At 35.5% G+C, this 58,238-nt stretch overlaps 3 protein-coding genes across 6 annotated transcripts; all 3 read left to right on the top strand.

The window, feature by feature from the left end:
- Positions 1-6,310: 6,310 nt before the first annotated feature.
- Positions 6,311-32,969, top strand: LOC132285143 (protein LEO1 homolog). Of its 2 annotated transcripts, none has more exons than XM_059787311.1 (12): positions 6,311-6,521; positions 8,171-8,511; positions 10,723-10,861; positions 10,981-11,166; positions 13,792-13,968; positions 21,052-21,183; positions 25,342-25,521; positions 25,604-25,735; positions 26,087-26,197; positions 26,303-26,539; positions 31,011-31,173; positions 32,704-32,969. In XM_059787311.1, the coding sequence occupies exons 1-11, from the start codon at positions 6,402-6,404 to the stop codon at positions 31,143-31,145; spliced, it is 1,890 nt and encodes a 629-aa protein (XP_059643294.1). In that variant the 5' UTR covers positions 6,311-6,401; the 3' UTR covers positions 31,146-31,173; positions 32,704-32,969. The 2 variants fall into 2 exon arrangements, with proteins under 2 accessions (XP_059643294.1, XP_059643295.1); XM_059787312.1 differs by having other exon boundaries at positions 6,312-6,521; positions 10,726-10,861.
- Positions 32,970-36,449: 3,480 nt separating this feature from the next.
- On the top strand, positions 36,450-41,281 carry LOC132286878 (chaperone protein ClpB1). The gene is made up of 7 exons (XM_059789294.1): positions 36,450-36,702; positions 37,802-38,981; positions 39,116-39,297; positions 39,410-40,032; positions 40,118-40,397; positions 40,515-40,712; positions 40,803-41,281. The coding sequence occupies exons 2-7, from the start codon at positions 37,829-37,831 to the stop codon at positions 41,097-41,099; spliced, it is 2,733 nt and encodes a 910-aa protein (XP_059645277.1). The 5' UTR covers positions 36,450-36,702; positions 37,802-37,828; the 3' UTR covers positions 41,100-41,281.
- Positions 41,282-45,449: 4,168 nt separating this feature from the next.
- Positions 45,450-56,746, top strand: LOC132285330 (uncharacterized). Of its 3 annotated transcripts, none has more exons than XM_059787507.1 (9): positions 45,450-45,575; positions 48,423-48,556; positions 48,939-49,105; positions 50,032-50,196; positions 50,319-50,442; positions 51,732-51,962; positions 52,049-52,197; positions 52,699-52,918; positions 56,177-56,746. In XM_059787507.1, exons 1-8 carry the CDS (start codon positions 45,573-45,575, stop codon positions 52,905-52,907), a joined length of 1,182 nt encoding a protein of 393 aa, XP_059643490.1. In that variant the 5' UTR covers positions 45,450-45,572; the 3' UTR covers positions 52,908-52,918; positions 56,177-56,746. The 3 variants fall into 3 exon arrangements, with proteins under 3 accessions (XP_059643490.1, XP_059643491.1, XP_059643492.1); XM_059787508.1 differs by having other exon boundaries at positions 48,423-48,508; XM_059787509.1 differs by lacking the exon at positions 48,423-48,556.
- Positions 56,747-58,238: the final 1,492 nt, after the last annotated feature.

The raw sequence follows: 58,238 nt of genomic DNA on the forward strand, positions 1-58,238 counted from the left end.
ATTGTTGTGGGAAAAACCTCGTGGATTGTGCAATCCAGAGCAAACTGATCCACTATGTTTGAAACAAAGTACAATGAACTTTGACTCAGACTCACACCCTATCGTTCTACCAAAAATAAATCACTGACAATCTCCGGCTTTGCGACGTTCCGTCCAATAACTCTGGACTCCAGACTTACTCTTGATCTCTGTAGAATGATTGTTTGTAGATCAAACAACATTCCTCAAATGCTTTGACCTTTTTAAAGTGTGATCGTTTCACCTATTTACTTTAAGATCTGAATTTGATGTAGAAGAAATAGGATCTGTTTTTCGGAATCTTTGAATCTTCAATCATGCTCCAATTTCGATGAGATAGAGAATAACACTGCTAAATCACTCATGTATATAGGTATGTGTTCTCAAAATAAAAACAGAAAAATCATATTTGATTTTCTGAACAATACCTCTTAAAAGGATTTCTCAAAAATAATAAATTGTCGTTCATAAAAGTCATACCTTGATATTGAAAGAAAGATAGATTATATATAAGTTTGGAAAACCTAAGAATACTTGGAAATCAAGTCAAATTAATGCATAGAATTTTGGAATGAAGTCTAAACCAAATAGGAATCAAAACAGACTATGAAGGTAAGTTACCAAAACAGACTGTAGGCCTTGAACTGGTTCAGGGAAGTGGAACCGATTTAAGATGGCCAGTGTAAAATTTGAATAATCCTTTTGATTCTTGAACCGGTTCAAGATGACTATGTAACGACCCGAACCCGTAGGTCCGAACAGCTAACCAAGTCCTTACCCGAACCCGAGATCGCCTAAGTCAATACCATTAAGTCCAAGGTTATTACATTATTAACATATACAAAATATGATCAATAAAGATCTTAAACAACTTTCCAAAACTCGGGGATAACTGTACTGGAAAGAGAAAACAAAGAGCGCAACCAGCAGCAAACCGGTCGACCGAAATGGAACTTCAGTCGGTCGGAATAGCTCCTATACTGGTTGACCGAAATGGTCCTGCAAGCTGCACTTTCAACTGAACTGCCATAAACCTGAAACTATGCATAAGTCTTGCTGTAGAACATTGTAACTACATAAATCCTATCCCAGCACATAAGAAAACACAGAATAATGATTACAACATTTACTTAAGTTCTTTAACAACCTAATTACACATGATTCTGCATAGTCTCTTACAAGATAACAGAGTTTATAAAATTTACATTCCATGAGTTCCATTTGCTTTCACAATTTCTACATTTGCAACATTACACAAATTTCATCCCATCATTACAAAAGATACAAGACAAAAGTCCTAATCCCTTTTAGAATTGTGGTGGGTTATCGTCCGCCGCTTTTTTTTCCGAACCTGAAAAATGTTGAAATAATAGGGTGAGCATAAGCTCAGTAGGAAGTGTCTAAGACACACTTCTTATAACCCCGTGAACACACACAAATAATAGATGAAAAGTGGCGGGATCATGGCATAGGGAAACACATATCCACAAATACAACGACAAGTATATAACGAATGTCATCCAATCACAAACACAGTATATATACTCATGGAGTGCAATGTCATATAAATGTCACTCCCTATTTCTGAAACAATTCTATTTCAACTTTCAAACCATTAGTGTAATCCGACCCAAGGCACCTCTAAGGCGTCACGAAAGAAGGATTGACTAACTATCCACGACCACAAGACACCTCTAAGGAGTCGCATCCGGCCTAGTTAGCTCAACCATACTCCATTTTAAACTACACTAATATCATAGACCACTAGGAGCCTCTTAGACATCCGGTTTTCGCAACAATTTTAGAAAATATTTCCCCAAAAACAATTTCATTTGTTTAAAACACTTTTTTCGCCTTTTATTTCCCAATGAATGCACGAGTGCTTCATGCTTCTAATCATCAAAGTAATCACAACATTTTCATACATGCTATTCAAGATAAATTGCTAAAAAATACAACTCATACTTCCAATCATTATTAATTAAACATAGTAAGCACGTAAAGTAATAATTTAATCCCATATAAGCATGCTTATTCACAACACATCAACCATCACATATTTACACATTCCATATACATAATTGCCATAATTTTAAAAATAATTAGCACAAAATAAGCATGCTTGACAACAAATAAGGAATAATCAACTCACAAAAGTATAAAAACTTGTGGATTATAAATCCATACCTCAATGGACGAGAAATTTTTTTCCCAAATCCAAGCCCTAATTTGAAATCCAAGGATTGGCCAAAATAGTGCTTAGTTCCTATCAAAATAAAGATCTCAACAAGCTTTTTAACTTTGATCAAGGAGGTGTTATCAAATTCCCACAATTGCTAGGCTTAATCGAGCCTTAAAATTAAAGAAGAAAAGAAAAAGAAAAATAATGCAAGAGGGAAAGAGAGTGCCGGGTAGAGAGAGAAAGAGAGAGAATGAGACCACAATTTGGTCTTTGGCCACAAATTAAAGGTGGGTGGAAAGTGGGTCCCACCACTATGCAAAAATCTTCCTTTTTTCCCTTTTAATTTCTACCACACATATAAATGCACACTAACCATATAAAATCCACGTATAGCACACTAAATAAAATGAATGTGATGCAAATGAACCAAACAATACCCCCGCACGCTATAATTCCGATAGCGGGTCCCACTCGGGACTTTCCGGCTCGAAAAATGAAAAAATACCAAAATGACAACCAGTGCATTTCCAAGAGTCCCAAACTTAATGAAATGCCCCTACTAATTCTCAGACACGCCCCACGGCGTTCAGCACGTAAAGCGAGAAAAAATAAAAATGCCCTTGCAAAACGAAAAATTCTAGAAAATGAAAAAAAAGGTAAAATTCGGAAACATTACAGACTAGTTTTGAAAATCACCACAAAGCCTCAAATGTTAAACCAGTTCCAAGATTCTTGAACCAATTCAAGATGATCAGAATGTAAATTATTTCTAAAACCTTAAGTTTCAACCTTCCAAAACTTCCTAAGTGTTCTCACACACTCACATACTTTTTTAAAACATTGTTCTCATCATCCCGGAGTGTATCGAAGCATGAATACGATCACTTCTTCAATTTCGCTTCCAATCTCGATTATTGACAAATCGAACTGAAAATTTACAACTCAGTCAGACTCGTTTTGACAACGAAATATGTTAATTACAAATTTATATCTCACATATCATACTCCAATCATCATCCAGCTAAAAATTTCATCTCTCAATTGCTTAAAGGCGCGCTGATCCAACCCAGTTTCGTCTGATTCGAAGCTTTAAATCCCAACACCACATCGTCGGTCTTTAGTTACCTCATTTGCCTTTGCCATCGACTTCATGGGCCAAGCCGTCACTGTTGATGATGGCCCGAGCAAGTTATTGGACCACCCATTCTAAGCTTCGAAGTCATTCAAGCAGTTCACCATCGACGGAAAGCTGAGCTTGGACCTGGCGTATTTTGATTTGATGGCTTCTTCGTCCTCTAGTTTGCGACGAAGACGGTGTATAAGCATCCATAACCCCAATCGAATAGCATTATGTGGTAGAAGGTTCGAGGACTGTCGACGGCTGAGTAGTGGTGGTGGTGTTTAGGACCGTGGTGGTGTGTATAAAAATATCGTGTATATATATGCATTTTATGATCTAGTTGTCAATCAACTTAAATCAAAGAGGATATTTTTGTTCATACCAGTAAGGTTTAGCTACCACCAGATTTGAAGATATAAGAGAAATGAATGACCGAAGAACAATGCTACAAACAGAGGGAGAGAGGGGATTTAGAGAGAATCGGAGAGAGAGAGGAAGCGCTGTGTGCTTTTTTGGGGTTTGATGTGGCCTATCCACGTTGAATTCGGAGGATAAATTGGCATATTTGGTCGGAAGATTTATCATTTCTTCTTCTTCTTCTTCTTTATTTTTATTTTTTAACATAAATGACAATCATGTTTTTAATACTTGAATTTTTTATTTATGAGTTTGGAACACTTATTCCACTTTAATCACTATTGACTAATAAAATTTGACCACACCCAATAAAGAACTTCCAAACAGCCATTAAAAAGGGAAAAAAAATTTGGAGAGAGATCATCTTGATTACTCATCCATTTATTGGACTCATCCATAACTTCATGCACATAACAATACTTATTAAATGCATTAAGCGAAATCATCTTGGTTACTCATACCTTCACTAAACTTATATATGATGTCATGAATGCGGTAATACTTGCATTATTTTTTTAAAAATATATGCACAAATTGTTTTTCATTAACATAAATGACAAACACATTATTTATTTATTTTTATAATTTCATAAATGACAAACATATTCGTAATACTTCGATTTTTTTTTTAATTTATGAGTTAGAGATACTTATATCATATAACTATAATTACGGTAACTAATAAAATCTGACCACAACCAAGAGATAACTCCTAAATAGCTAACCTGCTCGAAATAAAAAATATGGTAAAGTGCAAAAAAAACCCTCTTGAACTATGTTTGAATTTGCAAATAACCCACTTGAACTATATTTTGTGCATAAAACCCCATAAATTATCTCATTCTGTTGTAACATACCCCAAAGACTATACTATATTTCACTAAATGACCATAATGCCCCTTCTTATTGAATTATATTTAATATATTTTTCTTATCTAAATAAATTATGAAAAAATTCATACTAATTTGATGATATATTTTCCATTAAATTTGCATAGATTTATCTTTGATTTTTTTATTAATTATCTAAATAAAAATTTTTAGTATAAATTTTTTTCAAAAATTAATTAAATTTTTAATCTTTAATGAATATATTACATGAAAAGAAGGTATTTTTTTCAAAAGTATTTTATTAATTTTTCATCAATATATTATATGAAAAAAATGATTTTTTTTTTTGTTTATGATAAAAATGTTTAAATGTTTTATAATACGTTTTATTATAAATAATAAAATTTTAATAATAAGTTAATCAATTTAGAAAATGGTAGTTACAAATCTATTTATCTATTTTTTTTCATTTTTATGATTAATTGATACTAAAAAAAGAGAGAAGGTAAATAGTATAATTAATATTTACATAAGAGAAAAGATAATAAAAATAATTTAATAAGAAATGAAAATTTTAATAAAAAAGGGTAAAATAGTCTTTTGTAATAGATTTGCCCTTAATTGTAACAAATTAATAGTTCAGGTGTTCGGTTTTTAGTTAAGAGAGGTTATTTACAAAAAGTCAATAGTTTAGAGAGGTTTTTTGCACCTAACTCTAAAAAATAAAAAAAATAAAAGAAGAAAATATGAAGAGAGATCAACTGGGTTTTCATCCATTGACCAAACTAATCCATAAGTTCATGAATGGACTAACACTCATTAAATGCACTAGAGATCTCCTCTGAATTACTCATCCTTGATGAAACTAATTCATAAGGTCATGCATAGAGTAAAACTCATCAAATGCATTCAGAGATTTCCTCTCTATTACTCATCCCTTAATCAAACTAATCCACACAACGTCATGCATGGAGTAATACTCATTAAATACATTTAGAGATTTTCTCTGGATTATAAAGAGATTTTCTTTGAATTACTCATTTTTTAACCGAACTCATCTCTAACATCACGAATGGAGTAATACTCATTAAATGTATTTGGAGATTTTCTCTTAATTATAAAGAAATTTTCTTTAGATTACTCATCCTTTAACCGAACTCATCCCTAACATCATGAATAGAGTAATACTCATTAAATGTATTCTTTTTTAAAAAATGCACTATTATTATTTATTTTTTTATTAACATAAATTACAAACATACCCATTTTACTTTGATTCTTTTTTCTTTATTTTTAATTTTTTTTAAAAAAAATTAGAGACACCTATGTCACTTTAGTAACTAAAAAAATTTGACCACATTCAAGAAAACACTTCCAAATAGCCATTGAAACATGCTTTTAATAAAAAATAAAATTGAAGAGAAATTATTTAGATTACTAATTCATCGACCGACCTCATCCATAATGTCATACATGCCGTAATACTTATTTTTGTACATAAATGACAAATATATTCATAATACTTTGATTGTTTTATTAACAGACACCTATGTCATTTAACTCTAATATATTACAGTATTATTTAATTTGACCCACAATAAAATAAATAATTTTACTTTAATAATAGGAAAATTACTCATTAATAATATTAATTATTAAATTTCTTTTGCGGCATAATAAGTGTGGCCGATAAATAATGGACAGCGATTCAAGTGGGCCTCCCGTTTCAGTCTTCAGGGGGGCGTTACAAATAAAACTGGGGGAAAGAAAGTGAGAGAGCGAGGGAGAGAGAGAGTTGCTGTGAGGGAGTTTCAAGATTCTAGAGAGAGAAAGATGGTGGGGGAAGAGAAGAGGCATCAGATGATGCAAAATCTGTTCGGTGATCAGTCAGAGGAGGAAGAAGAAGAGGTTGAATCAGAGCACGAATCAAATCGACAGCCCGACTATATCTCTGTACGATCTCCACTCCCTCCCTCTCAATTGTCTTTCGACTTTTTTGGTTCGTCTATAAGAAAAATTTCTTCATGCTGTGAATTCTCGAGATATTTTTCTGGGACCTGAGAATCCGAGATATACCCATTTAACCCAGGATTTAGGTTATATATATATAGTGCCTGTATTTAAAAGATTACATTTGTTGATTCTACTTGTGAAATGCGAATATCGAGTATTAACGTTCAATTTAGTTGGTTGAGAAGTAGACCACTAGAGTGTTATATGTTCCATTCGAAAATTTGAAAGAAGATGGGTTCAATTTGATATATAAGCAAATTGCCAAATTTTGAGTTATAACATTTTCTATACAGGCTCTGGTACGTCTGTTTTGTTTTCCGCACGAATGCAATTAATCATAATAAGTTGATAATCGGTTGAATCAGTTTAAAGTTTAACAAATGCTACTTGAGGTTTTGAGGGGTTTTAAGTGTAAAGTATATTGAATTATTTCCTTGTTTTATGGGGACCATGATACCTTTAGTTTCTTTGAAATTCCTATGCTTTTAACGGATGACTCGGTTCTAAAAGTTTCATTACTCAATTTGTATACTCAAATTGCTAGTCCGATTTAAAGTTGCCATAATTCCGGACGTCCAGTTGAATTTTTACCAAGGCATTCTATTTTCTATTGACTACTAAATTTCAATATAATTAGTTGCAAGGGTAGCCAGTTCTCCAGTTGGGGTTTGGGACTAGATTGATTAAATTTCATCAAAATGAGCGAAATTATGTAGAATCAATTAATGGAGTTGCACACGAAGGAACAATTTTGATTTCAGATTTAATAAGATGAGTTGCTCCAAAGATAGGATGCAGAGGCATGTGATTGTAATTTAAGGTAGATATGTAAATTATATTGGGCAGAACAATCAGATTTCAGCACAGGGGCTGAAATGATTCAGAATTTTCTTCTTGCATCATGAAACAGTGCTAAAAGGTCCTGAGATGGCTGTATATATCTAGGAGTTGCAGTATCCTGTACGAGCTATCAGATGGATCTGGGGAAGCTATACCTGGCTGGAGTCATTGTTCAGTGCAAGCCTGCTTCATAAAAAATGAATCCAGTTGTGTGTTGTGACAAATCTGTTGTTATTTTGATACATTTAGAAAAAAAAGAAGTGCTTTCATTTCACGTGCTTTAGCTGCTTACACACTTAAGTTAAAAGCAAACAGAGCATTGCTTCTTTGTTTGGTTTAATTGAGGGTGGTTGTTGTTGGGGGGGGGGGGGGGGGGGGGGGGGGTGGTGGTGTTGCTTTTGTTCCAATGGTCACCGGTTACTATACCACCATGCTGGATCTTGTAGTTGCATATGTCATTGGGGTTGCATTTGTGACTGGACATTTCCTCAATGCTTTGGCAAATGAGCAACTGCAGCATGCTTGAAATCTTAATATTTGTATATTTTGGTGCTTTAATAGGCTTACACAATATCCTTTTCTGCTTTAGTACCTTTTATTGTTTTTTGGTTCCCTAAATTATGCTTTTGATATAATATCGTTTGCGATGTACCATTTTTCTATCCTCTCCCAGTTTTTAAAGTAATGACCTCTGAAATTCACTCACAGTATGATTTCAGAATTAAGTTTTGTGATGGTTTTGTCTCCAGGATGAAGCGGATGGCGGGCTGGACCCTGAGGGTGAAGGTGAAGCTGAAATAGAGGGTCAAGGTGAGGCAGAAGTGGAGAGTGAAGGTGAATTACATGACATAGATCCTGATCACGGAGAGAGTGAAGGTGAAAGAGATCAAAGTTCACAGGACATGGAGGTCGGTGATCAAAGGGAGGAAAGTGAAGGGAAAGAGACGGATAGTGATGAAAAAGAAGAGTATGGTCAAAGAGTGGTAACAAGTAGGCGACGTGATGTGATTGAAAGTGGTTCAGAGAGATCCGAGGAACATCATTATGCTGACAATGAAGATGAAGAGGTTGATCAAGCTAGAAGTCCAAGGTATTATTTCGCCTCTTTCTCACTGTTGTCTCTGCGTCTCCAATAGTTTATTTTTTTGTCGGTTCTTGCTTATTTCTATGTACTATTGCTATTCCTTTCTGTGCAATAGCGCATTTAGCTTTATAGCTCTTTTCCGGCCTTCCTTTCATGTTCCTACCTCACAATATATTTTTTTATTTTTGCTGATTTTACTTCCTCAAGTTTATTTTTTCTATTGGGAGCGAAAGTGGCAAATTTCAAAATTTTATTCAGCGGGAGTGCCTCAAGAAGATATATATGTGTATATATATATATATATATATCTTTGATATTTTTAATATTTCTGAGTTATGGAATATTTAATATTATTAACAATAAATATTTTTTAACTTTACTAACGGGCTAGTGGACCAGTGGTACCAAGAAGAGAAACACCAAATGAATGGGCCATTTATGTGAATATAGTAACATATGCAAGGGCCATCATCTAGTATCTCGTCTCGTCTTGCATAGGGACTTGACCTCTGTAAGCATGAGTGCCTCACACAAAAAAGGTAAAATGAGGGTGAGAAAAGGAGGATTTCAATAACCCTATCTACAAGGATGACTATTAGGTAGGCAATAGTGGTCTCCTCCACTTCTTTTTCTTTCTAGCTGCAAAAACTCTTAAATTTTTGAGAGAGAAAAAATAAAAAATTAGGATGTTGGATGGCTTTCAAAGGATAAAAAACTTGATGGCCTTCAAAGGATATAAAACTTACATATCTTTGAGGAATGGATGCATGCAATGCGAATTTGAATTCGCGGATTGTAGAAATTGAATCTGTGATCTAGGTCCTCATCTGCTGTCAAAGTGAACAATGGAGTGGCACCCTAATCCGGCATATCATGTGACTTAGTTCTGTTTTTCCCTTAATGCCTATGCTGCTTTCTCAATTTTGTGGGTGCATAAGGGTTGACACGCCAAACTCATTGGATGTGTAGTTGCATGCTTTTACAACTTTTTTTTCTCGGGAGTTTCTTAGGAGGCTTCTCATCGAAAACTTTGTCCGATTACACAACTTAAAAGCAAATTACCAAAAAGAACAGATGAAAAGAAAAAAGGTTTTATGTGAATTAATTGTATGAAGAAACAAATCGGTCCTTTCCGTTTTTCTGAGACTTCTGAATTATTCTTTCTAGTTGCCACCCTTAATTCTAAAATGTCTCTCTGTTTTATATATTTAGTATTTACTAGAGTCAAAGCCTTAAAGTCAAGCTTTCTTTTGAAAAAAGTACAATTTCCTGGTTGCCTTCTCCAAATCCCCATATGCACGTGTCTATGCAGTTTGGGGAAGAAGTGCCTAAAGGGGTCCAACCCATAGAAATGCAATTCATTATATGTGCAACATCTTTTCCCATCTCTTTTACATTTTCCGGGTGAGACAAAGTCCTAGTTTATGGAGGATTTGTTGGTGCTAAATCACCACTGTACTCATGTCTGAAGCACAGCGATTTTGATCCTTCATCAAATACATCTCATGTATTCCCACATTGAGTAATTATTTTGTTATGTTTGTCCTATGATAATGTTTGAAATGGGCTAGGATGATTACTGCAGTTCACCGGTTTGCATTGCATCATTATATCGAAACCTATGTTACATGGATTCGGTACATATATTCCGTGCATGTAGTTTCTGTATTGGACCTCTGTGTATCTCAAATATTAGGAATTCAATTTGAAATTGTGTCGAGAACTTAGATATGAGTATGAAGACATGTCTCGCACAAAAACGTAATACACTACATAGAAGTATAACACATGATTCTATTATCCTATGTAATATGTTGAATTAAACGGTATATGGGAAAAAGAGGGATTCTATATATCCCAAAAGTAGAAAGCCCTTCTTTGATATCAAAATTTTGTGCTTTTCTTCATCTTCCATCATCGGACGCGTTCCCCTCTTGAACGCTTTCTAATACATCTTTACTCAAAAAAGAAAAAAAGAAAAGAAAAAAAAAAGAGAGGATCTAGACGTCCAATTTGGGTAGTGACCTCGTTTGTTGGGCACATATCCCTACCAATGTCATGTCGTCTTGTGTCAGTACAGGTACACTGAGGAGAGTAGGAGAGTCAATGTAACATAGAATTTGAAACAAAAAGGAGCCTTTGATTTCTTTGAATTCCTTCCTGTAAACTTTTTGTATCAAGCTATCTTGACTAGTGCCTGAATTTTACCTGTATTAGCAGTAGATCACCAGGTGAGGAGAAAGATGAAACTCACATTTCACAGTCAGCTCCTGAGATCCGCGATGTATTTGGTGACTCTGATGACGAAGAACCAGCTGAGTATGCAGTTCAGAATCATACTGAGCACGATTCAGATGTACGTATGATATTTTAATATAGTATCATAATTAGAATTTGTATTTTCTGGTGTTGTTTATGCTATATTTAGAGTCATGAAGAAGATAAACAATTGCTTTTTCCATGATTTTTCCATAGAGATCCCCTATGGAAGAGGAAGTGAGCTATGGGAAGGATCTGAGACCGGAGGATATGCTACATGATGAAGATGCTCAGTATGAGTCCGAAGAAGAGCACGTTGAGCCTAAACCCAAGGAAAAACCAGTTGGTCCACCGTTGGAGCTAGAGATTCCATTACGTCCTCCTCCTGCTCATCCAGATAAAGTTTATTTCCATTCTTTTTTCTATGTTCAGTTATTACTTCATCTATAATTCATCATTTTTTCTAGATTTGTTGGATACTTGGGTGCTGCATAAGATAAAAACGAATTTACATTGCATATTAAATATTAAAAATGTGTCAGCTTATTGATGTTAACAACAATTTATGATGATGTGGATTGTATAGACCTTAATCTTTGCAATTATGTCACATAGTACAAGCATGATGTCCTTGTTGAAAGATTTAAATATTAAAGTGACACCCTCTCTAATGCTCTGTTCGTTAGGAAGGAAAGAAGATGGGTGGAGGGAAAATAGGAGGGAAGAAACAAAATTCATTTGTTCGGTAAGAAGGAGACATGGAGAGAAAGGAAAATAGGAGGGATGAGTCATCCCTCCTCCTTAACAAATTTTCATCCGCCAAAATTTGGGTGGAAGACGGGAAAGAAAATAAGTGGGCTATTATAAAAAGTTCAAATTACGTAATTATCCTTCACAAATATTAATAAACTCCACAATCTCATCTCCTTCGTTGGACTTGTTAACCGAATCTCTCAGCAATCTCTGCGACGCAGGTAGCAAACTCTCTATTGCTCTCGCTCTATACACATACATAGATCTACATATAAATATGGTCAGTTAACATAGATCTACATATAAATATGGTCAGTCTGTTGCTCGCGCTCTATACACAAACATAGATCCACACATAAATATGGTCTATTTACAAATTGATTTGATTCATGTGTTAGCGGCTAGTGGTAGAGTCTGGTAAGGCAGTATGATCTCCATTGGCATCATAGTTTAGGAGAGTTTTCTTGTCTGCTTCGTTACAATTACATTCTCCAGGTCATTTACCAAAATAGTAATAAATGAATATATCTTCACTTTATTAACACCATTATTGCACCTCTGATGATATTATTATCAAAAGATCAAAACAGTTAGTGCAACACCATAGATCTGTTCTGGGTCAATGGGAATATGGTAGTTAGGTTAATAACGAATATAGATAAATAGGATTTAGGCACGTAATTTTATTTTTTATTATTATTTTTTTTTATGATGAAATATGATTATATATATATATATATATATATGACAAACAAAAAATTTAATCTTACTTATCACATAATAAAAGTTTAAAAAAGTGGTAAAAAATAGTGAGCGTATAATGGTAAAAATAATTTAAAATTTTCTTTCCCTTCTCTTCTAACGAACAAAGTAAGTTGTGAGCTTCTTCTCTTCTCTTCCATTCAACCGAACAAAACGAAAGAAGTTCGTAATCTCTTCCCTAGGGATGTCTCATCCTTCACTTATTCTCTCCCTTCCATCCAACTTTTTTCCGTCCTACCGAACGAAGCCTAAGAGGGGTTAAGCTTTTAGAGTAGTTGATTGTTACCATGGTATCACAGCCATGTTAGGTCCCGTGTTCAAACCTGACCGCCACTCTTATAATTAAAATTGAACTACACGTGTTGGACCAAAAGAAGGCCACATGTGAGGGGGCGTATAGAAGGATTTAAATATTTAAGTTACAATCTCTCTAACAACTTAAGCTTTTAGAGTAGTTGGTTGTTAACTGTCCTAAAATTAAAACACTAGTATAAACATACCAAAATGTTATTTAATAGTTTTTATTGTAATCTATTATTACAGAAATGCATCTTCAATGACATGGTTTTTTAACAGTCTTCATTGACTTTAAAGAAGAGCTGAAAAATTAAATGCATAAAACTAAGGCAAAACAGTTTCTTTTTTATTATTATTATTATTTTTCCCCTTCTTCGCTATGAAACCTGACGGAGTCTGATTAAATCATTGTTTCTCGAGTTGCTTTAAAAATTAATGGCAGCCTTCCATTTTCATATATTAGTACTTTCTCATGGTGTAACTGTTACTTTGCGCTTGAAGTAATTTTATGTAATTTTGTTTGTGAATAGTTTAGATAATGTGTTAGTAGATAGTTTATATGCTATTACTATGAATTAAGATCATCAAATAATTTTAGACTTTCAAGGAATGTTGCCATTTGATTTCAACTATACAATTTATGTGGATGATGAAATTTACGGATTATTCATAATCTTTTCTTGATTAATTGATATGGGCATTGGGCCATATATCAATAATAGCATTGTACACATTGAAATAGAATCTGATTGCTAATGAATCATTTAACATAAATTTTTAAAAAGAAAATCTTCTGAAGTGGATTGGAAGTAACTTTTGAAATTCTTTCCCCATACTTTAATAATTACACAATGTCTGAATTATGAAAATTTGGATGATTGTTGTTTGATCTGCTTTTTAGGCTTAAGCTATTACAATGGGAAATAAAAATTAACTGAGTATGAGTGGCTTCTTTGTACACATTGTGTGAAATCATCTAAATTCTAAAATGTTTTGTATCAGTATTCAATCTATGCATGGTTCAATATCTAATATTTCCCAGGATGAACTTTAATATGAATATATTTTGTGTGGTAACTATATGTTGAAGTGTGGTTTATCTAGTTAGCAATTACTGTACTGAAATGGTGGTTGTATCATGTATGATACATAAGGACATGTGATGCTTGTTATTTTGATTTGGTATTTTAATGTTCCATTTTTATTCTGTTGCAGATGAACATGATCAAAATTTCAAATATAATGGGCGTTGACCCAAAACCATTTGATCCTAAGACATACGTGGAAGATGATATCTTTGTGACAGATGAATCAGGATCTAAGAAAAGAATTCGGCTGGAAAATAATATTGTCCGCTGGAGGACTGTAAGAAATGCAGATGGCACTACATCCGTAAGTGAATGCTTGGATGCGTAGTTGGATACATATATATTACATAAAACCTGTGCACACATGAGGCATGTAAAACGTTACCTGAATTTTACTTTATGGACCTTTTGAGCCATAACTTTGTCATTGCAATATCGTGATTCCATTATAAATATCACTGTTTAGATTGATATTATTAGCGTTTCAATAAATCTTATTTATCAAAAAAGAAAAGAAAAGGAAGTGTTGCAATTAAGCTTGTGAAAATGGTAAAAAATATGTATTTTTTTTAGTTGAGGTTATTTATATATTTGATATTTGTGATGTTGAACTCTGCTTGGTTTCTGAGCTTGATTAGTTGAAATTTGGAGTAATGTTCCTAGATTAATTTATTGTTGACAATAAAGTTATTTTACAGTTTCAGAAAACTTCTTTTGGTAAACAAGAGAAAGGAAATATTTTTCTGTTGGTCAATAATAAATTCCCCAAAAACTAATTCTTCAAAACTTAGGATGTATGAGTGCTTTAGAAGGTATGTTTTTTTCATGATGTAAAGAAGTCAAGCACAAGTGCATGCTCACTTGCATTGAAGTGAATATATAAAACTATAATGTATGTAATTGACATCAATGTTGAGTGCGCGAACAACGGGGATCCAATGAAAACCAACCAACAAAGTAATCACACAAACGCAAGATATAACGTGGTTTAGCCAAAAACCGGCTTACATCCACAGATGAGAAGAGATTCCATTATGATTCGTTGAGATATTACAATTGTTGAGTATCAACACCACGTACATGCCTTTTTACCGTGCACACAAACTCTTGACCAAGTTCTCCTGTATTCCATGAGACTCCCTCTTACTATCAGTGTTCACTCTACCCAACGTGTAACTACATCTCTGCCCATCAACTCCAACCCTCACGAGGCTACATCTTTCTCAACTCATAACTCTCAACCTAGGTATCTATTTAATGAGTCTCACACACAATTCCTTGTTCAACAAGGATTACAAATCCTTGGACCACAAGAGTTGTCTAACAAGAAATTACCTAATAAAACATTACTCTAAAATAGAAACCTAATTAGACTAGCAATATGAGCCACAATTCCTAACAATCTCTACCTTGTCTCTAATTTTATCGAGTCGTTCGTTGCTTCCCATGACGTCGATCCAGACAATTCATTGCAATCCTTGAAGATCCCCTACAAAACTTTGATCGTCTTCACTATATGCTGCTCAATTAGTCAAACCTCTAAGGCTTCATCCTGACTACTCGAGCTTCATACCACGTAATACATCACGATTTACGACTCTGACCATCGTGATAAAAAAAGCCCGCTGATTGACTCCACCTACAACTGGAGTTGAGACTTCTTATGTTTTCTAGATCTTCTTCAAATAATGGGTAAACTTCCCAACACGATCCATCGGCTCTAATTCCACTATGATTCATACAGATTTTACAATTGTAAAGTACCAACACCACGTATATGCCTTTTTACCATGTACCACTCCACGATCCTATCTCCTCGCTACTAGTGTCACCGGTGTTTTTCCTACTCTACCAACCCAAAACCTAGGTATCTATTTAAAGAGTCTCACACACAATTCCCTGTTCAACAAGGATTACAATTCTTTGGAAGACCACAAGAGTTGTATCCCCCCCCCCCCTCCCGCGGAAATTATAGAAAAGCTTCACTATTGCCCCCACAATATTTTTTTGTTAAAAGCTGCCCCCACTCACATTCTCCTTTGGGTCCGTCCCCGGGCTAAGTTATGTTGGGTGAAATGGGGAAGGCTTTGTAGAATGAGAGCATATAGGGGGCTTGCTTTTATGGACATGGAGGCTTTCACTGTTTATTTGCTTGCGAAGCAGGGCTGAAGATCGGCTGTTGAGGACAACACTCTCTTGTTTAAGGTGTATAAATGAAAATATTTTCCTAATAACTCCTTTAACAGTGCTGGCTTTGCTTGGGCTAGGAGAAATGTGTGCTCTAGTAGGGATGTGGGGGATGAGGTGGAGGGTAGCTAAGGGTGGCAGTGAATGGAATGATGCATGGTTTCTTGATGCAAGATCTTTTAATGGATTCCTTGCATGTTTTTATGGTATTTGCAATCAAATTACACCCTAAGTCCATGGCGTTTCCAGTATTCAACCTTTCAAATTCCTCCAAATGAGACTAGGAGCAGAGGATTCTCTAAATCCAGGCCTGACTTATTGGTTTGGATGGGCTTTGAGGTTCAGTTAGTTCATAATTAACACCCATCACAAAAAAATTTGCTAATAACATAGTAGTACTTCTTCAGGTCACGGTGGAGGGGAGAAAAGGGGAGATGATTCAGTTTTCCAGAAGGAGGAGCCAGAAGAAGAAGACCCTTACTCTGTGGAGAGGGGAGAGGGAGCCAAGGAAGATGTGAACTACGATAGGATGATTTGGTGGGGGGGAGGGAGGGGTAAGGGGGTGATGGGTGTGCTTGTTTCCTCATGAAGTTACGACTTTTATCTTGGAATGTTCGTGGTCTCAATGATCCGGGCAAGCGAAAGGTGGTGAAGATGGCTGTGAGGAAATGGGGGGTGCATTTGGTGTGCCTCCAAGAAACAAAGATTGATTCTATGACTGATCGTGTGGTTAAGAGCTTGTAGGGTAATCAGTTTGTTGAGTGGGAGGCGTTGGATTCGGTTGGGACATCTGGCGGTGTTCTCTGGAGATGGATGGCTAAGGTGGATGTCTGTAGGGGGCGCTTTTCTCTGTCTTGTGCCTTTGTGATGGAGGAGGATGGTTTCACTTGGGCCTTTTCTGGGGTGTATGGGCGGTTGATGACTGTGTGAGGGATGGGTTGTGGGAGGAGTTGAGTGGGATCTCTTCCTTGGTGTGTGGCCGGAGATTTCAATGTGGTTAGGTCCCCGGCGAAGAGATCAACAGGTAGTCCGTGGACTTAGGCCATGATGCACTTTTCAGATTTTGTTGATGGTCATCAGCTTATTGATCTTCCTTTAGAGAGAGCTTATTTTACTTGGTCCAGTGGAAGGGAAGCGCCAACCTTCTCTCAGCTTGATCGGTTTTTGGTTTCTAGTAATTGGGAGGAGAAGTTCCCAGATGCTGTCCAGGCTGTGTTGGCTAGGGTGACGTCGGACCATATCCCCTTGGTTTTGGACTGTGGAGGTTTGAGCTCTCGCTGCACTCCTTTCAGATTTGAGAACATGTGGCTTTGAGCGGAAAATTTCCAGGGATCTGTGCGCTCTTGGTGAGAGGAGAACCTGGTGGTAGGTACATCAAGTTTTATTTTAGCAGGAAAGTTTCGACTTCTGAAAAATAAATTCAAAAGGTGGAATAAGGAGGAATTTGGAGGGAAGGAAGAATAGGGCATTGACTGATATTGCTGAGATTGATAGATTGGAAGGGGAGGGTGTCCTTCCCGAGTCTCATCGTATTAGCAGAGCAGCTTGTTAGGCAGAATGTGTGAAGATTGCTGTCTTGGAGGAAATCTTGTGGCGCTAGAAATCTCGGGCTTTGTGGCTCAAAGAGGGAGATCGGAATACCAAGTTTTTTCATAGAATTGCTAATGCTCATAGTAGGGGCAACCATATTGGGCAGATGTGTGTGGATGGTACAGTTTTGACTACGGAGGAGGAGGTGTGAAACGGTATTGTCTTTTTCTACCAAAGGCTTTATTCTGAGCCTCTTCGATAGAGGCCACGACTCGATGGTCTTCACTTTGATTCTATTTCTGTTTTGGAAAGGGTGGGCTGGAGAGTCCTTTTTCGGAGGAGGAGGTGCTGAAGGCTCTGAAGAGCTGTAATGGTGATAAGGCTCCAAGCCCAGATGGATTTACTATGAGATTTTTGTTGGAGAGTTGGGAGGTGGTTAGGCATGAGGTTATGGGCACTTTTCATGAGTTTCATTCCACAGGGAGGTTCAAAAAATCGCTGAACTCTTTCTTTTATTGCCCTTATTCGTAATAAGGGCGGTGCTTCTAACGTCAAGGACTTTAGACCAATCAGTCTAATTGGGTGTATGTATAAGCTCATCGCGAAAGTCCTTGCGTTTAGGTTGAGGGAGGTTCTGGATGGAGTCATTTCTGAGTCTCATAATGCTTTCATTGGGGGTAGATTGATCCTGGACTCCACTTTTATTGCCAGTGAATGTGTAGATTCTAGACTTTGCAGTGGTGTTCTGTGTAAGCTAGATATCGAGAAAACTTATGATCATGTCTACTGGAATTTCCGGTTTTATCTGCTTAAGAGGATGGGTTTTGGTGAGAGATGGAGGAAATGGATTGTTACATGTGTTTCCACGGTCAGATTTTCGGTGTTGGTGAATGGGTCTCCTACGGGGTTTTTCGGCAGTTCTCGCGGTCTGAGGCAGGGGGAGCCTCTCTCCCAGTTCATGTTCCTTATTGTTATGGAGGCCCTTAGTAGGTTGAGGAGAAGGGCTGTGGATTTGGGATTCATTAGGGTCTTTAAGATTGGCCTTGACTCGGTTCAGCAGATGGAGATTTCTCACCTGCTTTTTGCGGATGACACTATTGTTTTTTGCGAGGCAGAGGTGTCCCAGTTGCGGTATTTGAGATGTGTCTTGGTTTGTTTTCAGGCTGTATCTGGTTTGAAAGTCAACGTGGGTAAGAGTGTGCTTGTCCCTATTGGGGAGGTTCAGTAGGTGGACACTCTGGCTGCTGTTTTAGACTGTGGGATGCGGCGTTTCCCTATTTCGTACTTGGATTTGCGGTTGGGTGACTCGGCCAGGAGGGTGGGAAGTTGGGACCCGGTGATTGAGCGGGTTGAGAGAAGATTGGCTGGTTGGAAAAGAAATATCTCTCCAAGGGTGGTAAAGTTACTTTAGTGAAGAGTATTTTGTCAAGCCTCCTAACGTACTTTCTTTCGCTTTTTCGGATCCAGCCTCTATTATTGGAAGACTTGAGATGCTTCAACGGAACTTCCTTTGGGGGGGTCGAAGGGAGGAGTTTAAGTATCATCTTGTCAGATGGGAGTAGGTTTGCAGGCCTTTTCAGTTGGGAGGGCTTGGGATTAGGAGATTGGCCCCTTTCAACAATGCTCTCCTAGGCAAGTGGCTTTGGAGGTTCGGTAGTGATTCTAGTGAAAGTCATAGATTATGGAGAAAGGTCATATCTTGTCGTTTTGGGGAGGAAAGAGGGGGGTGGTCAGCTAGGCCAGTTAGGTTTGCTAGTGGAGTGGGGGTGTGGAGATCCATTGGGAAGGGGTGGGATGAGTTCTTCAAACATATTAGATTCAGAGTTCGGGATGGAAAGAATGTCCGGTTTTGGGAGGATACTTGGTGCGAGGATAGGCCATTGTCTCTTTTGTTCCCAAGGCTGTTCAGGATTGCTGTTGACAAACATGCTATGGTTGCTGACTGCTATCGCCTTGATAGCGGGAGGTTGTCTTAGGATGTGCGGTTCCTGCAATCTTTTCAGGATTGGGAGTAGGATGATGTCATTGGTTTATTGGTTCTCTTGTATAGACAGGAGATGGAGGGCACTGGTGCAGATTCCCTGACTTGGGTGCCTTCTACACAGTCCGGTCCATCTTTGTGTGTCTCTCTGGTTTTCATGGCACCTTCCCGTGGAAGACGGTGTGGCTGTCTAAGGCGCCTCTTAGGGTGGCCTTTTTTGTGTGGACCACAGCTTGGGGTAAGATTTTGACTTTGGACAATTTGAGGAAGAGAAGACATATCATTGTCAATCGGTGCTGTCTTTGTAAGATTAATGGAGAGTCTGTGGATCACCTTCTGCTGCATTGTCCTGTGGCCCATGACTGTTGGAGTCTTATTTTTGGTTTGTTGGTGTCCATTGGGTCATGCCTTGGACTTCTCGGGAGTTGGTGGATATTTGGAGGGGCCAATGGGTGGGGGTTCATGCTAGAGTCTTTTGGACGGTGACCCCTTTTTGCGTTTGGTGGAGCCTTTGGAAAAAGCGGAATAGAAGATCTTTTGATGGGAAGGAGTCCTCCATTGGGGCGCTGAAATTCTCTATTATTTGTACTCTTTTTTGCTGGGGATGGGGGTTAGATTATTCTTCTCTTGAGGATATTGTGGACTTTTTGGGCTCCTTGAGTTCATAGGTTCCACTTTCTTTTGTGTACAGCTTGGGACGTGTTCCCCTTTTGAACACTTTCTAATACATTTTACTTATCAAAAAAAAAAAAAAAAAATACATAGCAGTTGTTTGTACATTGAGTCATTTTATCAAAAGAATTTAACAGAGATTGTAATAATAGTTTTGGTAAGTACTTTTTGTATCATGTTTGGCCAAGCCTGAATGCAACTTATTTCACTTGCATTATGACATAGATATACACTAGCAATTGATTATAATCATTGTACTGCATTTGCTGTTGAACTGTTCTCCAGTACGAGTCCTTCCTGGTTGTTATTAATGTAAAAATGAGTCTTAGGCCAGTTACTCCAATATTTTAAATTAAACAGAAGCACCATAGTACTAAATAGTAATCATATATGAACCTTGTGAGAAAATACTGACATGGGTAACATGGTTACTGCTCTCTCATGTCTGTTCAATCCATCATGTGATTATGGTGTTGGTTAATAATGGGGGATTTTAATGGCTATCAAATTTCTTTTGTCAAACCTTGGCAAAGTCCTCGTGAACTGCACAGAAAAGGAAGTCTGTACCAGAAGTTCCATGTTTAACACAGAACAAGAGGCTGCATATATACCCATATAGCAAATTAATGCTTATTGGTCTTGACAGCTCTGGGGACTAATAAACTTCAAGTGATTTATAGCTGCAATTTTTCATTTTCAAGGCACGTGCTTGTTAGTTCTATGCTTAATTTTATTTTTTTGATGGAGTTGCTCAATATGCATTTTTCTAGAGATTATGTAAAAGCAAAAATGAGGGCTCTTTATCAAGTAAGTGAGCTGGTTTTGTGCTGGTTCTCAGGCCTACTATTTTTAGTTTTGCTTCCTTATTTGTAGTGGATTTTTTTAATTCTTATCTATCTTTTTAGCTTTAAATGCTGGAATTTCTAAACTCTGTAGTATAACATAATTTTCTGTTCTGCTTAGGAGTTTTCTTATAGTTATTACTTATATTATTTTTGCTACTTCTTTTGATTGTAGTGTGAAAGCAATGCACGCTTTGTGAGATGGTCCGATGGGAGTTTACAGCTATTAATTGGGAATGAAGTTCTTGACATATCTGTGCAAGATGCGCAGCATGATCAAGCACACCTTTTTCTTAGACATGACAAGGTGAAATTCCCACATCTTAGTGCAATTCAGATTTATAATTTTTTTCAGCGAAGAAAGTTTTCAGTTAAGCTTTATTATCTATACCTGTTATGTAAATGAAATGATGTACACACCCTTTCTTCCCAATTTTTATTTTTTATTCTACTATCTAGTGTTGTTACCATGGTTCGCAGTTGCAGACACGGACTAGTGTAAAGGAAACAGGTTTAGCCTCCAATCAGTAGTCGTAACCTACAATATAGGTTTCAAACTCTTAAACTAAAACTAAAACACAACACACCAGCCATTTATGTTTTCTACTGTAAACGTCACGGAGGGAACTTATTTTTTGCAGAGAAATAGGGATGGAATGAGACAAGGCTTCCTTAAGTTGTTCATAATGGCAGACACATCAGCCCATATTTAGTTGAAACCAAATATTGATGCAATGAATATTTTGTCTTTTTGTCACTAGCAAACACTTAAAATGTCGAAGATACACGTGCTGACCCAAACTTGACACTCTTTAAAATTTTTAATTGTTTATTGTCAATTTTATAATGCCAACAAAGATATTCTACTTGTTGTGTTGCACCTTCTACAGGTACCATCTATCAAAAAATATTACTCTGACAAATACAAGTAATAACTAGAAAATACAACTTCAAGTGTAAACTGATGAATCATAGAGAATTAACAAAACATTTTAGGCAGAAAGGTGGTATAATACTACAACTAAAACAACAATATTAATGAAAATAATTTAGTCCATTACAACATTAGGAAGTTGTAAAAGTCTAAAGCTAAATACAAAAATCCTAACTGAGTAAAAATAGATTATTAAAAACTAAGAAAATAATAATGTTTCAAAGATAGACTATACATGCAAATTTGACATTTAATTACTAGATTCTTAATTTCTTACTAGTTGAAGTTTAAATCAAACAACCAGTGAGCTTATAGATATTCACTAAAAACCAAAGTTAACGTGAGACAATAAAAAAATCGTACCATAAAAAGTTATGCACCTTCTATCGTAGTATTAAGATACCTCAAAAATGTGATTTTGCCATTCAATATATATAAAAATGAAAAAAATAAAATAACAAAATAGAAAAGGTGTTCCAATTAGCAAGATACTCTTACTGAAAAAGGGGGAAAAAAAAAAAAAAAAAAGAAGCAGCAAGAAACCGATAATAGAATAATAAGATTGTAATTATCTTACCAAACAAAGACTTATGTGTGATTATCTAATGTTTGGACCAACCACAAGTAGTCTGTTGTCACAGACTCAATCTGGGTGGGGAGAAGAAAGAAAAAAATTTAAATCTCGTTGTTCGAACTTCCAATTTAGTAGATTTAGCCTTCAATCAGTAGATCTAACCTCCAATACAGATTTTGAACCCTAAGAAAAGGTTAAGTCTGTCATCCAGGAGCAGGTTTTAACTAAAACTAGCTGAGACGGCTGTTAGTTTCCTGTGACAAACTGATTGTAAGCATCCATGGTCCCTTATATTACACAAATAGTCAATTATATAACGTTAATGAATGTTACAGAGGTGAATCATCTCCCTGATAAAAGCAGGATGTATCGGATGGGCTTCCAAAAGCTGTTACACAGTCATTGACATGTTACATAACGAACGATATTTACACCATACTTGCTAGTCATACGTGGGGGAAAAAGCAGTACGTCTTGCCAGACAGTTTCATTTATGATTGCTTATGTTCTAGGAGTTGAGGGATTTTTCATAGTTTGTCAAATTTGTTGGACATGGGCTGTAGTAGAGGTTCATAATTCGCAAGTCTTATTCTAGATCATATAATTAGGTCTCATGTCCCTTGAGGCAAAACAAGCAAATCTTTAAGGGAAGGGAGCAGGACTTTTGAGTGAGAAGACCCTACAATTCATAAGTTAAAGAGGTTGATGGTAAACAAGCTACATTTTTTGGCTTTTGGAGTCTTTGCCCTTGCCACAGATTCTGCTGTAGATTTATGGGTAAAAAGGTACTTTCTAGACAGAAAATTGGGTTAATTCATTTAGAGAAAAAGGATATCAACAAATAAAGTGAAAAGAATTGAAAGGTAATCAAGAGAGAACATTTAGAGAAAAAAAATGAACAGGAAAAACAATGGGATTGGAATGACAATATAAATAACTTATGGTAAAAAATGGCGGGTTGTATTAGGAACAAAGCAAAGGAAACTTTGGGAGAGGCTAAGGAAAAGAAATTTATTAAAAAAAGGTACCAAACCAATGTCTGCTATTACTCTGGTGAAACCAACCGCTATAGCTCTCGGGCAATCCAAGAATTTAGGTGCCTGTGGTGAGATTTGATGAGTTTTCTTGACAGCGAGATCCTCTCTTGCTCTCTTGGCATGTTGGTGACTCTCGGAAGCCGCTACCCACTCTAATATCCAGTCCAAGATGGCGGAGTGATGATATACAAAATGCAATAAAAAAATAAAATAGCAAGTTCCAAAGAATGGCAAGATGAGCAACAAGTGGATTTAGAGAACTACAAAAAAAAAAAAAAAAAAATAAATAAATAAATAAATTTGAAGGTAAAAGGTTGGTAGTTAAAGCTAAACAAAATGCATTAAATGACTTCCGTGAAAAATATTAACAAAAAAGGGTGAAACGGCTATGTACAAATTTGCAAAAAAATAGAGAGAGGTTGTCTAAATATATGAATTAAGTTAGGACTTAGGTGTATTACGCATATGGATCAAGCAATATTAATTAAGGAAAAGATATATTGTGGAAAAATACTTTCAGGATATGTAAAGTAAGACGTTAACTAGAGTGCATATACTGAACATGGAGAAACTAGCGCTATAAAAGTAGGAATACACCAAGGATTAGTATTAACTCCATATCCATTTACCATAGTGTTAGATGAAATAAAGAAAGAGGAATCCAAGGAAACATTCATGGTGTATATTATTTGTGGATGACATAGCTTTATTAGATACTTTAGGAAGTTTTAGCAGCAAAATTAGAAACATGGAGAAAGACTTCAGAATCAAAAGGTTTAAAAAATAGTAAAACTAAAACAATATATATGGAATGTAAATCTGATAAAGCAGCAAAAGGTAACGATATAATTGTTACAATTCAGTACCAAAGAGTTACTCAAAATTACTAATTTCGTTATTTAAGGTAATACTACAACAAGATGAGGACCCCATGTTGATGTAGTAAGTAGGATTGGAGGAAGGTGGAAAAAATGGAGAAAAACTAGTTGTATCCTATGTGACATATGAATACCAAATAAATTAGAAAATAAAAAACTATGGGAGTTATTGAGCCAACTATATTGTAAGGAGACGTGTGTTGAGAGTCGAGAAAGAAACATGACCAATGTTTTATTTTCATCATCATTGTTGTTGCTTTTGTTATTATTTTGCCTAATATTTTGTTAATTCTAGTGGCATACTTTTTTTACCACCGCCCTTTAGCTTAAGTAGTATCTCCTCCTCCTAGATGGGAGGTTTAGGGTTCAGGTTCCTATTAAATAAAAATAGCTTCGCTTTAAAATGAAAAAAAACCATATCTATGAGGTATTTCACACTGATAAAACCAAACTCAACAAAACCTTTTCCAGTTAATTTTTTGTGGTACTTTTTTTTTTAATTCAAATTTTTATTTGATATCTGTTGATTATAGCAGTTGTTCTATTTAAACTTTAAGTAGCAAGAATCTATTTATTAAGATGAAAAATTCGCACTTATAGGGTATCTATGAAATGGCTAAACTTTTTAGTTTTGTTTCTTATTACTTTAATTTCCTTTAGTATTTAATACTTAGTTTTATACTTGCAATTTCTGTAGCTGTATTGACTATATTATTGTTTAATAATATTGCTCCTTGAATCATTTTCTATCATTGTATATGTAACCCGTCACAACAATTGAAACCATGTCCACAGCATAAAAACATTGGGTTGAAATCAACTCAAAAGTTGATTTTGTAATAATGTTCGGATGAGATCCTGATTTTTTGTTGTTGTTGTTGCTGTTGTTTTTTCACCTTGTTATCTTGTCCCTGTCAATGATTTTGATACGGATCAAGCCTTGTGGATTGTTTTCTTATGAGTTTGTTGTTTACTTGAACAATGCATGATGGAACCAAACTTCATCGATAAATTAGCTTGATTTTCTGTGCCCACAATGCAGGGGATCCTCCAATCGCAAGGGAGGCTTCTAAGGAAAATGAGGTTTATGCCGTCATCCTTATCATCTAATTCTCATCGGTTGTTGACTGCTCTTGTTGATTCGCGGCATAAAAAGGTTTACAAGGTTAAGAACTGCGTCACAGACATCGACCCTGAGAGGGAAAAGGAACAAAAGGAAAAGGTAATGATTTAAATGACGTATTTTCCCTCTTTTCATAACCAAGTGATGAGGATATCCAATTTGCATTGTTTTTCTTTTGTAGGCTGAAAGTCAAAATATTAGAGCTACTGAACTTCTTAACCGAAAGAAGGAAAAAGTGAGCAGAAAGTATACACAAACTGTACGCAGGGAACGCCAACTTTCTCCTGGATTCTTGGAAGATGCACTTGAGGAGGTTTGCTTCTTTATTTAATTTCTGTTTTATTCCTGTTTAGGGATCGTATATCTGTTCTGCAATGCATAGTTGCTTGCATTCCCTGTTCATTTTTTTTTTTCATAATTAACAGCCAAGTGGTCGTTTTATAGAAAGTTTTAACAAATCTGGGCATTATTCTTTGCTGCTTTTTCTCTAAAACTTTTTTTTTTTTGGAAGCTGCTTTATCTTGATACATTGAGCAAAGGGATCTTTAGTCTTAGTTTCATAGCATTTAATGTAATACGGACAAACAAATATATACCAGAATAGCTTTCATAGTTGTCTATCTTTCGCATGTGATCTAATTATTCATTGTCAACCTTTGATCAGGATGATGAACCAGATTATTATGAATCTCGTCGCTCTGCAGCCCGGCCTCGCTTTGAGGAAGACGCTGAAATGGAAGCTCATAATGAGAAACGCATTATAAATGCAAAGAAGGCATATATTTATTGAATTATATGGCTGGAATTATCATTACCATTTGTGAAAACTACATCCTTTCCTCTTAAAATTAAATTCCCTTTTTTGGATTATTAATCGCAGGCACACAAAGACATCCCTCGCAAGTCATCCTTGCCAGCTGTTAAATCATCTCGGCGTCCAGTGGAATTTTCTGAAAGTGAGAGAGAGGAGTCAGAGTACGAAACCGATGGGGAGGAAGAGGAGCTGCCTCCCCCTCGTACGAGGGCTGAGGAGCCAGTGGATGAAGATGAAGAGGAAGAGGAAGAACATGATGATGAGGAAATAGCGGCAAATGAAGCATCAGAAGAGGAGGCTGAGGTATGCAGATCTTTTCCGAAAATTTACATAGACTCGGGTACAATTGTCGGGCGCAGATAGATATCCGAGTGTGGTTGTGTAAAATCTCCAAATAGGACATAGAGACACTATTAATTGCTAAATATTCATATCATATAATATTTATATTTTATTTTCTAAAGTAAAATAATGTCTTTATGAAACATAATGTTCATTATAGGCATTTTACTCATTTTGAAGCAATAATAAAGTAAATTTTGAATTATTGGATACACTTTTCAGGTGAATGTCCAACCAAAAGTATCGGACGTGTATCTCATACCTATGTCTGAGTATTGTGTGTTTGGCACTGGTAGTTAAATCTCCAAATAGAAGGACAAGGGGACACTGCTAATTGCTAAATTTTTATATCATCTAATATTTATATTTTATTTTCTGAAGTAAAATAATGTCTTTATGCAACATAATGTTCAGTATAGGCATTTTACTCATTTTGAAGCAATAATAAAGTAAATTTGGAATTTTGGATATACTTTTTAGGTGCATGTCCAACCAAAAGAGTCGGACACGTATCTCACACCCTTGTCCAAGTATTGTGTGTCTGACATTGGTACTTCACCTACTTTTGTAGAGTTTATGTAACATAGGTCTGCATGATCTGGCCACAGAGAAGTAGAGCTGGGAATTCTTCTAGAAAGTCTCCTCTTTTATACTAATTGGACTCGAGAGTAAAGTTAATTGTTCTCTCTCTCTCTGTGGCAAATGGCTGAAAAGTTCTTTACACACCATAGAATCTTTCAGAATCCAACTGTTTGAGAAGGCTGTCAGTCATGATTTTGTGTAGATAGAATAGTTAAGATAACTATGAGTGGTCTAGCCAAAATAGAAAAAGAAAAAAAATTGTAATGGATTTGTGATAAAATTAGATGTTCAATGTTTATAAGTCAAATATAATTATGGCCCAGAAGTAGCTCCAGATGGAAGAGTAAACGATTCAAATAATTTAATCTTCATTTAATGTTCCTGAATTAACTGTAAATGTAATCTTATGCAACTTTTTCTTTTATATAGGAGTAGATATTATTTTAGGCATGATTGCTATTCAACCTGTATCTACGTTCAGGAGACAGACTGCCGATTCCCTTTTGCATAGGGAATTGATGTTCCTGCTTTAGAGGTTGTTTGTGTTCACAATTTATTAGTCAATTATAGGGCCTGTAAGTTGCTGGGAGATAAAGTGATGCAGTTAGTGATAACCACTAGGAGCACCCAAAGAAGTTTAGGTTTGCAAGGAGGGTTCTGCATTCAACATTGTGGTTTTTTTTAACAACTTTTCATATTTTCAAAATTTCCCGATTTTGTATAATTTCCTCATTTTCTGCAACTTTCCTATTTTGGTTTTAATTTATATTTGGTAGTTAACTAATCTAATGGCATACCGAGGAGGAAGAAATTCTATATAAAGCCTTGTATTTGCTAGGGTTTGATATTTTATAGCAACTAAAGTTTGGTTTTCAATTCTCCTTCCTCTTTGCGTTGTTATTTTATTTAGTTTCAATATTATTGTGAACACGATTTGATCGTCTCCTCTTGGTAAGGCGGCGACATAAGTTTGGTTTCGGCTTTTCGATTACTCAATCATGCCTCCACAACTACAAAGAGGAGGAAATCGTAGGATACAGGTTTCGGCTGAACCCTAACCCCATCAACACTAAGATGAGATAGAGTTTTTGCGGAGACTAGTTGAGTTGTTGACTCAACTACTGGGTCAATGTGTTGTTAACCCACCAGTTGATGATATTCCTGTGGATGACGATGTGTCAAACATCGAGACTATCACGAAAAGTTTGTTCTATGTTCCGTGTCACCATAGATCATCCGACGAGCGGACTTACCGTTGTTGGTTTGCAAATATCAAATTCGAGAAACTTGAGTTTCATGAGGAGGAGGATGATCTTGAAGAGATTTTGATCAATCCTTTTCTCAGTAATGCAACACCTATTCCATTTAGTGATAGGCATTGGGATGGTGACTTGAAGGTGGATATTCCTGAATTTGCACGATATCTTAGTGAGAAGAAGAAGAACCACAAGAAGAGGAACCTATTTATGATAACCACAAGAAGAAGAAGAACCTATTTTTGTCAATCGTGAGGTGCTGGGGTTGGAAAGTACCAACACTATTCAAAGAATAATTCAACAAATGATGACTCATGGTCGTTCATAGCATCGACTAGTATAGAACCATTTGTTGACTCGAGTAAGCCTCCAATTTTTTTTATGAAGAACAACACATTGAATCATATGAGTCAAAAATGTATGTGGATTGGGATCAAATAGCGATCTTTGAACAAGAGAAGAATCTCAAAATGAAGGATGATATCAGAATGTGGTGGTAACAATAGCAATGGAGAAAAATGAAATGATTATCCTTTCACCAACGGTGGTTTTGCAAGAATACAAGTTTGACCATTGGTTGGGGTTTGAAGATTTGAGCAGTAAAACAAGTTTACGTAGCTTGGAAAATTTGGTTGATCATGAAGCTTTTGGATCCATGAAGATGAAAAATATTGGATTTCACTTTTATGATTTGATTTGGGGTGAATTCTTGAGCGTACTTCAACTGCTAAGCGGTTGTTGGAACCAAAAATAAAGTTGATTAAACTTCTATTTCAGGATGCGTGTTCCACCTAGTTTTGCGAGTCTACCCAATTTCAAATGAAATCTAGCAAAATCCGCTTTTACTTTGTCAATGTATTCTTTCTTAGTATAAGAAGATTGTCGTATTTGATTCGAGTTTGAAAAAGAAGAAAGAAGGGATGGAATGCCATTCTCGGATTTTTGACTGATCATGGAAATTTGCTTCAAACTTGATGGTGAGATCTTTCCAACCCCGGGGGACTGATGCAGTCGATGATTTTAACCATTGGGAGCACCCAAAGAAGGCTAGGTTTGCAAGGAGGGCCAAACAAAATCTCTAGTTTTATGCAGTCAACTTTGTGGTTTTTAAAAACTTTCCATATTCGAAAATTTACTGATTTTGTATAATTTCCTGATTTTCAGAGACTTTCCTATTTTGGTTTTAATTTATATTTGGTAGTTAGCTAATCTAATGGCAGATTGAGGGTTTGATAACTAGTTGAAGAGAGAATTTTTACAGCTACTAAAGTTTGCTTTTCAATTCTCCTTTCTCTTTGCCTCGTTCTTTTGTTTCTTTCAATATTGTTGTGAAGACGGTTTGATCGCCTCCTCTCGGTAAGGTGGCACTATAAAGTGAGATGAAGTCTAAGATGGTTTGGTCATGAGCAACGAAGACTAACAATTGCATAGCTAAGGAAGAGTGATGTGGTCACATTGCGGGTAGTGCCAGGAGGAAGGAATGGTTAAAACTAACATAAATTGAGATATTAAGGAAAGATATGATAGCATGTGATTTGACTGATGTTATTACCTTATATAGCTGAATGACAAAATAGGATTCATGTAGCTGACCCAAAATAGTAGGAAAAAGCTTGTTGAGTTGAGATGGTTATTGCCTTGGTTTATCGTTCTGTTGGATGGTGGTGGCAGTAGTGCTTAACCAAATCACACGAGACTCATTATCTCTTTTTTTTTTTTTCTTTTTTTCTTTCTAAAATTAGAGTGTGTGGAGACATGTTTTGAACTGGAAAGTAACCACTGCCTTACAAGTTGTGGTCGAAGGGATTAAGTCCTCACTTTTTAATGTCAAAGGAAAAGAAAAGTCTGTCTATGCTCGGGTAACTGATACATTCAATGAACCCCAATGTGGCACCATTTTCTGGGGTAAATAACCACTTGGGTTAGGTAGCTGATTTTGATTATCCCCTACAGGCATCTACAGGCTGTTCCTTCAATGACAGTTCCAATTGCTGTTGCACCAATGGTTTTTTTTTTTTTTTTTCCTAGTTGGTACTCACGCATACTTGTTTTTTCTGAGACTTGAACCCCTGACCTCCCTTGGGAAGTAAGAAGCTGATACCGCTAGGCCACTGGCCTGTTGGTAGCAATGGTTTTTTAATTGCTTGGGTTGGGCTTGTTTTGTTGGGTTGCCTTGAATATTCCATTACAGAAGTCCCCATGCAGGAAGCAAGGGAAGCTCTTGCCCATTAGAGATCAGAGCAAGCTTTGGTGCTAATGCTCTGAAGCCGCAATGGACTAAGAGTGAAAAAATAAAAATAAAGATAGAAGTGGTTAGGGATATCAACTGTCATGCATCGGAAAATTAGATAAGATAATGATTGATGGTTATGGCAATAGTGAAAAATGAATGAATAAGATAATACATTCACTAGCTGGTTACAATGATTCAGTCAGGTTGCATTTCTTACAATGTTTAGTCAATAATTGGTGGATATGGATATATTTCAGTTGATTTTGTAATTTATATCCCTAGAATAGCTTATAAATTTGATACATTGTATTAGTAAACAATATTTGACAATTTATTCCTCTTCCTTCTGGAATTCTTGCAGGAGCCGAAACAAAAGCCTAAGGAGTCGAGAGGTGGTCTCAAGCGCAGCGAGATCGAGTCAGATGAGGACTCTCCTCCAAGAAAGGCTGCCCCCCATCGACGAATGGCAATTGTTTATGATAGTGATGAGGAGTGAAATATGCTTCAGACTGAATACAAGATGAGTGAGTACCGTGCATATACCTCATCTTTAAGAATAAATATTTGTCCTACAATTGTTAGCACTTTCCTATATGCATACTGCTTGTAAATTACTTGTTTTAGAGTAAATATTAAATGCACCATAATACATATATATTTTTTTTTTTTCAATTTTTCTTTTTCTTTTTGGTAATTATTTGATATCACAGAATTGTTTGGATATGCATTAACCTCTGTACCAAAGTTGCAAAAATAAACTTGGAAATCAGAGGTTGTGGGCCATATGGCATGTTATCTTGTGCTAGTTTCATTGTGACACTAGAAAATCTATGAAAGTTCATAACAATATTCGATTGCTTGCAAATTTTGTATTAAGCATACTTGAATCAGTTATATTGCATGTCATTCATTTATATGAAATTTATTTCTAAATAATTTTAATTTCTAGAAATTTTTACTTACAAAATGGCTAGTTTAGCGATGTACATGTGCTCTTATGTTTAAGTATGATTTATTAGTTTTTCCTTTCTAATTCATTTTCGAACATATTTATTTGTGTTCAGGGATTCTCATTCTGATATTTGTTTCTCATCATTTTCCACATTATTATTTTTTCCTTGGCAAGAAACTCACACCCCGTTTGTCCCTATGGGGCACTTGAACCCTCACCTCTCACGTTGAGAGGTAAAGGAGATACCACTAGGCTACAACGCCATTGGTCATTTTTCACATTATTTATCAAATGAACTAATAAATTTGCTTTGTTCTTTTTTTTTTTTTTTTTTTTTCACATTATTTATGATTAACTGCAATCTTAGCTTTGTTTGTCAAAATTCTTGTATTCCTCATTTCCTCTCGCATCATTTACCTGTAGAGGCTGGTAGTTATTTTCGTAATATCAGCATAAGCTGTTTGCTAGTGTTTTGAGCATTGCTACTAGAACACTTTTAAGTTCATAGATGGTGTTTATGAGCATGTGCAGGAACTAGAAACTAGGGAAGAATCTAGAACTTAGAAAAATACTTTTTCTTTAAGTTCATTGTTTGTATCTAGTTAAATATTGTTTGCTATTAGTATGCCAGTCTTTGACCTGTGTGTTTAGCTAAATAACATGAATATTGATAATGAAGATCATTAGCTAGTCGCGTGATTCAAGATATCTGTAAAATGATCATACATTTTGTGAGCGTGAACTCTGTATAGAAATTCGGTTTTATTAGAAAAGGAATCCTGAACATTCGAACTTTAAATCGCTCTTCTTAAGTACGTTTGGAAGTGTCAAGCTCTTGTAGCGTGTGTGCTACCTCTCATTGGCGTTTTCTGCGCTTGTGGTTTGTACCTTCAACTTATTTGTTTCCAGCAATGACAATTTTCTCATTCTGTTAGTCCTAATGATTATTTGACGTGGTTCTTGTAGTCTATATGGAGAATGGGTCTTCTGTGTTTATATCTTCTTTATGAATGGATTATTGGGATGAAGATGTCTATTTTATTAGCATCATATGTCAAAAATTTAATTTAAACTAATTTTTTAAAAAAATTGTTTTTTGCAGGAAAAGTATATCTTTGATGTGCATGTGTTCGACATACAGATTGGATGCTCCTCATACATTGATTTTAAAGTTACAGCGGCAGACATGGAGATTGCTAGTGTTATTTCATGGATCCTTATCCTATCATTAAGAGAAAAATGAATTGTCCAGTTCCTAATAATGTATATGTTTTGCTTATAAATGCTTTACTGAGATCCTAAAATTTTCTCAATTTTATGCATGCACAAATTTCATAATTTTGAATGGTTAGTGTTTTTCGTGGTTAAGCTGCGTTGGATTTTTCATGCGATCAATTTATTACCTCTCTATATACACGCACATATTTGATAGCTTGTCAACTAGAACAATTATCAAAGCATGTAGAACTTGCTTCATTTTTCTTACCTTTCAAAGGGAAAGATCAAGAGTTCAAATCTTCATAGGGACTTGTGAGTGTGTGATTTTCTTGCTAGAAAAAATAACTTGCTTGTTTTCCTCGTTCATTCTTATTCACTGAAGAAAAAAAAAATCCTCGTCGAAAAACCTAACAATGGTCCCTTTTATGTTGGACCCATGTTGATTTCCTTGTTAGTACATAACAGTACAACAACTTTGTGAATATCTTTTCCCTTCAGAAAATTGGAACATTATTGTTCATTTATGGTCTCTGATTGATTGGGTATTGGTTAAATTAGGCTCAGTTTGTTTCGATTGAAAATATTTTTTTTAGTAAATATTTTTTATTTTTGAGTAAAATATTCTTTTATTTTTATGTGTCAGTGTTGGATAAAAATATACGTCGAGTTCATCATTGGGCGGGATAGAAAATTGATGGATAAATTATTTTTGTTAAATTTTAATATTTTTTAAAAAAAATATATATTTTACAACTAAACAGCTTTTCTATCTTATTTTTATTTATTTATTTATTTAATAAAAATTGCAACAATTTTTAATTTAATACTCGGTAGAAAGGATAAATTACATCGACACCCAGTTAGGTCATTTTTTAGCTAGATGAATTTTGGTTTTAACTTTCACTTACACTCCTATTATGTGAATGGACCATTTTACCTTTAATTTTTTAATACAAAATATATATAATTTTAAATGACAAAAAAATCCCTATCCCTACCCCCACACAACCGCTACCATCTCTGGCTCCATCAGATGCACCAGTTCGTGTACAGCCTACATCCACCACCACCTATCCCAAACCACTGCCACCATCTCCATCCCCCAGACATCCATCACCACATATCCCAAACCACTGCCACCAACCCCACTTCCATCCTTACAACCACCACCATTAACCCATCACCCAAAATCTACCAAGCAAAAACCCACCCTCATCGCGAATCGATCTGCTGCAAAACCCACCCCCAAAACCCATCCTTATCGATCTGCGATTTTCCTTTCTGTCTGCACCTTCCACCATCCGCGAAGGTGTTAAAGAAATTCCAGAAGGAAGTGGTTGATGGTGCATCCGATGAAGACGCCGTCGCCGAGTTCAGTGACCTTGACGGCGGTCAACGGCTTATAGTGGCCAGCGTAGCTGAGAGTGTTGTAAAAGGTTAAGAACTGTTTGAATAAATTGGGTACGTCTAGAGGGGCTAGAATGTCGTCGATGAAGAGGTGTTTGGCTCGGGCCTGAACGAATTCGACGCCGGCATCGTTGCAGAGGATTTGAACATGGCCGTAGGGATCGGTGGAGAGTCTGCCGGCGAGGGTGGGGAAGTGAATCGGCGACCACAGATTCACATCGCCGGCGAAAATCCCAACTTCTTCTGCAGCGAAAGAAGCGGAAAAGATGGCTGAAACGGCAGTGGACGACGGCCTGATAGCACGGAATGCCGGTGGACACGCGGCCGATGGATGAACGCCGGCTTGGGATGAACTGCGACAGTGAGCTTCGGAACGGTGGCGCAGCCGTGGACGGGCGGCGGTGCACGGCGGGATGGAACGGCAAGGATGAAGACGGGTTGTGGAGAGAACTCAGCCAAAATAATTGATACTAACTAATGAATATTCCTTTTGAGTGCAACAATTTCAACCAACAAAAGAAACAAAATGTCATCGGGTAGTATAGGCATCGTCCTACACACATATCTGAGGTCAAAATGAGAAACAGAAGATTCATGACAAGAGAGAGGCAGTGTGATTGCGAGGGGTATTTTGGTCACAAAAAAAGTCAATGCGAGGTTGAAGGGTAATACAATCATTTAATATCTCAAAAGTATTGTGATTCAATCAAAAATTAATATTTGGAGAGTGAGTGAAATACTTAATAACTCATTCAAATATAAGTAAAATGTAAAATCAAAAATTTATTCTAGGTGTAATACCATTAAACTACATGGGGTGAGTGTAATTTACCTAACAAAAAAAATAAAAAAAAAAAAATAAAAAAAAAAAGAATAATGTCCAGAAACGTACCACAAAAAGGGTTATACAATTTTATACTCAGCGCGTTTTGGGAAAAATGAAGGTATATAATGAGGGTATGGCACTCGACGTATGTCCCATATCGAATGATGTTGATGGCCAGCGTTCTGGATTTTTGTATTTTGATTCTGTTATTGAAGAGCGTGAACCACGCGCTGAATTATATCTATATTTTTTTGTCTTCTTGGCAATTTTTTTTTAGAGAACTATTGTAAATTTACAAGTAGAGCAGTTATACGCGCTGAGTATATTATTTGTCTTCTTTGCAAAAGGGCAAAAAATTTAATAAATCTATTTTTATTTTTAGAGAACCTCGATTTATTATTATTATTATTATTATTTTTTATTTTTTAACTTTTATGGAGAAAATAATAAAATAAGTAGAAAAAATCAAATTTTAAGACTTTTAGAAGACGTGGGGCCAAGAGTTGCAATCAAAATTATTTTCACTGGTTAAGGATTTAGTGTAACACTAAGTCCTTTTTAGTAATAATTTCTTCTTAATATTTTTTATTTTTGTTAATGTACTGTAACAAAGTAAAAACAAGAAGTGTGTTTGGTAAAGTTGGCTACTATTTGAATAGTATTGAAATGTTTTAAAAAAAAAAAAGTCAAAACCGTAAGAAAAAATTGATACTTCTAGTTGCTTTCACACTGTAACAAAAGCACTATTTCAAAAAAAAAACTCTAAAATGACATTTTTAACTATCAATTTAAATTTTTAAACTTATAACACTTATTACTAAATATGTTTTCATATTTTTGCTTTCAAAAATTTGTAACAAATATACTTCAAAACTTGTTTTCAAATTGTATTAAATTTACTTCAAAATAAAAATATTATTTCTATTTCAGATTAAAATATATATACAAAGACTCATATCGAATTTTAATATATTTTAAATTAGTCTCATAATAGGACCTTCCTCATTCAATTAGGACATGAAATTAAAACTAATTCATGAGTGTCGGTCAAATTCACATCTTGACGTGTTTAAGAATTTTATTTTTTATTTTTTTCTTCTGTAATTCGAGTCCAATTGAAGCAAGCTAACATAAATTTAGACAAATATGTCCCGGTTAGACTTTAGTCCTCTGGATAGTCCATCAACTTATTCAATCTAATTAGTAAATTACAACAAAATAAAAAAGAGAATTGGAGCGTGTATGCAATCTCAGTAGGTAGAGAGTATGGGAGGGGTTTCGAGGTCAATCTAGGAACTTCCTTCTTTAAAATAAAATGTTTTTTTATAACAGAAAATAAAAATGTAAATATTTAAATCCCTGTTTGAGTATAATAAGACAGACTCTAGTAGGTTCCAGACTCACCTTGCAGTTTCCAGATGTCTCTCTTCGCTTAACTTAAGAACCCCCTCTCTCTCACTCCCCTTCCACATTATATAACTTGCACTTTCTCTCTCTATATCCATCTGCAAAAACACACACAAAGAAGAAGGAAAAGAGGATAAGATCACAATTCAGTCACAGTTTGTCAACAGCGAAGGGCAGATCACACACAAGTGAAAATCAACCGACTTCCATCGAACCCATTTCGATCCATTCGTTTCTCGAAAGGTATGAGCTCTTTTTCCCTCTGTACAAACACGATTATAAATATATATATGTATATATGTATAAATGTTTATATGTGCATATGCATGTGTCTATATTTGTATATGGATGCAGATACAACTTGATTTCTGTGTTCAGTTTGCGGGTTTGTCCAGTTTTTCTTCAGATACCCTCGGTTATCATGAATTTTAGTCATTGATATGTGTTGGTCTTTCTAAATTAGAGATAACACTGCTTCAGTGTCGCCAATGGTTCTGTTTTATGTGATTTTGCTTTTGTTTCAAAGTTTTGGTTACAAGTTCTCGGGGATTGTCTTTCGTTGTTGATTTTGATCTTGAAAATCAATTGGGTTGTAATTGATTTTTTCGACACATAATATATCTATGTACTGGTTTTGGTGATCGTGAAACTACTATTTTTTTATTTTATTATTTTTATAGTTTTTTCCCCTTTTCAAAATTAAGTTTTGATCTTATAATGCATTTGGTACCTATTTATGTATCCACTGGTTTTTGCCTTGAATTTGGCCACATATATATATATAGCATGTACAGTTTTGTATTTGTGTGATATATCATCGCAGCTTCTGGTTTTGTATTGTATTTGTGACGTGCGACCCTGCGGCACAGGGTTATGACCCGTTTTCTCTTGTGGGTCATGAATCTGGCTTTAAAACCCTTCGGTGAAATCTTTTGTTGGATCCTCACTTACACCGAACCATGTAAATCTTTGTGTTCTTGTGTGGGTTGTCCTTGTTATTCTGTCTTGTTTCTTGTTGGTTTCGTGGTGCTTGTCTTAAAAATATTCCTTGGCCTTTGCTTAAAAACTTAATGGTCAATAAATTTTCCAAAATCTTTATTTTTATTTGAATGTGATAAACTGAGTTGGGTACTTGATGAATGGTCTTACAAGTCTTGTAGTAGTTGCTACTTGGTAGTTATTGACGAGTTACTCGCTTGAATTGTGTTTTTATTTATTTATTTATTTGGGTCATTTATATGTTCTGTGTGTTGTCTTTTGGTTCAGGGTTGTGGTCATGGTTTTGATCGGTCAATTGAACTGCTCATTTAAAATATGAGACTTACCTATGCTTTCATCACAGTTTTTTCTGTAGGCATCAATATCAACCATGAATCCAGACAAATTTACCCACAAGACCAATGAAGCCATTGCTGGGGCTCATGAATTGGCGATGAACTCTGGACATGCTCAGTTCACTCCACTCCATATGGCTGCAGTATTAAACTCCGATCCCAATGGCATCTTTCGGCAATCATTAGTCAATGCTGGTGGCGGTGAAGAGGCCGCAAAATCGGTTGAGAGGGTTCTCAATCAGGCAATTAAGAAACTACCATCTCAAACTCCACCCCCTGATGAAATACCTGCCAGCACTACTCTAATCAAAGTGATTAGACGAGCACAATCAGCCCAGAAGTCCCGCGGTGATACACATTTAGCGGTTGATCAATTGATTCTCGGACTTTTGGAAGATTCCCAAATTGGAGATCTTCTCAAAGAAGCTGGAATCAGTGTAGCAAGGGTGAAATCAGAGGTTGAGAAACTTCGTGGGAAGGAGGGTAGGAAGGTGGAAAGTGCTACTGGGGATACCACATTTCAAGCTCTGACCACTTATGGGCGTGACCTTGTGGAGCAAGCTGGAAAGCTCGATCCAGTCATTGGTAGGGATGAAGAGATTAGGAGGGTAATTAGGATTCTTTCGAGAAGAACCAAGAACAATCCTGTTCTTATTGGAGAGCCTGGTGTGGGTAAAACTGCGGTTGTTGAAGGGTTGGCTCAGAGGATTGTTAGAGGGGATATTCCAAGTAATCTTGCTGATGTTAAGCTCATAGCATTGGATATGGGGGCTTTGATTGCCGGCGCCAAATACAGAGGAGAGTTTGAGGAGCGGCTGAAAGCTGTGCTGAAGGAAGTAGAAGATGCTCAAGGAAAAGTAATCCTGTTCATTGATGAAATCCATCTTGTTCTAGGAGCTGGTCGAACAGAGGGGTCCATGGATGCTGCCAACCTTTTCAAGCCAATGCTTGCTAGGGGCCAACTTCGGTGCATTGGTGCCACAACTCTTGAAGAGTACAGGAAGTACGTGGAAAAAGATGCCGCGTTTGAGAGGCGGTTCCAGCAAGTTTATGTAGCTGAACCAAGTGTTCCCGACACCATAAGTATTCTTCGTGGGCTGAAAGAGAGGTATGAAGGCCATCATGGTGTTCGGATTCAGGATAGAGCACTTGTTGTTGCTGCACAGCTGTCGGCTCGATATATTACTGGTAAGCAGAATTTGATGTTTCAATTTCAATGTTACTATTTTCTACTTGATTTTATGAATGTTACTCTGGGTTTATTAATTCTTAAATGAGAAATTTAGATACTGATTGATGAGCATGTGTTGTTCTTCATTCAGGGCGGCATCTTCCAGACAAGGCAATTGACCTTGTGGATGAGGCTTGTGCAAATATAAGGGTTCAACTTGATAGCCAGCCTGAAGAAATTGACAATCTTGAAAGGAGGAGAATTCAGTTGGAAGTTGAACTTCATGCTCTTGAAAAAGAGAAAGACAAAGCTAGTAAAGCGCGGCTTGTAGAAGTAAGTATCATGTCGTTTAATGGGCTATTCAGGACACTTGTTAATGGTCAATAACAAAATATATACTTCTTACCTTTTCCATTTTGAACTAAAATTCTAACCACTATGTCAGGTGAAAAAGGAACTTGATGATTTGAGGGACAAGCTTCAGCCTTTGATTATGAGATACAGAAAGGAGAAAGAAAGGATTGATGAGTTACGCAGACTCAAACAGAAGCGTGAAGAGCTCCTGATTGCTTTACAGGAGGCCCAAAGGAGGTATGATTTAGCTAGAGCTGCAGACTTGCAATACGGTGCAATTCAGGAAGTGGAGGCTGCGATAGCAAAGCTTGAAGGGAACACAGAAGAAAATTTAATGCTAACAGAGACTGTTGGACCGGAACAGATTGCTGAAGTTGTTTGTCGCTGGACTGGAATACCAGTAACAAGGCTTGGCCAGAATGAGAAAGAGAGGTTGATTGGCCTTGCTGAGAGGTTGCATCAAAGAGTGGTAGGTCAGGATCACGCAGTTAATGCTGTTGCTGAAGCTGTGTTGAGGTCAAGAGCTGGGTTGGGGAGGGCACAGCAGCCAACTGGTTCATTCCTCTTCTTGGGCCCAACTGGGGTTGGAAAGACTGAGCTGGCTAAGGCCCTCGCCGAGCAGCTATTTGATGATGAAAAGTTGATGATCAGGATTGACATGGGTGAATATATGGAGCAGCATTCAGTTGCCCGCTTAATTGGTTCACCACCTGGGTAAGCGCATTGTATTCTGAAGTGTCACCTTTGTTGTATATGTTATTGAAACTATGATTGCTTAATGGGGTTTGAATATTCTCAGGTACGTTGGACACGAGGAGGGTGGGCAACTCACAGAAGCTGTGAGAAGGCGGCCTTATAGCGTCATACTGTTTGATGAAGTAGAGAAAGCGCACCCTTCTGTTTCTAACACCCTGCTTCAGGTTTTGGATGATGGAAGGTTGACAGATGGCCAAGGTCGAACCGTTGACTTCACCAATACAGTGATCATTATGACCTCGAACCTTGGAGCTGAGCATCTGTTAGCAGGACTAATGGGGAAGGCTTCAATGGTGAATGCTCGCGAGAGGGTGATGCAGGAGGTAAACTAGTATTGTCTTTTTTTATAACACTTCGAGCACTTGTGGAAAATGATTTCCACAATTTTGTCTTTAAGGTTAGAATGTATAGACTTGTTATTGATGTGGGATTTGTGACAGGTGAAGCACCACTTCAAGCCGGAGTTACTAAATCGGCTGGACGAAATTGTAGTTTTTGATCCTCTTTCTCATGAACAACTGAAGAAGGTTGCCAGGCTACAAATGAAGGATGTCGCAAAGCGCCTTGCAGAGAGAGGTATTGCCTTAGGTGTCACTGAGGCTGCATTGGATGTTATACTAGCTGAGAGTTATGACCCAGTAAGTATTATTATCCTTCAAGGGTTTACATGTTGTTTTACTTGCTAGAATTGTATGAGGGGCTTACCCATTTGGACTTTTTGTGTCTAGGTCTACGGTGCAAGGCCCATCAGGAGATGGCTGGAGAAAAGGGTGGTGACCGAGTTATCGAAAATGCTTGTGAGAGGGGAGATTGATGAGAACACAACTGTCTTCGTAGATGTTGCATACAATAGGAAAGAATTAACGTATCGGGTCGAAAAGAATGGAGGGCTTGTGAATGCTGCGACTGGACAGAAGTCGGACATACTAATTGAACTTCCTAATGGCCCTAGGAGCGATGCTGCCCAGGCAGTGAAGAAGATGAAGATAGAGGAAATAGATGATGAGGATGAAATGGATGAGTAAATAGTATGTTGATGATGGGCACTACTCAAAGAATGTCACACATGTTTCTTGTGGTTTTGTGACATTTGTATGTTTAATGTTTCCAAGTGTGATCAGTTACTAGGCTTCTTCCCCCGTTGAAGCTACTTTGTAACTGGTTTTTCTCTTTATAAAGTTTTCGCATCTTTTATTTTGCCTGAAAATGTTTTATTTTGCTGTCATTTTGAAAGTTCTGATTCAGATTTTTTTTTTTAACATCTCTCTTCTATGCCAACTTGGACTATTTAAAAGACGAATTTTGACAGAGATTTTTGAACATGTCATCGGATCACGAGTCTTAAGTTTTCAATTACATGGTTTAGCTGATATGTAAATCGTCGATGACCGCACCAAGTTGCTGAAGTGGTGCCACCTTTGCAAAATAGGCACGACTGGCCAGCGTCTACCTGACATGCCCACGGTAAATTAGGTATTCTCGAGCTATCTATCTAATAACTGAACTCACTGGCCGAAGAAGGGGTCGCTACCTTTCCTCTACTGTGAACGCATCCCGCTCCAGTCGGATGGGCCTTCTCCCCTTGCTCGTTCGAGGACGCTCTCTGAAAGAGCGGCCCTTGCTAATCTGCTTTGCATGCCCTTTTTTTCGGATATGGAAGCTTCGGGATGAAATTGGGATAGAATTCCGCGAGATCATGAAGGCAGTATCTTGAAAGGGATCTATTTCTTCTGAAGGACGGGAATATGAGAACATGTGGATAGGTGGCTGAAATCTAAAGGCTCGCCTCGGCTCGAGGACGGCACGAGGGGGAAAGGATACTCGGTATCCGAACTCGAACAAGAATAAAAGACGTATTAATTACGAAAGATGTCTGATAGGACCCATATTAATTAAGAAGCGCCATTACCCCCTTTAACCAAGGGGTAAAGCATGGCGAACCATCCGTCAAATGTCTTTTCCGTCAGAAGGAGAGACCCTCGAACCTTTGGGTAAGAGTGAGTTTATTCAAAGAACTAAAAGATATTAACCGAAGAGGAAAACACTATAAATAGGGGTGTTAATCAGCATTTAAGACAACAACAACCCACATTAATAGCTATTATCTGATAAGCTCGAGCTCATATGGTACCGGAGTCGGCCTTCCCTTTCTTAACCTCTATAGTCGGAGAATCCCTCATATGTGATTCCGGATACTCTTCTTCAATATCGTTTTGTTGGTTTTTGGACTACAAGTTCAAACCAGATTCTAGAACAAGATTTGATAAATAATAGTCAACAAATTGAGATTCATTTATTAACAGATTTTTTTCTTCCATTTGAACTCATTTCAATAATTCTTTTAGTTGCTTTAATAGGCACAATTGTTGTAGCCTGTCAATAATAAATTTTTAGAACTAAGAATCAAAATCCAATTTTGCTTAAGTTCTCAAAATTCTTGACTTACGTGGAACGATCTTCTAATCCCATTCACAAACCACCTTCAACATAAATATATTACTATAACAAGAGAATGTACAAGAAGTAAAGAGAAATGAACCAAAAACGGCTAATTGGTTTGACAAAATTTCAAATGTCATGTTACTTGCGGAGTTTAACATATAGAACTAGAAATCATTCCGGTGATATATAATCTTTTGAACTAAGCTTGCAAATATGATTGAATTTACAGAAAGATTAGGTTCTTTTCTTTATGGACAGGGGAGGAGATCTCAAGTTTCCTAGTTAAGCAAGGATAGTTTTAGGTATACATGGTGTCATTGATTTTTTATTTAAAAATTGATTTAAAATTAAATTTTTTCATAATTTTTTAAATTTTGATCTCAGGATGAGTTTTAAAGTGGTATATAATGTATAAGGTAAAGTACAATGACCCCGGACAAGTACAAGTTGATTATTTTTTTTTTGGACAATGACAGCATAATTGTCATCCAAATAAGGCTTTAAATGGTTTGAAAGGACGAAATTGCCCTTTAATATTAAAATCAGTTTTATTGTAAAATATCATGCATTTTGAAATGTCGAAATTACCCTTGAGTTCGCCAATTTATTAAAATTCATTAATTTCTCCAAGGTATTGTAATATTCCGATTGCTATGAAATTTTTACCAAAGCTTTCTCTACATGTCTAGTTACTCTTTGAAAAAAATTCTAATTTTTGACCTAACAGATATTTTTATAAAAATTCAACAACAGCTGTTGTCTTAAATTTTCCACTTTTTGAAATCAGGTTTTTAAGTTATTTATTTTATAGCATTCTGGACATCGGATCATCACCAAAATTCCAGTTTTATACTTCCATGAGTAGTTTCCAAAACATTTTCGTTTGCTTTGTCTCGATTTTAAACGAATATTCTATGAATTTTTTATTTATTGCATTGCTAAGCAGATTTTTTCTCTAACTCATTTTTTTTGCATCGAATGTTAATGATAGGTAGATTGATCCAATCCATTAAGTTTTAATGTTAAAAGGTTCACTAAAAGGTTAAATGACAAGTTGGTCAATTCTTCATGTGTCATATGTGGCAGGTGGCTACAGGAATGTTTTTATCAATTTTTTCAAACTTCAAAGGGTATTATTGTCCAAAAAAAAATAACCAACTTATATAAAATTGGTAATATGACAAACTTGAAGGGAGTTTCATTGTATTTTACCCATACTCATGTATATATACACACAAGTACACAAGAATGTATTAAGACTTTGGTATCTAGAAAATAACGAGAATTATCTTATAAAAAAAAAAAAAGAAAAGAAAAAGAAAACCAGCAAACAGGATCCATCCTAATGATCCTACTCTACACACAAGTATTATGAAATCATAAAGATATATATATTGATAAGGGTTCGTTAATTACGGGTTCGTTAATTACAAGTCAGAGGTTAAAAATAGTAATTTTTTTTTTTTTTTTGGATAAAATTATCATTTTAATCCATTCTTTTCTTTCCTCACTTGATAGATACATACATATATATATATATATATATCCAAGAAAGTCAAAAATATATATACATACATGTACTCATTTCACTTTCCATTTGGATTCAATGTGGGATAAGGCTCCTCTTATAACATTATTTTCCACTTAAACATATTCAGGTGTCCATTTCATTTTCTATCCGGATCTGATGTATGACAAGTCTCACCTTATAACATTAAGGGACCATGGAGTTGGGAACACCTTTCCATTCGGGCAGCACTACCACACCTTTATACTTATATACAATAATGATGGTTTGATTAGTAAAGAATAGATTATATACTCTTTGTCCCATAAAAAAAATGTCTGTTTTTGGGAACCTAACCTTTTAAGGGTGTAGTGATTAAATTTTCAAATATATCATTTTATGATTGGTCCATGTGGAGAAATTATTTACGGCTACCAATGGCGTGGTGCAACAATGGCTATAAATATTCAACCAAAGCACATATAGCAATTTTTTAAATTCTATTATAGCCTTTATAAGTATACTTTGCTTTGGTGGTGGAGTGTTTGCAGTCATTTGTTGCACCACGACATTGTTGAAACAATTGCAATGAATATAAAGTCATATTAACTTTAATAAGACATTGGTATATCAAACTTTAATTACTTTTATAACTTCACCAAAAAAAAGATAAATTAAAAATATTAAAGAAATAATACATTAAATTTTATATTGAGACAATTATTTTGGACAATAAAAAGAGAAGTTGTGGACACCTTTTGTGAGATGAAAGGACTATATTTAGAAGAAAAAGCTAAAAAAGACATTCTTCTCTTAAAAATTTATATTTTTAATGTCTTATAAAGTTTAGAGAAACGTAATTAATGAAGATAGCTACGATTTTGAGTGTATGCTTATCACATCATGAAAGTGCACCATTTAATAAAATTTATTCCATTCCATTTACATATAAAAAAAACTACTATAAACAAGATGATGTGTATTTTTATTGAATTAAACTAACAATAGTTGGGGGAAAAAAAAAATAACAATAACTGTGGTAGGATCCAATATTTTCTGCCCTCGTGTGATTTATTCAGTTAATTAATTGGAGCTAACTAGCATCATAAAATGCATTTATTTTTTATACCCTTTCTTGGTGTGTGGTCCAACTACCTCCAATAAAGCAAAAAATAATAAAAAAATCATCCCAATGGAAGAAAAATGATTACGTAAGAGAAATCCTAAAAATATCTCTATCAACGTTTTGAATTAGGAAACGGACCGTGGGTCCTAGAACCATGGTTAGGAAAACCAACCTGGAAAGGTGAGCCGGGTAGATTCCCGAGAGATGAATGGTCCCATGTGCCACGTGTGTCTGTAGAATTGTCCAAGGGTGCATATTGTATACATACAAAATATTATATACACACACGCAATACATATACAAGCAGAGTGCTCTCTCTCTCTCTCTCTCTCTTTCTCTAGCCTCCATTTGAAGAACAAAAAGTAAAGAAAAAGATTGACAGTAGTTGATGAATTGCCAAAATCAAGCGACAAAGACACCAAAATGGTAAATTAATGACCTCAAATGCCCTTATTCCTCATTCTCATTTTTTCACTAGTGATTCACTGTAACTGGTTCACTATATTATACACTGCAATTTTGATTTCTTTGCAATGAAATTTCGTAAAGGAAAAACAAAACCCTGTTAGGGCATTTCTATTTTGGCTTTGCTCTGGGAAAAAAAAAAATTCAGGTGATTTTTTTATTATATGTTATCCAAGTTTGATAATGGCCTTTTCTTTCTTTGCTCTTAAATTTCTTGATGTTTTCAATTCTATAATATATATATATGTTTATATATTCATTGTTTATGTGTCTGCATGTGTTTTACATAGTTGCCGTCTATTCAAATAATAGATTAATGTTTTCTGTTGCTTGCATTGACGATTCTTGACATTCCTCTCTCTCTCTTCGTGGTTAACATTTTCTTTCTTCAGTCTCTGACATTTTCACTGGATGCTTAATCTGTTAATTACATGTTCTGGAACCAGTTGGGTTATTTGTATGACTTTCTTGTTACAAATATTCGTATATATAATGTTATATATATGTTTATGTGTCTGATTGTATCACAAACGAATATATATATATATATATGTAACCGAGTTTTCTTAGAAGCTGATGGATGCTTTTAATTTAGTAAATACTATTTTCTTGCATTTACCTTTAATGCGATTCTCAATCTTCCACAAAAAAGTATATATTTGTAAGGACTAGAGTTGAGCTTCTCTGACAACTAGAACATGGTGTGGTAAAGGGCAAACTTAGTGGATATCTACTATGAAGCATCAATTTATGGAAAGAGGAACGAACTTGCGTGCATCCTTCCTAGAACAAAAGAAGTAAAAATTAACCAGCTTCTCTGGAGATGATCTGAAATTCATTGGATACAAATTAGAAAATGTGTTAGGGTTGTCCTTTGCTATGTATGGTATTTTGTTTTCTTCTCCACTGTGGAGATTGGGACTTCAACTCCTTTCATTAGCATTAATTTGGTGATGCCTGGCGTCTCCTTTATGCATGGTAGTATGTTTTGGGGTGAGGTATTGACGATTGCCAAAGAAGTAAAAAACTCTAATCCTTATTCACGATCGAGTGTCCTTGTATATATGATGCCAATTTGGAGACATGTATTCCAGTAGTCACTTATCAAAAGGAAAGTCGCTATGCCTCCTTGATATGAGATATGATTCTATCATCTATGCTGCATTGATATTCAAATTTACAAAAAAAATTCTCATATTATGGCCTGTGTTTTGAATTAACCATGTTTCTCATTTCCTGTAATTAGTAAATCTTTTCATGTTTGTTTTCTAATTATATTTTTTGCATTGATAGAAAGAAATCACAAAAAGGGTATGTTGCTACCTTTTTGAAAGGATTAAGCATCACTGAAGTAATGTCTAAACCCAATGATTCAAAACAAGGATAAAGGATCCCAAAACAAGGAAACACTGTTTGAATGGTCTCAATAACTGTATCAGAATGAAGAGTTAAAATTGTTTTTGAATGAGACAAACAAAAAAGGGGGGTTAGAGACCACTCAATAATGAAATAAATGCCTAAAGATTTTTCTTTGAGCTATTTGAGAGTTATCCTACTTGAGTTATGAGTACAAATGATTTTTTCTTTTTCAGGAAGGAAGGATAAAAAAAGGACTTAAATCATACCCTAATTGATTTGATGATTTTATGGCTCATTTACCATTTGAATTCTATACTGTAATTCTATACATCAAAATAACTTCGAATCATTTTTTCTCAAGCCGTATGAGGAGAAAACTTTCTATACAGTTCTAGGAGGGTATTGGCCATCTACATCTATCCCAATGAGCTGTCTATTGAATCGTTGCAATTGATGCTCATAATCTTTAAGTGCTGATTTTCCATTTATTGAAATATACCATTCTGCATATATTTTACTGATCTTGCATGCAATCACTGGTGCTAAGATTTTTAACTGAAAACAAAAATGTGGATAGCATCACTTTAATATCCCCAATCATTTATTAGAACTTAATATTACTTTTTCAGAATTTATGGATAATGTAATACATATATAATTCAAAGTGTACTTCTCTTAGAACTCAAGTTGGCATTACTGGTTTACCTCTTGAAGCTATTTTTGGCGAGACTCTAAATAATTCCTTGTAGCACTCATTTCTCTAACCTAAGGATTAAGACTTACATGTCTGGTGGTCCTGTGAATGTCTATAGCCCAAGGAAAGTGATTTTAAATTTGTTGTAAGATAACATTTGCAATGTTACATTCCAATTTTTCCCCTTTCGCTTTAATTTGTTGGTGTCAAAACAGCGATGATCCTTTTACAACTAAATTTGCTTCTTGCTTCATGGAGTTATTTTGTTGACTTTTACTAATATCCGTCTCCTTGTCATGTTTTTTGTTGCATAATCACACAATTTCGGGAATAAATACTCTTTGTATCCCATGTTTTTTATTTTTTTATTTTTTTATTTATGTTATTCTGTATGAATAGTTTTTATAATTTGATTACAGAAAATCATCTAACTATTAGCTTCATAGCAAATCTTTACTTGGCTTAAACTGATAAATTCTCATATTTCTTGTTCTCGAAACCATTTCTATACATCAATAAAAGCTGTATGTTATACTTCGTCAGACTGCTTACAAGCTGCCCCTCCTAATACAAGCACACTTTCCCTAACAAACCAATTAAATATATGGACTTTGGACACCAAAGTAAATGAACAAGTTCTACTCAAAAGTCGAAGTTGATGCCAGAAGTTGATCTGTAAAATTTATCCTAAGCATAAATAAATATATTGAAGAGTTATGAATGTATATCAACTTACATCTTGTCAATTTGTACAGGACAAAGTATGTGATATTTGTGGTTCAATTGGTGCTGCGGAGTTGATTTCAACTTGCTTTAAATGCAATATATCTCGTGAACATATGTACGATAAACATCTCTCAATTTCTCTCTCTGTCTCTCTCCTCCGTATGTGAGTGTGTGCACATAAACTCGTAAGACTGTGCATGTTCTGATTCTCTGTGCTGTTTTGATAGTATAACCTGGTGTTGTGGTATCCTACCCTGTTCATTGATATAGCCCACATGCAATGAGATTGCGGTGGTGCAATATAATCAGAGAGATCAGTAACTCCGGGCCAAGTTGTCTGATTTATCCTGTATCACTTAAATTACTTTGTCTTGTAAAATTAAATTAATTTTGTAAAGAGTCTCGGTTTATTAACTTGGTCTTGCTCTGGTTGACACCACTGTTAAATGGCCAGCTTTAGTTCCCGTTTGCAATGCAATCAGCCATATTGGATACCTTTTCTTAACTCCTTTTTTAAAAATGTTGTTATTACTCTTCATTTTCAGATACTGCATGGAACTCTTACACAAGAGAGTTCCAGAAGTATGGTTTTGTACTGATTGTCTTGACGAAATGTTTGCACGGGAGTCTGATGCAGTGGACACTCTTCCTACGGAAGGTACAATCAATTCAGTTAGACGAAAAGCATCTCAAATGCCAGAGACTTTCAAGAGTGAGATTCATCTTCCGTATTATTTCTGCAGAGAATTTCTATGTGCCATGTGTAAATTGATTTGAATTTAGATCAACTTGGGCTACGGAAATTATTTTTTCCTGATGTTAAATTACAGTTCATTTTCTTAAGTACTTTGGAGATACTAAACTTATATGTGGATAATTGATCATAGGCCCAATGAGGGATGAGGACTAGGATTTGATAAAACAGTTTGTAAATTGTATCAAAGTTGTTTTTTTAACTTCCCATACTTCACAAAAAAAATTCCTATACTTCCAAATCGTTTTTTTAACTTCCTGTACTTCAAAATCATTTTTTTTTTTTTCGAAATCGTTTTTTTAGCTTCCTATACTTGAAAATTGTTTTTCCAACTTCCTATACTTCAAAATGGTTTTTCCAACTTTCCATGCTTCAAAATCATTTTTTTAACTAAGTGTCATCATCATCATCATCTTCCTTGTCTTGGTCTCATTAATTCTCTTTTTCCATTGTTGTCTATTATATAATCTCGTTGCAAGTTAATTTGGTTTGCCTGGTAAGTCTATTTGAACTAGTGTTCCTTTCCTTACTGATGCATTTTTTGGCTTCTGTTGTATATGACCAAACCATCCAAGCGTACTTTCTTGTATTTTATTACTAATAAGTGTCGCACCTAATCTCTCTCCAATATATTGATTAGTAATATTATCTCTTTTACTTACCCAGTTACCCCTATCATCCATCTCAGCATCCTCATTTCAGTGACGTGAGGATGTTGAGTAGCCAGAAGTATTTGTACCCATAGGTTGTATGCCTGTTCACCTATAGGGTGTCCATTGGCTTTGTCTCTTCCATAAATTTGTTGGACAGAATTTTATGCTTAGGTCACCTACTCTGCAACTAGGCTTTTATCCTATGGATACATCATATGATTTTTGTTCCAGGAAAAAGGACTCTCCTAGCTCATAAGAAGAAGAATATTGTAAAAAAAAAGCCAATGGACTCCCTAATGCCTGCTAAAGAAGTTGGAACTCCACGTATGGAAATACAGGAGGGGCTAAAGTGTGAACCTTTACCATCAGAGGATGCTATATCACTTCATAATTCAGGCATGGGAATCTCTGACCTCTTATAAATACAACCTGTTTGTGCAATCAATTGAGCAATATCATCCCCTGGTTGTCTACTTGCATGAGTTAATCTTCTGATTTTTGAATGTTTATTTGTTTAGGAGGTAAATTTGTCGCTGATGTTAACTCTATACACTATGATGTTGAAAGAGCTGATCTGGTGAATATGCTTCCTAAACTCAAAAAATGTCTGGTAAATAACGTTGCTACGGGTGCTACTTGGCGGTGAGCAAACTATTATATCATGATTTTGTACTCATATGTGATAAAGGGGAAAAAAAAACGAAAAGACATCAAGATAATTTCTTAAAAAGATTATTCGAACAAGGTTGAAATTAATGTTTACAGTTATGCCCATATTTTGGCTTGCAATTTAACTCCAGCAACTTGTGTGAAACAGACCCATTTAGCATTTGTAGGGTGTGATGTTCACTAATATAAACATATTCGATCTTTTTCAAGCACATACTTGTATCAAAATTGATCATTGTTTTAGGATGACCTGATGAACACCATCTTCCTTATCACTATCAGTGTCCTGCACGGAATTTCAAATTAGTTGTTTTTTTTTTTTTTTTTTTTTTTTTTCTTGTAAACCCAGTTCATTATATTTTTCTTTTCCTCCCCTAGAACACAGTTGAAACATTAGTCTAAGAAGTGTAAAAATCTCTCTTATGCATTGGAGTGTATAGATGCCTTAAAAGGATTTATTTTTTATTTTTTTATCATTCTTTTATCGTACTATTTTTCCAATATACTAATGTTGATTTATATTTTCCAACATATTCTAAACAAAGAAAAGAGGTCTATTCTCGCTCATTATGGGGCACAGTCCTTCTGGTTCCCAAGCATTGTTTGTTTAACATTGTCAGCTAAAAGAAAATTGAAACTAAGCCTTATGCTAACAATTTGTGGTTGGCTACACTAACACGTTTCTCCTTTTTGCACTGTAGCCATATTTTCAGCTGCGTATTTGATTGAGGAATTGAAGCTTAAACCAAGACTTCTCCTTGAGGTTTAGAGTTGGCTGCAGTGATTTTTTTAACTCCACTCCCCTCAATTTAGGATCATATATATCTTTAGACTATGAGGAAGGATGTGGTTCTCTACACATAGCCAAAGGGCAAAATTACACTTCACATAGTTTCTTGGACCATTAAAATAGAAGTCCTTTACAAATTTGTGGCTGTTCATTACTTCAGTTATGTATGAGTAGCAACTAGTAACACACAGATTCTGATTGTTTTCTTCTTTAAAGTTCATAACATGAAAATTCTTAGTCATTCCATTTAACAAAGAGTGTCCTCTTTGAAAAATCCCCCATTTCATTAGGAGACTCGAAATGCATTAACAACTTGTACTTTCAAGTTTACCTTTTCTGTATGTTTAATAATTTGATATGTATTCAATTGGCAGTTTCTGGATTTTCCGTTCTCTATTTGAATGTGCTGAAGTTTTCAATTTGTATGTGTAATATTGTATGCCTGATAGTTCTAATTTGTACTACTCTGTAGTGGAAGCTTTGAGATCTCTGATTCCGTTTCTAGTAGTGAATTCTACGATGGATTTCAGTCTTATCTTCCAGTAAGAGTTCATCGCAAAGCTTATGAGTTCTCAAAAAAATTGCCTGGATGGTTGCTGTCCACACTACTGCCCCGTTGCAATATATGGGAAAGTATCTTTAAGAATGATCACCCTTGCGAGAATGATATTGGTCTGTATTTTTTCCCTAGCAATTTTGAGAGGTTTGCTTGTGCACCTTATCTCAGGTATTGATCTGAAAATTTTGTAAAAGATAATATGCTGTTTCATAAAGACTTCTCCTTTGCAGATCCAAACAGCAGTATGATCGTCTCTTGCAGCGAATGGACAAGGAAGATTTGGTACTGCGGAGTTGCGTAAAGGTTGTGAAGGAGCAGAGTTCTGTAAATGGTGTGGAGTTATTGATATTCACTTCTAAATGGCTGTATGTTTCTTCAGGTGAGCTCTATCATTTATATGATCTACAGTGTGTCTTCAGCTTTTCTTCTAATTAAATAGAAATGATTTTTTAATTTCTTGTCTCTATCACGAAGCTGAGTTTTAATTTTCTAATTTACTATAAATAGGTCATGGAATTGCCCATGTTTTAGGCTATGCAATAGCATCAATTTGTTCAGTTATAAATTTGTAGTTCTATTCAGCTGCTTGTTATGTAGTCTATCCTGTTCCCAGAATGCAATAAGAAATACAGATTATGGAGAAATATGCAACCATACCACGTGCAAAAACTGTAAAAGAAAAGTTAAACGCAGATGAAAGAGTTTTAGAAAATAACAAGGCAACAATAAAGTGAATTTAGAAAATACCTGTGATTTATGAGGATTATGATTTTGAAAGAGATTGCAAAGAGGTTGCTTGTAGACTTGCAAGTTCCCAATTATTATTGGTCTTCATGATGCCCACGTGAAGTTATGTCTTTGAATGTTATTGTTACTGCAGTATTGAAATCAGAACCATTCCTATGGGGAATCTTCCGCCCAGTTAGGGGCAATCAAACGGTGTCACTTCCTTCTTGTGATTGCAATATTGGCACCAAGGTTGAGGAGCAATTACTGAAGGTAAAAGAGGAAAGGTTCACTTACATTGATGAGGCATCTGAGGAGATGGGCTTGGGAACTCAGCTACAGGTTCACGGGAATTTTCTCTGAACAGTCATCAGGTACCACAATATAGTTCTTTGTTTGAGGAATGGTAATTAGCTGCTACTCTGCATACCACATACCTTTCTAGAAGAAGTAGTAAGCTTTATTAGCATAAACAATGGTGAGAACTTTAGAATTCAAGATATTTGACACTTTGCATGTTTTTTTGTTATTTGTAACAAAGTAAAATGGATAGGAGTGGTTACCTTGCTAAAATAAATAAATGAATCTATAAATCCATAACGAAACAATGGAACTGTTGGGTTTGCTGAAACAATTTGCCTGAGTTATCTGGGTACACAGAGATTAATAATAGTTGCTTTTGTCAGTTGAATAAAGACATGTAATTTTCTTCTGTAATATTGGTAAAAGCCAAAAGGCCACTACATAGTACTGGTCCTGCCTTTTGTGGGGCATTAGGTACTATTAGTGACATAACTAAAATTTTGAGCTGACTGGACTTTTGTTTTCCTTAGTGAACACAAGGCCTCCTATATTAAGTTTAGGACCCACCATTTAGTGGGTATTGGTCATTTAAATTCAAAAGGCCTCCTATATTCAATTTTTGTGGGTTTGCATTGTGGTGCCTGCCCCTACTCCACTGCTTATTATTCTTCCTAGGCTCTTTGACAAGTTTATGGACCATGTTGATGTTGAATCATGGCGGCCTTGCTATTGTTGGGTTTGTGGCTGGAATTCGGTGTGCAAGTAATGTTCTGGGAGAGGTTCAAGTAATTTGGAATCAGTTAAATTTTTTCTTGAACCAGTTGGACATGATTGTAACCCTAATTGAACCAGTTCAAGAAAAGTTGAACCAGTTCGACGACTGCTATTTTAGAGTTGAAGACCGAAATGGTAAATCTTTGTAGGCAAGTTGTGGAATACTTGTCCAACAAGGAATTGGGTTTGGGGACTCTTTAAATAGAGATAGGTTGAGAGGTGTAGAGAGAGAGAGAGAGAGAGAGAGAGAAGAGAGAAAAGATGCAAGGTAAGGGTGAGTGTTGTTTGGAGGGGGAAAAGTATATGTAATTCCCGAGTATATAGATGCAGCCTCAAAAGAGATGAGTGGGTGGGTTTGACATTTGGTTGTACATTCTCTTCCTTGATTCATAATGGTGAAATCTCTCTCCAAGGACGTAGCCCTAGAGTTGGATGAACCATGTAAAATATTATGTTGTGCGTGGATGTGTATGATTGTTATCTCCATATATGTTTGTGTGATGGTGATGCTTCTGTTGTGTGTGATGAAATAGTGATTTAACTTTCAATAATAGCTGATCGAAGGGAGTTAAATATCCCCAACAACTGGTATCAGAGCCAATAGGGTCAGAGCCTGTGGTTGGTCCTGAAGATCATAACAGAAGATTGGTGTGGAGTTTGTCAGAGCAGAAAGTCATGAGATGCTATGGAGATTCAATCAGAGTTGATGATGACACAAGGTATGATAGAAGGTCGTGAGATGATATGGAGATTCAATCAGAGTTGACGATGACACAAGGTATGTTGATGGGGACAAGCCAGAGAGTGGGTGCAAGTTCTCAAGATGGACCAAGTATGGTGTGAGGAATAAAGGGGTTTGCTCTAAGCTTGATAAAGAGCAATGAAGAGAGGTTTATTACTTTGAGCTAGAAAAACAATTGATGATGATGAATTTGATTGATTGGTGGGTTGCCATGCATGAGCAATTGAACACCAATGGGGATGATGGATGGAGTTCTGTTTGAGGTAGAGTGATCTTCATTCGAGGTGGAGTTATAGAGGAGCACATAAAAGACCGAATTCAAGCCAAGGTGGAGATTGTTGGGTTTTGTGGCTCGAATTTGGTGTGCAAGTAGTATTCTGGGAGAGGTTCAAGTTATTTAGAACTATTTCAACTTTTTCTTGAACTAGTTTGACATGATTGTAACCCCAATTGAACCAGTTGGATGTGGAAGCTATTTTAGAGTTGAAGACTGATATGGTAACTCCTTGTAGGCAAGTTGAGGAATACTTTTCTAACAAAAAATTGGGTTTGAAGACTTTATAAATAGAGATGGGTTGACAGGTGTAGAGACAGAAAGAAGAGAGAAAATATGTAAGGGGTTTAAGGGTGAATGTTGTGAGGAGAGGGGAAAGTATATGTAATTCCCGAGTGTATACATGTATCCTCAAAAGAGATAATGAGTGAGTGAGTGGGATTTTGACATCTGGTTGTATATTCTATTCCTTGATTCATAATAGTGAAATCTCTCAGGTTGTATATTCTATTCCTCGATTCATAATAGTAAAATATTGTGTTGTGCGTGGATGTGTATGATTTTTGTCTCTATATGTGCTTGTATGATGATGTGATGATAATGCTTCCGCTGCGTGTGATTTAACTTTCAATAATTGCCGACCGTTGAGTGGGTTGATGGGAGTTAAATATTCCCAACAAGTATGATATTAAAAACACTCATTACATGATTAAAACCATTTCATAAAAATGAGAGATGATAACTGGGTAAAATTTGTCAGAATATTTAGTTCTTTATATGATCTGTCAATCCACATTTGACAAGGATTACATAGTCTGATAATTTTTCGTGTAGAAGAAAAAGAAAATCTTACAATTGATGGGAAACTTAAAGATGTTATGTGTTTGGAAACTGGCATGTTTCTGACTGTTTGACTCAAAGCATTCAACCTGAATGAGGGAAGTCTGAATACGAACATAATATAGGAAAGAACAAACTTTGACATGAATTTTATGTTTAATGGTACTTCCTATATATATTATGATTTGTTTTTTTGGTAGGCATAAATATTCTGATGCTTATACTTTCTTTAACACTGCAAATGCTAATAATGACTGGCGGATAACCACCTTTCTGTTTTCCTCTAATCCCCCTCCCAGCTTTTCCTGTGTGGTTTGTCAATATGCTTCTGCAGGATATAGATTCGTCATTTATCATTCTTTTTATGAATAATAGTACAGCAAAGATGATGATTGTACCATCACTATCCAGGGTGTAGGTTGTGAATGCAAATTACTTTGCCTAGTAAAAAAAAAAAGCGTGGAATGCTTGATTACCCATGCCTCACTTCAAATAAGTCGAGGCAGCTAAAAATATTTCTAGTATGTAATTATGTTATACAATGCTTCAAGCGAAGCAATAGTGATACACTAAAGAGTGGACTGCTAGATAGTCCAAGCGTCACTCTTAAGTTACATTAGTTCATATAACAAAAAAATTCTTTTATATGCCAAGTAAAATCCCATTCGATATACTAACTCTCTGTAGCTCATTCTGAAGGGTCTAATCAACAGCGGGCTGATGGAGGAAACAGAGAGCCGTACAATTCCAAAGCATGGTAACTTTAACAGAAATGTGAACAGAAGAAGCATTATGATAATATAGTCGAGATGATTTTGAGCTAGCTCAGCTTCTATATGCAGCCTCGGCACTCTTAGAGAGGCATGGGCTCTTTCTTTTGCTCCGTCCCGGGCTTTATCCAAGGGATTTACCAAGTAAATATTTTATAGTAACTTCCAAGAGAGGAATATATATACATATACAAGTGACCTCCTATTTTGTAGTTGTTATGATATGTGTTTAGTAGCAGTTGATGTCTTGTATATACATGCTGTGTTGGAGAGTACAAGGGATACATACCTCGTAGTGCAAAACTCTGTTTGCATTTTGAATAGTTCTTTGTAGTGAAATATATACAAGTTAGCTCCTATTTTGTAGTTTGCTTGATATGATGTGTTGTTGCCTAATACTACACTAATCTTGTGCATGAAATAGGTGTGTAAAGAGTACATAATGGTACATGATATTGTAAAGCTCTGTACAATTGATGGATGTAGGACATTGAACTTTTATTCTATATGTTCTTATTCTATGTTTGGAAGCACCTAATCGGAACTTTGGAATTAGAATCGGAGAAAATTCCTTTATAAACAGGTCAAATATTGTTCTAGCCATCAAGAAAGTATAACATGCAATGGTCATTAATTCAGATTAGTTGAGTTCCTGTAGTATATCTTGACTGCATGACCTAAGGCACAATATATGGACAAGCCTTGGAAACATACTTGGAACTTGTTTGGGATTACTTTTCTACTGCTTAAAAGTGCTTTTATTTTTTTTTAAAAATTTGCATTTAGATATGTTGGTAATCATTAAAAGTGTTTTTAATAGTTATCAAGTTTAACTCCGCTAACTTATTTGAAGCTTTTAAAGAATTAATATTCTATGTAATTTTGTATTTTTTTTTTCATTTTTTATAAAGATAATTATACTCCTTTTATAGAGTTGTTATTATCAAATATGTTAACATTATATTAAAAGATATTATAAAAAAATTAGCAAGACTTCGTTTTAAAAAATATTGTTACTAAACAAATTAAAACATAATTTAATTATGAAAATTTCTTATTATAATGATAATAATGTGTCATTATTCATCAAAAAAATTTAGACAACAAATTTTTGATAGCTCTACTAACAAAGGTGTTTTTTTATTTTATTTTAATTATAACAGATTGGGACTCTTCGGCCCTAGATAGTGAGCCCTGTGATTACCAGCACTTTTTTGGCCGATTCCTGTGACTACCAAACAGCACTTCGACCCAGATTGGGATGCTTCTTGCTGAATGAAAAAGAAACATATACAAGTGTGTGAAATATTTTGATACGCAAATATTAAGAGGACATATTTTTTGTTAAAATTTTCAAAACAAATTTAAAAAGTGAGAGAAAGAGACAGAAGGGCCAAAAAAATATAAAGGAAAAGATAGAAGAAATTAGATATTTGATTCTTATTTAAAGAAAAAAAAAACAATAAAGAGTGAAAAAAAAATAATAATAGAAGGAAGGAAAGAATTTTTTGAAAACAAAAAATTAAAGAAAAACTTATATAATTAAGAGTTCCAATACTCTTAACTGATAAAACATGTAAACAACATTTTTTATACATATTATTTTTCACTAATTACATACTATATTTAATTTGTTAATTTAACACATTATCGGATTCAAATCATTAATGGATTATGAGATTAACAAAAATTAATTTTGAACCGAATTAATTCGAATTGAAATCTAATCCATGACAGGCCTATCAAAAAAAGCTAAAATCTAATAAAGTTAACTAATTGGTGCTCAACTGAAATGCTCAATATGTGGTTATCTATCCTTGGTTAAAATTATGTGACAGCAAATTTATTGGAAGATGAACCAGCACTCAGCAGTGTAAGTACGTGCTAATAACCAAACAAAAGAAATGATATTTAAATTTAATTGTTTAGCCGAATAAAAACTTTTACTCAATATAAATTGATTTAAAAATGAGTCACAATTCTCAAAAATG

Source organism: Cornus florida, unplaced genomic scaffold (genome assembly GCF_030987335.1).
Source record: "Cornus florida cultivar Cherokee Brave unplaced genomic scaffold, ASM3098733v1 CherokeeBrave_3.0.0_Hap2_Chr11, whole genome shotgun sequence".
Lineage (NCBI taxonomy): Eukaryota > Viridiplantae > Streptophyta > Magnoliopsida > Cornales > Cornaceae > Cornus > Cornus florida.

Coding starts and splice junctions, on each gene's coding strand:
- LOC132285143 (XM_059787311.1), top strand. CDS start 6,402: ATGGTGGGGGAAGAGAAGAGGCATCAGATGATGCAAAATCTGTTCGGT. Junction 25,736..26,086: donor TGGAAGATGCACTTGAGGAG/GTTTGCTTCTTT, acceptor ACCTTTGATCAG/GATGATGAACCAGATTATTA. Junction 26,198..26,302: donor GCATTATAAATGCAAAGAAG/GCATATATTTAT, acceptor TATTAATCGCAG/GCACACAAAGACATCCCTCG.
- LOC132285330 (XM_059787507.1), top strand. Junction 50,443..51,731: donor GCTACGGGTGCTACTTGGCG/GTGAGCAAACTA, acceptor ACTACTCTGTAG/TGGAAGCTTTGAGATCTCTG. Junction 52,198..52,698: donor ATGGCTGTATGTTTCTTCAG/GTGAGCTCTATC, acceptor TTGTTACTGCAG/TATTGAAATCAGAACCATTC.
- LOC132286878 (XM_059789294.1), top strand. CDS start 37,829: ATGAATCCAGACAAATTTACCCACAAGACCAATGAAGCCATTGCTGGG. Junction 39,298..39,409: donor GTAAAGCGCGGCTTGTAGAA/GTAAGTATCATG, acceptor CCACTATGTCAG/GTGAAAAAGGAACTTGATGA. Junction 40,033..40,117: donor TTAATTGGTTCACCACCTGG/GTAAGCGCATTG, acceptor GAATATTCTCAG/GTACGTTGGACACGAGGAGG.